Source organism: Hemitrygon akajei, unplaced genomic scaffold (assembly GCF_048418815.1).
Source record: "Hemitrygon akajei unplaced genomic scaffold, sHemAka1.3 Scf000046, whole genome shotgun sequence".
Classification (NCBI taxonomy): domain Eukaryota; kingdom Metazoa; phylum Chordata; class Chondrichthyes; order Myliobatiformes; family Dasyatidae; genus Hemitrygon; species Hemitrygon akajei.
In genome coordinates, this window is record NW_027331932.1 from 2,364,374 (window position 1) to 2,436,462 (window position 72,089).

The 72,089-nt window shown below is 49.4% G+C and overlaps 2 protein-coding genes across 2 annotated transcripts; both read right to left on the bottom strand.

Annotated features, from left to right (window-relative positions):
* Positions 1 to 30,140: 30,140 nt before the first annotated feature.
* LOC140720699 (ribonuclease inhibitor-like) lies at positions 30,141 to 37,595 on the bottom strand. The gene is made up of 7 exons (XM_073035526.1): positions 37,277 to 37,595; positions 32,568 to 32,654; positions 32,242 to 32,412; positions 31,916 to 32,086; positions 31,591 to 31,761; positions 31,268 to 31,435; positions 30,141 to 31,103 (listed from the first exon to the last, which is right to left on the bottom strand). The coding sequence occupies exons 1-7, from the start codon at positions 37,423 to 37,425 to the stop codon at positions 31,016 to 31,018; spliced, it is 1,005 nt and encodes a 334-aa protein (XP_072891627.1). The 5' UTR covers positions 37,426 to 37,595; the 3' UTR covers positions 30,141 to 31,015.
* Positions 37,596 to 38,738: 1,143 nt separating this feature from the next.
* Positions 38,739 to 47,150, bottom strand: LOC140720726 (uncharacterized). The gene is made up of 8 exons (XM_073035557.1): positions 46,881 to 47,150; positions 44,987 to 45,083; positions 42,733 to 43,020; positions 42,001 to 42,167; positions 40,266 to 40,437; positions 40,106 to 40,171; positions 38,891 to 39,012; positions 38,739 to 38,753 (listed from the first exon to the last, which is right to left on the bottom strand). Exons 1-8 carry the CDS (start codon positions 47,148 to 47,150, stop codon positions 38,739 to 38,741), a joined length of 1,197 nt encoding a protein of 398 aa, XP_072891658.1.
* Between the last annotated feature and the right edge of the window lie 24,939 nt (positions 47,151 to 72,089).

The following is a 72,089-nucleotide window of genomic DNA, read 5'->3' on the forward strand; positions in this document are numbered from 1 at the left end:
GAAGATACATTTGTCCCGATGAGGAAAATTAAGAATGGTAGCAAGGTTCAGATGGTTCTATTGAGGAATATATTGCAGAATGGTAGGAGCTTACGAAGGGGCTGAGGAGAGCAATAATGAAACATGAGAAGGCCTTGGCGAGTAGGGTAAAGGAAAACCCCAAGACATTCTTCAATTATGTGAAGAACAAAAGAATTGCAAGTGACGATAGGACCGATTGCAGATAAACGTGTGAAGATGTGCCTGGGGGCTGTCGAAGTGAGCGAGGTCCTGAATGAATACATATCTTCGAATTTACCACTGAGAGGGAACTTGATGACGGTGAGGACAACATCAGTGAGGCTGATGTTCTGAAGCACGTTGATATTAAGGGAGAGGAGTTGTTGGAGTTGTTGAAATACATTAGGATGTATAAGTCCACGGGGCACAGCGGAATATTCCACAGGCAGCTCCACGAGGCGATGGCAGAGGATATTTATTTCCTCATTGTCCACGGGAATGGTACCGGAGGAATGCAGGAAGGCGAATGCTGACCCCTTGTTCAGAAAATGTGGGGGGGGATAGTCCGGGTAGTTATATACCAGTGAGCCTCATGTCTGTGTTGGGAAAGCTGTTGGAAAAGATCCTTCGAGATAGGATCTATGGGCATTTAAGAAATCATGGTCTGAGCAGGGACAGTCAGCATGGCTTTGTGCAGGGCAGATCGCGTCTAACAAGCCTAATAGATTTCTTTGAAGAGATGACCAGGCATATAGATGAGGGTAGTGCAGTGGATGTGATCTACATGGATTTTAGTAAGGCATTTGACAAGGTTCCACACAGTAGGTTTATTCAGAAATTGTGAAGGCATGGGATGCAGTGAAGTTAGGCCAGGTGGGTTGAGAATTGACTTCCCTGCAGAAAGCAGATTTTCGTGGTGGAGGGAGTATATTCGGATTGGAGGGTTGTGCCCAGTGGTGGCCCAAACAGATCGGTTCCGGGACCTCTAATTTTCGTGATTTTTTTAAAGACCTGGATGTGGGATTAGAAGGGTGAGTTGGCAAGTTTGCAGACGACACAGAGGTTGGTGGTGTTGTAAATAGTGTAGAGGATTGTCGAAGATTGCGGAGAGGCATTGTTAAGATGCAGATATGTGCTGAGAAGTGGCTGATGGATTTCAACCCTGAGAAGTGTGAGGCGGTACACTTTCGAAGGACAAATTCCAAGGTAGAGTACAAAGTAAATGGCAGGGTATTTGGAAGTGTGGAGGAGCAGAGGGATCTGAGTGATAGCTTTCATAAGCAGAGGGACAGGCTTTAAGAGTCGCAGCTTTGTAAAACTCTGATTAGGCCACACTTGGAATACTGTGTCCATTTCTAGTCGCCTCAAGATAGGAAAGATGTAGAAGCATTGGAAAGCGTACTGAGGAGATTTAGCAGGATGCTGCCTGGTTTAGACTGTATGCATTCTATTCAGAAATAAATGGAGCTAGGGTTTTACTCTCTGGAGAGAAGGAGGATGAGAGGAGACATGATGGAGGTATACAAGATATTAAGAGGAATAGATAGAGTGGAAAACTAGAGCCTCGTCCCCAGGGCGCAATGGCTCATTACAAGAGGATATGGATTTAAAGTAAGGGGAGGGAAGTTCAAGCGTGATATTAGAGGAAGGTGTTTTATTCAGAGAGTGGTTGGTGTGTGGAATGCACTGCCTGAGTCAGAGGTGGAGGCAGATAGGTATTTGGAGGAACTTAACGTGGGGGTTATATGGAAGGCACAACATTGTGAGTCGAAGGCCTGTACTCTGCTGTACATTTCTTTGTTCTATATTGTATGCCATAACATCACACATCCCTGGTTCAGACACATGAGGAAGCTCCCTCAACACCGTCCCATCACACACTCCCGGGGTCAGACACAGAGTGAATCTCCCTCCACACCATCCCATCAGTTACTCAAGGGGTCAGACACAGAGTGAATCTCCCTCCACACCGTCCCATCACAAACTCTCGGGGTCAGACACAGAGTGAATCTCCCTCCACACCATCCCATCAGTCACTCAGGGGGTCAGACACAGAGTGTATCTCCCTCCACACCGTCCCATCACACACACCCGGGGTCAGGCACATGGTGAAGTTTCCCCCACTCCGTCCCATCACACACTCCCGGGGTCAGGCACATGGTGAAGTTTCCCCCACTCCGTCCCATCACACACACCCGGGGTCAGGCACATGGTGAAGTTTCCCCCACTCCGTCCCATCACACACACCCGGGGTCAGGCACATGGTGAAGTTTCCCCCACTCCGTCCCATCACACACTGCCGGGATCAGACACAGAGTGAATTTCCCACCACACCATCCCATCACACACTCCCGGGGTCAGGCACAGAGTCAATCTCCCTCCACTCCGTCCCATCACACACTCCCGGGGTCAGGCACATGGTGAAGTTTCCCCCACTCCGTCCCATCACACACTGCCGGGATCAGACACAGAGTGAATCCCCCACCACACCATCCCATCACACACTCCCGGGGTCAGGCACAGAGTCAATCTCCCTCCACTCCGTCCCATCACACACTCCCGGGGTCAGGCACATGGTGAAGTTTCCCCCACTCCGTTCCATCACACACTGCCGGGATCAGACACAGAGTGAATCTCCCACCACACCATCCCATCACACACTCCCGGGGTCAGGCACAGAGTCAATCTCCCTCCACTCCGTCCCATCACACACTCCCGGGGTCAGGCACATGGTGAAGTTTCCCCCACTCCGTCCCATCACACACTGCCGGGATCAGACACATGGTCAAGGTCCCTCCACACGGCTTGTGTTATTTCTGCTCACTTAAATCGGATATCGATCTCTCGCTTCTAAGCTCTCTACGTCTCTCTGTGTACAGGCCGGTCGTGTGGTTTCAGACTACTTCAGCTCAGTTACTGGAAACTCACCACCTGTCCACAGCCCTCCCTCCACCTCTCACTCCACAGTTCCACCTCTGGTCTCACACACACGTATTACCTCTGAGACAGACACACTGTTGGGGACTACAGGAACGGCGAAGTGCTGGTGATTGGTGAGAGGGAGAGAGTGAGTAAAGAGGGAGATTCGCTCTGTTTCTGAATCCGCTACAGTGTCATCGGACTGTGAGGATGCAGATTCATTCTGTGTCAGGCCACCGGACGGGGTGATGGGACACTGTTGAGAGAGCTGCATTTTGTATCTGGCCGCCGGACTGTGTGCTGGGACGGAGTGGAGGGAACGTCACTCTATGTCTGACAGTGCGGTGGGACCATGCGGAGGAGGGCTTCATTCTGTGTCTGACCCTGCAAGCGTTTGACGGAACGGTGTGGAGTGAGCTAACTCTGTGTCTCACCCCCGGTGTGTGTGGTGGGGTCGTACGGAGGAGAGCTTCATTCTCTGTCTGACCACGCAAGTGTGTGGCTGACGGTGTGGAGAGAGTGAAACTCCCTACTCACCGTCCCATCACGCACTCCCGGGTTCAAACACATAGTGAATCTCCCTCATAACCGGTACAGCACATTCTTCTGGGGTCAGACTTAGAATTTAACTCCCTCCATTTCCCTCATGGAAAAGGGTAGGATCAGAGAGGACAGAACTTTTTTTTAATTGTGGATGAGCAAATTATGGGTCTAGAAGTCTACAAATTCCGGGTGTGAATTGGGATGATATTTTTCTGGGAAATTTTCAGGGATCTTTTGCAGGATGTTGGGGATTAATTTGTCCCGGTGAGAGAGATTAAGAATCGTAGGGTGAAGGACCCATGGGTGCCAAGTGAGGTGGGAATCTAGTCAGGTGTAACAAGGCAGCATACATGACGTTAGGAAGGAAGGATCAGATGGGTCTATTGAGGAAAACAGGATAGCAAGATAGGAACTTCAGAGGTCGCTGGGGAGAGCACGAAGGGCGCATGAGAAGGTCTTGGCGAGTAGGGTAAAGGGAAACCCTCAGGCATCCTTCAATTATGTGAAGAACAAAAGGATAACAGGTGTGAAGATAGGACCGATTGTAGATAAAGGTGCGAAGGTGTGCCTGGAGTCTGTGGAAGTGTGCGAGGCACTTAATTAATACTTCTCCTCGGTATTCACCAATGGGAGGAACGGTGAGGACAATATCAGTGACGTCGATGTACTGGAGCATGTTGATATTAAGGGACAGGAGTTGTTTAAATACATTAGGACGGATAGGTCCACGGGGCCTGATGGAATATTCCACAGCAGCTCCACCAGGCGAAGGTTGTTATTGCTGAGCCTCTGGCTCGGACTTTTATGTCCTCGTCAAAAGGAATGGTACAGGCGGGATGGACGGAGACGAATGCTGTCCCCTTGTTCAAAAAAGATACGAGGGATTGTCTGAGTGAGCCTCACGTCTGTGTTGGGAAAGCTGTTGGAAAAGATCCTTAGAGATAGGATCTATGGGCTTTTAGGGAATCATGGTCTGATCAGGGACTGTCAACATGGATTTTTGAAAGAAAATTCGTGTCTAACAAGCCTGATAGATTTCGTTGAAGAGGTGACCAGGCATATAGATGAGGGTAGTGCAGTGGATGTGATCTGCATGGATTTTAGTAAGGCATTTGACAAGGTTCCACACGCTAGGATTATTCAGAAAGTCAGAAGGCATGAGATGCAGTGGAGTTAGGCCAGATGGATTGAGAATTGGCTTGACTGCAGAAAGCAGTTGCTCGTGGTCGAGGGACTGTGAGGCTGTGATCAGAGGTGGCAGTCAAGGATCGGTTCTGTCACCTCTATTTTCGTGATTTTTTTAAAGACATGGATGTGGGGGTAGAAGGGTGATTTGGCAATTTTGCAGACGACACAATGGTTGCTGGTGTTGTGGATACTGTAGAGCATTGTCGAAGACTGCAGAGAGACATTGATAGGATGCAGATGTGGGCTGAAAAGTGGCAGATGGAGTTCAACCCAGAGAAGAGTGAGGTGGTACACTTTGGAAAGACGAACTCCAATGTAGAGAGAAACGTGAATGGCAGGATATTTGGAAGTGATGAAGAGTAGAGGGATCTGGAGGTACTGGGTGCATTTCCAGTCACCTCACGATAGGAAGGATGTGGAGGCATTGGAATGTATACAGAGGAGATTTACCAGGAAGCTGCTTAGTTTAGAGAGTATGCATTATGATCAGAGATTTTGGGAGCTAGGGCTTTACTATCACGAGAGAAGGAGGATGAGAGCAGACATGATAGATGTGTACAAGATATTAAAAGGAATAGACAGAGTGGACAGCCAGCGCTTCTTCCCCAGGGCACCACTGCTCAGTATAAGAGGACATGGCTTTAGGGTAGGGAGAGGGAAGTTGAAGGGGGATATTAGAGGAAGGTTTTTCACTCAGAGAGTGGTTGGTGCGTGGAATGCTCTGCCTGAGTCTGTGGTGGAGGCAGATACATTAGTAAAGTTTACGAGACTACTAGACAGGTATATGGAGGAATTTAAGGTGGGGGTTATATGGGAGGCAGGGTTTGAGGGTTCTATGTTCTCTGTTCTATACCGTAGGATCACACACTCCAGGGTTCAGACACAAGCTGAAGCTCCCTAAACACCGTCCCATCACATAGTCCCGGGGTCAGGCACATGGTCAACGTCCCTCCACACAGCTTGTGTTATTTCTGCTCACTTAAACCGGATATCGATCTCTCGCTTCTGAGCTTCTCTGCGTCTTTCTGTGTACAGACCGGTCGTGTGGTTTCAGACTGATTCCGCTCAGTGACTGGAAAACTCACCCCTCCTCCACAGCCCTCCCTCCACCTCTCGCTCCTCAGGTCTACCTCTGGTCTCACACACACTTATTATCTGTGAGACAGACACACTGTTGGAGACTACAGGAAGGCTGAAGTGCTGGTGATTGGTGAGAGGGAGAGAGTGAGTAAAGAGAGAGATCCGCTCAGTTTCTGAAGACGTTACTATGTTATCGGTCTGCGAGGCGGCAGATTCACTTTGTGCCTGACCCCGAGAGTGTGTGATGGGACGGTGCGGAGGGAAAGTCACTCTGTGTCTGACCCCGGGAGTGTGTGATGGGACGGTGTGTCGGAGTTTCACCCCGAATCTGACACTGGGAGTGTGAGAAAGGACTGTATGGAAACAACTTTACTCTGTGTCGAAAACAGCTTATATGTGATGGGGCTGTGTTTAGTGATCTTTGCTCTGCGTATGATACCGAGAATGTGTTTTGGAAGAGTTTGTTGGGAACAGCTCTGTATGTCTGACAAGAAAATTATTTGATGGGACAGTGGAAGGGTAGCATCACTCTTACCCGGCGAGTCTTAATGATCGGGCGGTTCGGAGGGAACTTCACTTCACAACTGAGGCCGGGAATGTCTGATGGGCCGGTGGGAAACGATTTCCATTCTCTGTTGGACTACCAGCGGTTGTAATGGACGGTGTGCAGAGAGATTCACTGTTCATTAATCATATTTTCCAAAGCAGACGATTGGGCGGAGAAACGTTGTTCTAACGCTATTTCAAAGCGTCATGAAATAAAGTCAATAGAGGCAGAGATCTGCGTGATATATCCACACCAGAGTGAAATTCCCTTCGGTCCATCCCATCACATGCATTGGGTGTCAGACATAACGAGAAGCATGCTCCACACCGTCGCATCACACACTGCCGGGGTCAGACACAGAGTGAATCTCCCTCCACACCGTCGCATCACACACTGCCGGGGTCAGACACAGAGTGAATCTCCCTCCACACCGTCTCATCACACACTCCCGGGGTCAGACACAGAGTGAATCTCCATCCACACCGACCCATCACACACTGCCGGGGTCAGACACAGAATGAATCTCCCTCCACACCGTCCGATCACACAGTCCCGAGGTCAGACACAGAGTGAATCTCCCTCCACACCGTCGCATCACACACTGCCGGGGTCAGACACAGAGTGAATCTCCCTCCACACTGTCCCATCACACACTCCCGAGGTCAGACACAGAGTGAATCTCCCTCCACACAGTCGCATCACACACCGCCGGGGTCAGACACAGAGTGAATCTCCCTCCACACCGACCCATCAAACACTCCCGGGGTCAGACACAGAGTGAATCTCCCTCCACACCGTCCCATCAAACACTCCCGGGATCAGACACAGAGTGAATCTCCCTCTACACCGTCCCATCACCCTCCCGGGATCAGACACAGAGTGAATCTCCCTCCACACCGTCCCATCACACACCTCCGGGGTCAGACACAGAGTGATTCTCCCTCCACACCGTCCCATCACACACTCCCGGAGTCAGAAACAGAGTGAATCTCCCTCCACACCGTCCCATCACACACTCCCGGGCTCAGACACTGAGTGAATCTCCCTCCGCACCGTCTCATCACACACTCCCGGGATCAGACACAGAGTGAATCTCCCTCTACACCGTCCCATCACCCTCCCGGGATCAGACACAGAGTGAATCTCCCTCCACACCGTCCCATCACACACTCCCGGAGTCAGTAACAGAGTGAATCTCCCTCCACACCGTCCCATCACACACTCCCGGGCTCAGACACTGAGTGAATCTCCCTCCGCACCGTCACATCACACTCCCGGGATCAGACAGAGTGAATCTCCCCTCATACGGTCCCAGCACACACTCCCGGGGTCAGATACAGAGTGAATCTCCCTCCACACCGTCCGATCACACACTCCCGGTGTCAGACACAGTGTGAATCTCCCTCCACACCGTCTCATCACACACTCCCGGAGTCAGAAACAGTGTGAATCTCCCTCCACACCATTCCCTCACACACTCCCGGAGTCAGACACAGAGTGAATCTGCCTCCCCACTGTGCTATCACACACACCCTGGATCAGGCACAGATTATAGCTTCTTATTTCTCTGCAATATGATGAGTAGCAGGAGATGGTGGCTTTGAGGATGATGTGTTAACTCACCTTTTCTGGTGGTCAGCAGTTGACCGATTTGGCCCTTCTCTGCTGTCAGGGACCTGTACTTAATTTCGATGTCAGTGGTATTTTGACGGAGATTAGTTTTTGTTTGATTCAGATCGGTGAGATGGGTGTTCAGGACGGAGTTTTCATTTTCGAGGTCGAATAATTTGCTTTCCAGGTTTGAGAGGGTCTCGTTGAGGACGGAGACATTCTTGAGACAGGTGTTCTGGGAGACAGCCAGGCTGGAATTCTCGGCTATGCTGGATTCAGGGGTTGAGTTTAACTCATTTTCCTGGTCGACATTGCCGCTGGGTCCTGTTCATCTCCTGATATTATTCCCAAAGTTCCTTGTGGTCTCGGTCGCAGGTGATCAGAGAGTGACGAATCTGTGATACTGAGAGTGATAGTAAGTCGTGTGTCGGTGTTACAGTGAGTGGCGTGTGGGTATCACGGTTCATGGTGTGTCGGTGTCACAGTAAGTGACGTGTAGTTGTCAAGGTGAGTGGCGTGTCAGTGTTAGGTTGAGTAGTGTGTTGGTGTCACACTGAGGCGCTGTCGACTTCACCGTGATCGACTAGACCGTGTCACGATGATTGTCCTGTCTTCACTGATTGTCCTTGCCCTTAACTAGAATATACTTTTGTTGAGCACTGTGAAAAATCTCTTTGAAAGTCTACCCCTGTTTCTCAACAGTCCCACTATATTGTCTGTGTTCCCAGTCTACACTTCCCAAATCCTCCCTCATTCCATTGTGGTGTCACAGAGTGGGCTGTGTCGCTGTCATGGGTAGAGGATCGGCGGTGTCACGGTGAGGTGCTTGTCGGCGTCAAGGTGAGCTGACGGTCCGTGTCACGATGAGAGTTGTGTAAGAGTCACAATGAAGTCTGTGTCAGTGCCACTATGAGGGTCGTGTTTTTGTTACGGTGAGGGGAATGTCAGTGTCTCATTGAGGCGGGTGTCGGTGTCACGTTGAATGGAATGCAGTTTTCACGATACGGAGCCCGTCAGTTTCAGGGAGTTGGTTTCACAGTGAGGTGTGTGTCAGTGTCACGGGTCGGATCGTGACCGTGCAACGTGTTTGCGCGTATCGGTGTCACAGTGACGGGGCTTCCGGTGCTACGATTTGGGGCATGTCGTTTCACCATGTTGTTATCACAGTGATGGAATCACGGCGTCACGGTGAGGTGAAATTCAGCGTCACGGACAGGTGCGAATCGGCATCACGGTGTGGGCATAATGGAGTCATGGTGGGAGTTGTGTCCCTGTCAATGTGACGGTAGTGTCAGTTTCACCATGAGGGCGTGTCGGTGTCACGGCGAGGTGCGTTTTGGTGTCACGGTGCATAGTGTGTCAGTGCCTCGCTGAGCGGCGAGTGCGTGTCATTGTGATGTTTTAAGCTCACGTTTCATTGCACTCTGTTGGTTTACAGTCTAACTGCACTCGGAGCCCGATCACTCACCATAGATCGAGAGCCCGGCCGCGATCTCGATGAGGACGGACGTAACTAGGCAGAGTATGCAGGTCTTCCCGGTACGGTTTATTTCTGATTTTATCTTTCGGCTGCTCTGTCTGCGGACCTGTAGAAAGACCATTCAGCGTGTGCGTGAATTCAGCTGTGACCCTCACTGAGACTCCCTCCCACCCAACATCCTTGCTCTCTCCCTCCACCACGATCACCCCATCCCTATCTCAATCTCATCTACTTTCAGCCGTCATCGCCGAGAGACCAAATTCCTGGACTTAGGAAAGGCTGACAGGTGTCTGACGGATTCCAGAGTTCAGTCAGATCTCACCTGAGCTCCTCCGCTCCAGAGGAAGCAACCCAGGTGTCCGACCTCTCGTTGTAATACATGGCATGGAATCCCGGCAGAGTCCTGTTAAACCTCTCCGGAGGCTTCCCAACGCCCCGACATCCTTCCGATAATGGGGTGACCAGAACTGTATACAATGCGCCTGATTCAGCCGAACTAGTAGTTTTTATAAAGTTGCAACATAATCCCTGATGTTTGTACTCAATGCCCCGAATAATAAAGGCACGAATGACATAACCATCCCATCAAACTGTGCAACCACGTTCAGCGAGCTGTGAACATGGACTCCAAGATCCTCTGGCCATTCAAAGTAAAGACAAGTTCGGCAGAGCATTGTGCTTCGAAGGGCCTGTTTTGTGCTGCAGGATTTCCACGTGTCTATGTTTCAACACCGTTCATAGTCTTGGCTTTGCTAATGTGTCATTTCTTTCATTTGACCTATGAAGTTGCCTATCACGGTGCAACATTTTATGTTTGCCCGTGTTAAACTCCATCTGCCCGATCTCCAAACAATATCTGTAACTGATCTACATCCCTCTGAATTCTTCCAGAACATCCAGATCATTTATAAACAATTAAAAGCCGAGAGGTAATGTTGCAACTATATAGGACGCTGGTCAGATCCCACTTGGAGTACTGTGCTCAATTCTGGTCGCCTTCACTACAGGAAAGACATGGAAACCACAGAAAGGGTGCAGAGGAGATTTACAAGGCTGTTGCCTGGATTTTTGGCTTCAATATAATTATGCAGAAGGACAGGTCTGAACCCAGGATAGGGATTTTTGATTGGAGAAAGTCTAACTTTGAGGAGATGCGAAAGGATTTAGAAGGAGTGAATTGGAACAATTTGTTTTCTGGAAAGGATGCAATAGAGAAATGGAGGTCATTTAAAGGTGACATTTTAGGATACAGAATCTTTATGTTCCTGTTAGGTTGAAAGGAAAGGATAAAAGTTTGAGAGAACCATGCTTTCAAGAAATTAGAAAAGCTAAAAGAGATGCGAACTTAATTGGAAGTTGCGCAGACTGAAGGGTTTCTTCTCCGATAAAGGGTTGCAAACCAATTGGGGGTTTGCATGTCTACATTCCATCCGCCGAACAGGCGGTATCTCCAAGTGGTCACCCATTTTGAATCCACTTCACATTCCCATTCCGATATGTCCATTCCTGAGATCCTCCACTGTCACGATAAGGCCACACGTAGGTGCGAGGAGCAACAGCTTATAATCCGTTTGGTTAGCTTCCAACCTGATGGCATGAACATTGCTTTCTCAAACCTCTCCTTCACCATTTTCCACCCCTTTGTCCCTCTCACTTAATATCTCCTTGCCCGCCATAGCCTCCCTATGGTCCAGCTCCCCTCGCCCCATTTTCTCTACTCCATAGCCTTCTGTCTCTGTCAGTAATAAACTTCCTAGCACTTTGCTTCATCAATCCACCTCCAAGTTCCACCTGTCGTCTGGCGTTTCTCTTTCCCCTCACATCACCTTTCAAATCTACTCCTCTGCTTTTTTTCCCATCCAGTCCTGCTGAAGGGTTTCGTCCCGAAACGTCGACTGTGTACTTTTCCATAGATGCTGCCTGGCCTGAGAAGTTTCTCCAACATTTGGATTAATCAACCTCCCCACTCCCCCGTTTTGTTAGGTATTCAGTTATATGGGGCAGTAATGTACAGCATCCAAGACAGTATATACCTTTGATCCAGCTAATCGCATTCAGCCGACTCAAGGAGTTGGGTAAATCTCCAGTTGAATTCTATGCACGGGGGAGGAAGTTAAAATATGGTGTCTTAGGAATGCATTCCTGTGAATGACCGGGACACGCTGTTACATTATCACACCGGTCAGTGTTAAGGCTCCAGAGACAACAACATTATCATCATGGTCAACGGTGGTCAAATTCATGTGCACCCTCTTACTCAGCAGCAGTATGCACGTATCTCGAAAATGCGCGTGAGTCCCAAAATCTGCGCACTTCCCCAAGTAAGGACGCACATTCGGCGACCCAGATGAAGAATCATTTCAAACACAAAATGGCTGCCTTGACATTCAAAGCCCCACGCATCCCAAAGGTCGTGAGCACATCACCAAATCTGCCGATCAACCCAAATCCTTATGAACTCCCAGATACACCCACAGAAACGTGGCGACTCCATATTCGCCGACAAACTCCTAAATATGTTATCCTCAAATACGAGCGCTTCCTCAGAACGAGAACAAACCTCAAAATCCGTGTGCATTCACATGCACCCCGAGACCCTGTGCAACCCATTTTCGCTGACACGCAATACCCAACACCAGGTGCAGCCCGCACTATAAACCCGCTGACACCCCCACATGCCCATGAGATTTTTCCGAAGTGGATACATTCGAAACAGTTGAGAAAATGGCAGCCTCGACGTCAACAATCCGCACTCAACATATTCGTTTGCAAATCTTGATCGGCCAACACACCCAAATCTATGTGTATCCCCAAATACGTGTGCACGGCCATTTTTGAGACTAAATTTCGAGTGATGTCTAAGTTTCTTCCTTAAATCTCACCGGCGGTTCTTTTTCTCGCATTCTCTTAAATTGCAGCAATTTCTAAACGCGCAGCGCAGTAACTTTAAATGTAAATTTAAAATATGTTACAGTATTGATTAAGAATTAGACCAATAGTCTGTAAAGTTGCCCAGCGCTCCGGATTATCGGAATTTACTTTAGCAGAGGCTTTGTATCGATAAATCAAAACTGCCCGCCATGAATCCACAAAACATGTGCATATCAACAAATCAGTGCGCAGTCCAAACAGACTGACACAGCACATATGTAATAGATAATTCCAAAGCAGAATTCATGTCCAACAGTTCAGAAAATGGCTGTTTCAACATTTAAAATTCGCACCACCCGAAAATATGATTGCAACTGTTGATTGGTAAACAAACAGCCCCCGGAATATACGAACATCACAACATCTAATTACGTCCCCTTAATTGACTGCAGACCCCTAAATTGGCGCGTATCCCCAAATCCTTGTGCATATTTGCCGCCAAACCCTAAATCTACGCACACCCAAAATCAGTGCTCACCCCATATATTTGAGGACTCAATTTTAAATCCATGCGCATTCCCAAATCCAAGTTCACACCATAGCAGTGGGCACCCCTTATTCTCCACACTGCCCAATCTCTGCACGACCCAACTCAGTGCGCACCCCAAAACCGCTAACATCCTGACATGCAGTTTAGAATCCTTTCAAGAATTCATTCCTCAACATTAAAATCCTCACACAGCCCAAAATTCATGTACAACTTCAGATCCGCCAACACGCCCAAATCTTTATCTCACCCCAAATCCGTGTTTACATGTACACAATCCCAAATCCGTGTACACCGCAAATATGGGCACCACATCAACTAGGAGCGCACCCTAAAATTCATGTGAATGTCACACCCGCGGAGAAACCCACTTGCACATTAGATTATCCCAGAGGAAGTATCATTTAAAATACTTCACGTCAAATTTCAAATTAAATTCATTATTCACGTGATCGAAATGAAAATCTTTGAGATTCGGCACACCTCCAAACCGCAGGCACCCCAAATACGTGAGAAATCCGTGTGCATCTCCAAATGTAAATATGTCCCCACAACATCAAAACCGTGGACACACACCCGCTAATTAGATTATCTCAAAAGAAAAATTTCAGACATTCACAAGATGACAACATCTGTGTACAACGAGCCCCACAAATGAATGTGGGGGTTTCAGCGTGTTTGGGCTGCGCATGGTGATGCGCACCAATTTGACGATGCACATGGTGATGTTCGCTGATTTGTGTTGCCTTTTCGATCATGGTGAGTTGACGGATCAAAACTCGACATTAATGTCGAGGCTGCCATTTTCTCAATTGTTTTTTATTGATTGTTGCTCCGGGAAAATCTGATGTACAAGTGGCGGAGTCCGCGGGTTTAGGGTGCGCACTGAACTTGCGATTGCGCAGTTTTATTTTTGTCGTCGAATATGGGTTGCATGTGGATCTGGGGTTATGCCTAGATTTAGGAGCGTTCTCTAATAAAGGGTTGCAAACTGATTTAGGGGAGTGCTCTGAAAAGGTGCGCACCTTTTTAGGGATAGCAAATTTAGGGTCGTAGTCTCCACGTTTTTGTGAGTGCATATCGATTTGGGCTTCACTGCTCCTCTGACCCAGGGACTGTGTGATGGGACGTTATGGACTGGCTTCTCTGCTCCTCTGACCCAGGGACTGTGTGATGGGACGTTATGGAGTGCGCTTCACTGCTCCTCTGACCCAGGGACTGTGTGATGGGACGGTATGGCGTGCGCTTCACTGCTCCTCTGACCCAGGGACAGTGTGATGGGACCGTGTGGAGTGCGCTTCACTGCTGCTCTGACCCCAGGACAGTGTGATGGGACGGTATGGAGTGCGCTTCACTGCTCCTCTGACCCAGGGACTGTGTGATGGGACGTTATGGCGTGCGCTTCACTGCTCCTCTGACCCAGGGACAGTGTGATGGGACCGTGTGGAGTGCGCTTCTCTGCTGCTCTGACCCCAGGACAGTGTGATGGGACGGTATGGAGTGCGCTTCACTGCTCCTCTGACCCCAGGACAGTGTGATGGGACGGTATGGAGTGCGCTTACCTGCTCCTCTGAACCAGGGACTGTGTGATGGGACGGTGTGGAGTGCGGTTCACTGCACATCTGACCCAGTTGGAACTGGAACTGGATGTACTCGGGATCATTCGGGAAGATGAGGGGGTGACAGGGAGAACATATTTACGACCACGGTACAGGAAACGTGGTGACAGACAGGTGAAAGGGGGTAAACAGCCAGAGCCACCTTGTGGCCAAACCGCTCAATAACAGGATACTTTGGGTACTTCTGGATGGGAGGAGAGAGGTGCAAATGATCAAGCAGGGGAAAGTCTCACCGGTCAGGTCCCTGGCACTGACTATGGTTCTGTGGCTCAGAACGGATTTGGGTGTGATGTGGTGAGCTGTCTCGATGGTGTTTCTTTGTTAGGGAAACAAAAAGGTGGTACGGTGGACGAGAACGAAATTTTTCGGTGGTAGTGGTCATGATAAGCACCATTATATAGGTAGGAAGAGGGAGCTCGTTCTGCAAACTTATGTGTGTGCTTGTGAGGCCAAAATTATAAAGATCATTTAGTTTAAGAAGTGGCTAAAGAGTTAGGTCTTCAGATACGTTCATCATCGGTCTCTCTTCTACGGAAATGCGACCTCTATAGACAGCACGGTTTCATCTCAATTCAATTCAATTCCATTTAATTTTAATTCCATCACGCAGGAATGACCATGAATACAGCCAGGATCAAGCAGCTAAACAGAACACCAACAGTCCCACACGGCACAAAGCATACATATTGTGTATATTATAGAAAGATAGCAAGCATATGGATGATATCAGTAAAATACTTTCACGCATTATGTACACGCACACACACACACACACACACACACACACACACACACACACACACGCGCGCGCGCGCGCACGCACACACGCGCACACACACGCACACACACACACACACACACACACACACACACACACACACACACACACACACACACACACACACACGGAATGCCACGGTAATCTACAATTGTTCACAACAGAGATTGTCTTCTGAGGAGCGAACACTGGGGGGCAGCACAGACTCCTGCCTGGAGGCAGCGCCTCACCGCCGCCACTTTACTCAGCTGCTTCATTTTCTCTCATCAGCAACTCTCTCAGTTTACACCTGAACTGGATTGGAACTAATATCCCAGCGGTAATGATTGCCATTAAAAGGGTGGAGTGGTGGTATAAGCTAGAGTTGCAGGCAGATGAAAACAAGAACGCCATCCCAAACAGTTGAGTGGTTGTTGGGACAGATGTTTTTAAGACCTCAGACAAAGTCAGGAAGGAAACGGTGGAGCCTGCGCGGACTAATTTTCTGAGCAGCATACGTTTCAATGCAGGAAGTATTTTTCGCAGTGCGCTCGGTTCAAGGGTCAACGCCTCTGATCCTGACACTGTAAATATTAGTGAGTCTAGAAGCAGGCGGGACAGCACCGATTGCATAAGCTGTGAACGAGACAGACAGCCCTCACTGTGACACGCAGATGTTCTCCAATGGGGCTCTGAAAGTGTTTCGGTGTCACTGCCACAACCCACGTTTGACACGAACATGCGCCTCATCGCGACACTGACACACTGACAGGCTCTGCACCAGAGCAGGATCTCACCACTCAACGATTCCAACACAGACTCAGGCCCTGCACTGTAACTCGGAAACACTCCTCCCCTTATGGATAACACCATCCCTCTCCAAAACTCCTCCCCGAATCCATCAAACTCTCCCTCTCCTACACTATTCCCCGTCACGGTCACACAGTCTCCAGAGTGCACCACTCTCGTCTCCCTCACCCATCCCTCCCCTACAAGCAACCCCGTCTCTGTGACCTGCACACTTCGCCGTCTCCATCTTCCCGTACGTACCCATACGCTCCGCACAATCTCCGTGATACAGTCCGCCTGCTAAACGTTCCCCATCTTCGTCGCCCCTACGCTCTGCCCCCACTCTGTGTCACAGGCAATTGAGGGGAGTATGAGGGAGGGTTGACGTCTGGTGTTACGCCCCTCCCCCTTTTCACCGGATATCTATCACCAGGATCTGAATCTCTCCACAAATCTGCATGCACAGGCAGGCCGGTCATGTGATTCCACACCACTTGCATCAGTGTTTACATTCTCACTGCCCTTTCCCTGGCCTCCTCTCTCCTCCCCTTCCTTCCTCTAACGGCAGCACACAGTCCTCTTACACACACACACACACACCATCTCCGAGTGACACACACAGTTCGAGACTGCTGGAAAGCCGAATGCCTGGGTATTGGTGAGTGGGGTGACCGGAGGAGGGAGAGGGTTTCGTACTTTTTCTGAGTTTAGTAGAGTGTGCTGCGATGTTGTGGGAGGTACTTTAAATGTCTGACCCGGGAGAGTTATGGTATAATATATAGGGAGCTTCGCTGATTATCTGACCGTGAAAGTGTGTGATGGGACGGTGTGGACAGAGCTGCATGCTTGTTGGGACAGTGTGGAGGGAGCTGCACTCTGTGTCTGACTCCCGCAGTCTGTAATAGATCGTTGCCGAGGGAGAGTTACTCAGTGTATGTTTCCAGGAGTGTGTGATGGGATTGTATGGAAGGGTTTTCGCACAGTCTCTGACTCCTAGTCATGGGTCAGTGGATTTCGGCGTTTAAAAAACAAAAACAAGAGGCAAGAAAATGGTGCCTCACAAGTTCAGCTCCAACGGCTGCAACCTGAACAACCTTTCTGTGGCCCCACTCTCCTCCCCTTCCTTCCCCTTTTCTCAGCACATCATTCCTTCTCCATGATTCTTAAAGTGGGCGAGTGAGCAGCAGATATGTACCAATGAAATCGGTATGTGTGGAAACGAGGTATTGCAAAGTGAGGTCAGGGATTTAGCTGTTAAATTAAAGGACAGGACCACTACCCGTCCCAGTGTGACAAGATATATGAAGAGCATACAGTTTACCACGTGGCTCAAGTGCCGGTGTAGGTGGGAGATCTCCAGAATTGAACTCGATTTGCGGGGGATGGGATTCAGAGTTCGAGAGCAGACAGCGGAGTCGATATGGAGACAGATGTTGTTGAGACCTCAGAAAAAGTCAGGAATCAAAAGATTGTGCATCAATCGACTGGTGCCCTGAGCTCCGTATATTTCAATGCAGGAAGCTTCTAAGAAGCGCAGTTGAGCTCGGGGTATGAATCAACACACTGAATTGCAGTCATTATTGAGAATGGGGTGTAGGAGGAGCAAGCGGGACAGCACGATATTTCGGGTTTTCCTATTTTCAGACGGGAGAAAGCGGAAGGAATTACAGGAGGAGGGGGTGACATTACAGGGCTGAGCAAATGTCACCACAAAGCACAGTCAGAACAGACAAGACAACTCGTCAAAGTGCGTCTTTACGGGTGGAAACATAGAAACATAGAAAATCTACAATACGATACAGGCCCTTCGGCCCACAAAGTTGTGCCGAACATGACCCTACCTTAGAAATTACTAGGCTTACGCATAGCCTTCTAGTTTTCTAAGCTCCATGTACATATCCAAAAGGCTCTTAAAAGACCCGATCGTATCCACCTCCACCACCGTTTCCGGCAGCCCATTCCACGCATTCACCACTCTCTGCGTAAAACACTTTCCACTGACATCTCCTCTGTACCTACTCCACAGCACGTTAAACTTGTGTCCTCTTGTGGCAAACATTTCAGGCCTGGGAAAATGCCTGTGACTATCCACACGATCAATGCTTCTCATCGACTTATACACCACTATCAGGTCACCTCTCACCCTCCTTCGCACCAAGGAGAAAAAGCTGTGTTAACTCAATCTGAGTTCATGAGGCATGCTCCCCAATCCAGGAAAGTTCCTTGTGAAACTCCTCGGGACCCTTTCTTTTTTTTTCTAATTTATGTTTTTACTGAAGTTCATCATCAGTAAAAACATTGTCCACCCACAACGAGAGGACGTGACAGATCCGGATCTCACTGACTTGTATGAACGGGCGAAAGGTGAAGCTACACGTGCAGAGACCCGCAGATGCTGCAGATCTGCGGAAAAACGTAAACAGGAAACCGGATCAGGTCACGGGTGGAGGGACTCCCACCTGAACGGGTGACTCTGTTCCTCTCCCCTCACACGCTGCCCGACCCATCTACCGCATTCCCCACATTATCCACATTTCCATAAGATGGCAGAAGGAGTTTAATGCTGATAAGTGTGAGGTGCTACATTTTGGTCTCCGATATCTCCTCCTTCCCCATCTTCTCCCCCGTCTCCCTGACCCGCTCCTTCCCCTACACTCCTTCCCGTCACCGATATCTCCTCCTTCCCCATCTTCTCCCCCATCTCCCTGACCCGCTCCTTCCCCTGCACTCCTTCCGTCACCGATATCTCCTCCTTCCCCATCTTCTCCCCCGTCTCCCTGACCCGCTCCTTCCCCTACACTCCTTCTGTCACCGATATCTCCTCCTTTCCCATCTTCTCCCCCGTCTCCCTGACCCGCTCCTTCCCCTACACTCCTTCCGTCACCGATATCTCCTCCTTCCCCATCTTCTCCCCCGTCTCCCTGACCCGCTCCTTCCCCTACACTCCTTCCGTCACCGATATCTCCTCCTTTCCCATCTTCTCCCCCATCTCCCTGACCCGCTCCTTCCCCTACACTCTCCACGGTCCCACCAAAACTCTTTCTGCTCTACACCCCTCTGTCCATCTGGAATTCTGGGGGACGAAGGGGAAGAGCTGATGTCTGGTGTTACAACACCCAACCCGCTCCTTCCCCTACACTCTCCACGGTTCCACCAACACGCTTTCTGCTCTACCCCCCACTGTCCATCCGGAATTCTGGGGGAGGAAGGGGAAGAGATGAGATCTGGTGTTACAACACCCAACCCGCTCCTTCCCTTACACTCCCCACGGTTCCACAAACAAGCTTTCTGCTCTACACCCCTCTGTCCATCTGGAATTCTGGGGGAGGAAGGGGAAGAGCTGAGGTCTGATGTTACAACACCCAACCCGATCCTTCCCCAACACTCTCCACGGTTCCACCAACACTCTTTCTGCTCTGCACCCCTCTGTCCATCTGGAATTCTGGGGGAGGAACGGGAAGAGCTGAGGTCTGGTGTTACAACACCCAACCCGCTCCTTCCCCTACACTCTCCACGGTTCCACCAACACTCTTTCTGCTCTGCACCCCTCTGTCCATCTGGAATTCTGGGGGAGGAAGGGGAAGAGCTGAGGCCTGGTGTTGCAACACCCAACCCGCTCCTTCCCCTACACTCTCCACGGTTCCACCAACACTCTTTCTGCTCTGCACCCCTCTGTCCATCTGGAATTCTGGGGGAGGAACGGGAAGAGCTGAGGCCTGGTGTTGCAACACCCAACCCGCTCCTTCCCCTACACTCTCCACGGTTCCACCAACACTCTTTCTGCTCTACACCCCTCTGTTCATCTGGAATTCTGGGGGAGGAAGGGGAAGAGCTGAGGTCTGGTGTTACAACACCCAACCCGCTCCTCCGGATGTCGATCTCTCGGTTCTGAGCCTCGTCACAGTTCCTTGTGGACAGGCCGGTCTTGCGCTTCCACACCACGGGACCTGGGAGTCCGTGTTCAGGATACCCTTACGGTTAACCTCCAGATTAAGTCGGTGGTGAAGAAGGCGAATGCAAAGTTGGCATTCATTTCTAGAGAAATAGAGTATAGGAGCAGGGATGTGATGTTGACGCTCTGGTAAGACCTCAATTGGAGTATTGTGTGTAGTTTTGGGCGCCTTATCGAAGAAAGAATCTGCTGACCTTTGAGAGGGTTCGGGGAAGATTTGCTAGAATGATTCCAGGAATGATGTTTACCAGGATGCTGCCTGGATTACAGAGTGTGCAGAGGAGATTCACCAGGGTGCTGCCTGGATTAGAGAGGGTGCAGAGGAGATTCACCAGGATGCTGCCTGGATTAGAGAGCATGTTCTCTGATGATACTTTGAGCGAGAGAGGGTGTTTCTTTTTGGACCAAAGGCGGAGGAGAGCTGACTTGATAGAGGTGCACAAGATGATCGTGTGGACAGATAGAGACTTTTCCCCAGGGCAGAAATGGTGGTTGTGAGTGGAAATAATTTAATGGTGAATGCAGCAAAGTACGGGGAGAATGGAAAAGTACAGAGGGGAATAAGCATAGACCTTGCGGGTGAGTATTAAACTGGAGCAGGGCAAATTACGAGAGATGAGGCAGGAAGGAGGGAGTGTTAACAGGGAACAGCTGTTTCTGAGCAAGTCCACATCCAACATGTGAAGGGTGTTTGAAGTCGAACTGCACAGAGGACAGGACAGGAACGTTCCAGTCAGAAGGAAGGACAAGGATGGCAAGGTAGAGAACCAGGGATGCTGAGAGATGTCATGGATGTAGTCCGGAATACAACAGAAAGTAGGTAATGCTTAGGAAGCTAGAATAAAACGGAGAATTGGAGGGTGAATATGAAGACAGAAAAGAACTCTAATGAAAAAACAAACTCGAGGTGAATTAGGAGAGCCATGGCGACCCAAGAAAACTTCTCGGCAAGTATGATGAAAGAGAATCTCAAAGCACTGTATGCAGACATCAGGAGGAAGAGGATAACAAGGGAGAGAGTGCGAACACTCCAGTGCAAAGGGGGAGGCGATCATTTACCAAAGACATGAACATGGAGCATGTGGAGATCAAGGCAAAGAGTATTAATATGCTGGAGTATTTTGAAGTAATTGAGGAGATAACTTTGGACTTTTAAACAGCATTAAGGTGGATAAACCCCAGGGCCCGATGGGATTATTGACAGAGGCGCAACATCCGGAGATGGAGTCGTCTGTCTCAAGCGGTAATAACAACTTCCCACCTGTCCCCATGGAAGAATTAAAAGATGAGGTATCACAGCTAAAATCTACCAATGCTGCTGGCACAGATGGGATTCTTAATGAATTCCGGAAACAGCTTGGACCTAAAGCAACTCACTGGCTTCTGTTCCTTTTGAACAGCTGACTAAGATCATTAAAATTACCTAAAGAGTGGAGAGGAGTCAAAACTGTTCTCCTAAAACCTGATAAAGATCCCACAATTACTAAAAAGTATGGAGCGATTTCTTGCATTGCACCCGCTATGAACTCTACCAGAGACTCATACTGATAAGAATTTCCCTCTTAGTCGAAGTTCTTCTAACACCAGACCGAGCCGGGTTCAGGCCAGGCCGCTCTTGCTGCCGTCAAGTCCTGAACGTAACCCAGTATACTGAGGATGGCTTCGAAATGTGACAAATTACAGGGGCAGTATTCGTTGACTTAACAATAGCATAGGACACTGTGAATCACAGAGGCCATCTACTGAAGTTATCTAAAATGTTAAAGAATGAAACCACAGTGAAAGTAATAAGAAACCTCCTAGAAAACCTTAGACTTTATGTAGACATGAATGGAATTAAGAGTAGGTGGCCTCCACAAAAGAACGGATTAGCACAGGGATCAGTCCTGACACCTCTACTATTTAATGTTTACACAGACGACCAACCAACCTCTCCTAACACACGCAGGTCTATCTGTGCAGACGACCTATGCTTAGCAACACAAGCTAATCCTTCCAAGAAGTTGAAGTACGACTTACAGCAGTCCTCGAGGAAATGAGCAGTATTATGAAAAATGGTCTCTGAACACAAATCCATCAAAAACTCAAGTGTGTGCATTCCCCCTGAGGAATCGAGAATCAGCTCGGAAACTCCACATCTTCTGGTGTGGGAAGGAGCTCGAACACCATCCCACTCCGATTTACCTGGGCTTGACACTGAATAGGACGCTCTCATTTGCCACCCACTTCCAAACACCCCGAGGGAATGTCGGCTCTCGCAATTCTCCCTTGAAAAAAAAATAGCAGGCACGAAATGGAGAGCCAATGCTCACACACTTAGATCAACTACCCTAGCACTCTGCTATGCACCCGCACAATACTGTGCACCTGTGTGGGGCAGATCAGCCCCTGTGAAGAAAGTAGACCCGTTGCTTAACGAAGCGTGCCGAATAATCAGGGCAACACTGCGCCCCGCACTCACTGACACCATTTACAGACTTGCAGGCATTGCTCCCCCAGAGATCCGAAGACACACTACGACAAAAATTTAAAAAGGGAAACTGAACTCGGATCCAGGACACTCACTACACCATCAGGTGCCAGTTTCCATCCGCCTAAAATCGAGGAAAACTGTGATACAGTGGAGGAACTGCCTGACGGAACTTCACCCCCTTCCCCAACCCCGACCCCAGACATACAAGGCTGACCTCTGGCCACAAACATACAGGGCTGACCTCTGGCCACAAACATACGGGGCTGACCTCTGGTCACAAACATACAGGGCTGACCTCTGGTCACAAACATACAGGGCTGACCTCTGGCCACAAACAGAAGCCAGAATCCCACCAAACAAGACAGCTCCAGACCCACAGAAACGCTGCCAGACGGGGACACTGTTGGACAGACGGAGGCGGTGCACTCTCACCAGAGCGAGAGCTGGAGTTTGTAGGACGGGAGACAATACGGTGACAATATGGGGTTTAAAGACCAGCGAATCACTAGAGTGGTTGGCGGTCTGGGGTGACAGGCTATGATGATGACCGCCCATCTCACACTGACTGGCGGCCATTTTGCGGTGGATAAGATGGACAACCCTCTTGAAGCATCGCCGACTGTCACACCCTTTTGCTCACCGTCCACTCACTTCCCTCCCTATTTGTTCCTTCTCAAATCCCCACCCCTCCTCTGCTTTCCCTCGCTGCCCCCCACACTTCCAGATCTCCATTTAAACATCTGCCTACAGCCATTTTGTGACAGAGTGTGACCCCCCTATTACCTCCACCACTGTGTCACACCCTCACACACCTTTTGTCACCCTCATTTCCATCCCCATTTGTAAACACCTTGTCCCTCCCCTCGCTTTCCCCTCCCCACCACCTCGATGTTGTGCACCTTATGCTGGTTGGCTACCACACTGCGATGCCAAATTTCGCCTTTCCTCGTCGCCCTCTCGCTCTGTTACCCACTGAGCCACTCCCCTACTGAGCCCATCACTCCTGACACCCTCCCCTCTCTGACCCCTTGCCCTTTATCCCGCCATCCACCACATCCTGGGTGGTGAACATATTCTGATGGGAAACCTCGCTCCCCTACCCAACCCCTTCCCTCCGTCGTTGAGTCTCTCCCCTCTCCCTCTGTTGCAACACTCAACTCTGCGTCCCATCAGACCTGACCACGTCCCCAACCCTTCGCTCCCACTTTCCTCCTCGAGCACACGCCTCCCTTTTCTTGCCGCCCAGCTAATTTGCGTAGGAACTATAACCACCCACCCATCCTCCACTGTTGAGTAAGTCACAGCCCCACACTCTCCACTCTGCCCAATCATTCCCCTCCCTTCTGTCCTATTCCTTGACCTCTCTCCCCGTCCCATTAATTCGCCTCCTTCTCTGTCCCATTCCTTCCCCTCTCTCCTCCTCCCATACCTTCCTCTCCTTCCCTTTTCAATAACTTCCTCTCCCACCCCGCTTCATCACTTACCGTCCCTCCCCATTCCATCACTAACCCTGCCTCCCCGTCCCATCACTTCCCCTCCCTCCGTGTCCGGTCACTTCCGCCACTCCCCGAGCCATCACTTATCCTCCCTCTCCATCCCATCACTCCCGATCCGTCCCAGTCCCATCTCTTCCCCTCCCTCCCCGTTCCATCACATCCCCTCACGCCACGTTTCATCACTTCCCCTCCCTCCCAGTTCCATCTCTTCCCCTCCCTCCCCGTTCCATCACATCCCCTGCCGCCCAGTTCCAGCACTTCTACTCCCTCCCAGTTCCAGCACTTCCCATCCGGCCCCTTTCCACCACTCCCGCACCCTTCCTGTCATTTCATTCCTCCTCACCCCGCCTTCATCTTATCCACGTCGGCCACCAGTTTGTGACAGGAACTTCCGCCCCTCCCCTTTTCGTCCCCTATTGAGTCATTGACTTCCCCACGTTCACCGTCCCATCACTCCTCTTCATCCCAAACCCCCACCCCCCTCCCCTAAACCCACATGTATGTGCGAATATCTGAGATATATACATTCTTGCATTTAACGACAAAGTTTTTAGACTGAAAACATATATGCAATACCAAAGACGACATAAAACACAAATTAAAGTGCTGGTATCGCAATCAGTAACACACTCGATCCCGAAATTGCATCCATGGGCACCGCCTGTTCCTTCGCCATAGATTCTGTGTGCGACAGCGGCCATTGTAAGTCAGCGCCTCACTCCATCCCTGGCGGCCACGTTAACTGACAATGTGCTGTGTGGACACAGGGAATCTCTCAGCCCGGGGACACGGAAACCATAAACCTCTCTCACACGCACCCCCTCCCCGCAGCTTCAGGAAGGCGTGCCGAAGTTCCTGAAGTCTGATCATATCCGCCATGTCCGCAAGAAGTCAGAACCTCGTCAGTTTTACAAAGTCGTCAACATCCACTCGACCCTCGACTCTCCTTGTAACCGATAAACCAAAGGCGTTCTCGTCAAATTCCGTAAACGCAGCCCTGAGTTCTGTTAAACTCGGAATTCTGGCGTCCACCCAAATTTCCAGGTTCACAGACCCGTTGGAAATGAACTGGAAGGGGTTTCATTGGAAGGCAGATGGTGCGAGTGAATGGGAAGGGCTGGGACCCATTGGGAGTGAATGGGAAGGGTGGGTCCTATTGGGAGTGAATGGGACGGGCTGGATCCCATTGGGATTGAATGGGAAGGGCTGGGTCCCATTGGGAGTGAATGGGACGGGCTGGGTCCCATTAGGAGACAACAGGAAGGGCTGGGTCCCATTGGGAGTGAATGGGAAGGGTGGGTCCTATTGGGAGTGAATGGGACGGGCTGGATCCCATTAGGAGACAACAGGAAGGGCTGGGTCCTATTGGGAGTGAATGGGACGGGCTGGATCCCATTGGGAGTGAACACGAAGGGCTGGGTCCTATTGGGAGTGAATGGGAAGGGTGGGTCCCATTGGGAGTGAATGGGACGGGCTGGGTCCCATTTGGAGTGAATGGGAAGGGTGGGTCCTATTGGGAGTGAATGGGACGGGCTGGGTCCCATTAGGAGACAACAGGAAGGGCTGGGTCCCATTGGGAGAGAATGGGAAGGGTGGGTCCTATTGGGAGTGAATGGGACGGGCTGGATCCCATTGGGGGTGAATGGGAAGGGCTGGGTCCCATTGGGAGTGAATGGGACGGGTTGGGACCCATTGGGAGTGAAAGGGAAGGGCAGGGTCCATTGGGAGTGAAAGGGAAGGGTGGGTCCCATTGGGAGTGAATGGGACGGGCTGGGTCCCATTGGGAGTGAATTAGACGGGCTGGGTCCCATTGGGAGTGAACACGAAGGGCTGGGTCCCATTGGGAGTGAAAGGGAAGGGTGGGTCCCATTGGGAGTGAATGGGACGGGCTGGGTCCCATTGTGAGTGAATGGGAAGGGTGGGTCCCATTGGGAGTGAGCACGAAGGGCTGGGTCCTATTAGGAGTGAACACGAAGGGCTGGGTCAAATTGGGAGTGAACACGAAGGGCTGGGTTCCATTGGGAGGGAACACGAAGGGCTGGGTCCCATTGGGAGGGAACGGGAATGGGTAGGTCACATTGGGAGTGAACGGGAAGGGCTGGGTCACAATGGGAGTGAACAGGAAGGGTTGGGTTCCATTGGGAGTGAAAGGGAAGGGTGGGTCCCATTGGGAGTGAATGGGACGGGCTGGGTCCCATTGGGAGTGAATGGGACGGGCTGGATCCCATTGGGAGTGAATGGGAAAGGTGGGTCCCATTGGGAGTGAACACGAAGGGTGGGTCCCATTGGGACTGAATGGGACGGGCTGGGTCCCATTAGGAGACAACAGGAAGGGCTGGATCACATTGGGAGCGAACGGGAATGGGTCGGTCACATTGGGAGTGAACGGGAAGGGCTGGGTCACAGTGGGAGTGAACAGGAATGGGTAGGTCACATTGGGAGTGAATGGGAAGGGTGGGTCCCGTTGGGAGTGAATGGGACGGGCTGGGTCCCATTTGGAGTGAATGGGAAGGGTGGGTCCTATTGGGAGTGAATGGGACGGGCTGGGTCCCATTAGGAGACAACAGGAAGGGCTGGGTCCCATTGTGAGTGAATGGGAAGGGTGGGTCCCATTGGGAGTGAGCACGAAGGGCTGGGTCCTATTAGGAGTGAACACGAAGGGCTGGGTCAAATTGGGAGTGAACACGAAGGGCTGGGTTCCATTGGGAGGGAACACGAAGGGCTGGGTCCCATTGGGAGGGAACGGGAATGGGTAGGTCACATTGGGAGTGAACGGGAAGGGCTGGGTCACAATGGGAGTGAACAGGAAGGGTTGAGTTCCATTGGGAGTGAAAGGGAAGGGTGGGTCCCATTGGGAGTGAATGGGACGGGCTGGGTCCCATTGGGAGTGAATGGGACGGGCTGGATCCCATTGGGAGTGAATGGGAAAGGTGGGTCCCTTTGGGAGTGAACACGAAGGGTTGGTCCCATTGGGACTGAATGGGACGGGCTGGATCCCATTGGGAGTGAATGGGACGGGCTGGGTCCCATTAGGAGACAACAGGAAGGGCTGGGTCCCATTGGGAGTGAATGGGAAGGGTGGGTCCTATTGGGAGTGAATGGGACGGGCTGGATCCCATTAGGAGACAACAGGAAGGGCTGGGTCCCATTGGGAGTGAATGGGACGGGCTGGATCCCATTGGGAGTGAACGGGAAGGGTTGGGTCCCATTGGGAGTGAAAGGGAAGGGTGAGTCCTATTGGGAGTGAATGGGACGGGCTGGATCCCATTGGGAGTGAACACGAAGGGCTGGGTCCTATTGGGAGTGAATGGGAAGGGTGGGTCCCATTGGGAGTGAATGGGACGGGCTGGGTCCCATTTGGAGTGAATGGGAAGGGTGGGTCCTATTGGGAGTGAATGGGACGGGCTGGGTCCCATTAGGAGACAACAGGAAGGGCTGGGTCCCATTGGGAGAGAATGGGAAGGTTGGGTCCTATTGGGAGTGAATGGGACGGGCTGGATCCCATTGGGGGTGAATGGGAAGGGCTGGGTCCCATTGGGAGTGAATGGGACGGGTTGGGACCCATTGGGAGTGAAAGGGAAGGGCAGGGTCCATTGGGAGTGAAAGGGAAGGGTGGGTCCCATTGGGAGTGAATGGGACGGGCTGGGTCCCATTGGGAGTGAATTAGACGGGCTGGGTCCCATTGGGAGTGAACACGAAGGGCTGGGTCCCATTGGGAGTGAAAGGGAAGGGTGGGTCCCATTGGGAGTGAATGGGACGGGCTGGGTCCCATTGTGAGTGAATGGGAAGGGTGGGTCCCATTGGGAGTGAGCACGAAGGGCTGGGTCCTATTAGGAGTGAACACGAAGGGCTGGGTCAAATTGGGAGTGAACACGAAGGGCTGGGTTCCATTGGGAGGGAACACGAAGGGCTGGGTCCCATTGGGAGGGAACGGGAATGGGTAGGTCACATTGGGAGTGAACGGGAAGGGCTGGGTCACAATGGGAGTGAACAGGAAGGGTTGGGTTCCATTGGGAGTGAAAGGGAAGGGTGGGTCCCATTGGGAGTGAATGGGACGGGCTGGGTCCCATTGGGAGTGAATGGGACGGGCTGGATCCCATTGGGAGTGAATGGGAAAGGTGGGTCCCATTGGGAGTGAACACGAAGGGTGGGTCCCATTGGGACTGAATGGGACGGGCTGGGTCCCATTAGGAGACAACAGGAAGGGCTGGATCACATTGGGAGCGAACGGGAATGGGTAGGTCACATTGGGAGTGAACGGGAAGGGCTGGGTCACAGTGGGAGTGAACAGGAATGGGTAGGTCACATTGGGAGTGAATGGGAAGGGTGGGTCCCGTTGGGAGTGAATGGGACGGGCTGGGTCCCATTTGGAGTGAATGGGAAGGGTGGGTCCTATTGGGAGTGAATGGGACGGGCTGGGTCCCATTAGGAGACAACAGGAAGGGCTGGGTCCCATTGTGAGTGAATGGGAAGGGTGGGTCCCATTGGGAGTGAGCACGAAGGGCTGGGTCCTATTAGGAGTGAACACGAAGGGCTGGGTCAAATTGGGAGTGAACACGAAGGGCTGGGTTCCATTGGGAGGGAACACGAAGGGCTGGGTCCCATTGGGAGGGAACGGGAATGGGTAGGTCACATTGGGAGTGAACGGGAAGGGCTGGGTCACAATGGGAGTGAACAGGAAGGGTTGGGTTCCATTGGGAGTGAAAGGGAAGGGTGGGTCCCATTGGGAGTGAATGGGACGGGCTGGGTCCCATTGGGAGTGAATGGGACGGGCTGGATCCCATTGGGAGTGAATGGGAAAGGTGGGTCCCTTTGGGAGTGAACACGAAGGGTGGGTCCCATTGGGACTGAATGGGACGGGCTGGATCCCATTGGGAGTGAATGGGACGGGCTGGGTCCCATTAGGAGACAACAGGAAGGGCTGGATCACATTGGGAGCGAACGGGAATGGGTAGGTCACATTGGGAGTGAACGGGAAGGGCTGGGTCACAGTGGGAGTGAACAGGAAGGGTTGGGTTCAATTGGGAGTGAACGTGAAGAGGTGGGTCACATTGGGAGCGAACGGGAATGGGTAGGTCACATTGGGAGCGAACGGGAAGGGGTGGGCACATTGGGAGTGAAAGGGAAAGAGTGGGATCCAGTTGGAATGTTCGGAAGACGGGAGAGAATGGGTGGGGGTGCGTCCCGTTAGGGATGCAAATGATAGCAGTGAATGGAAAGGGGTCGGGTTTACTGGGAGTGCGGACTGTGAGAATGAATGGGAAGGGGTGGATCCTTCTCGAGCAGACAGTGCTCGGACGATGGCAGCGAATAGGTAGCGGTGCATCCCGTTAGGATTGCGGGTGGTGGGAATGAATGAAAGAAGATGGCCTTTGATTGAGAGCGAGGCCTGTAAGAGTGGACGGGAAGGGAAGGCGACCCGTTAGGGGTAGTGACGGTGAGAGAGAACACATAGGATTGGGATCTCGTTTGTGCGACGGGACGGTGTGGATGAAGATTCACTCTGTGTCTGACCCCGGGAGTGTGTGATGGGACGGTGTGGAGGGAGATTCACTCTGTGTCAGACCCCGGGAGTGTGTGATGGGACGGTGTGGAGGGAGATTCACTCTGTGTCTGACCCCGGGAGTGTGTGATGTGACGGTGTGGAGGGAGATTCACTCTGTGTCTGACCCCGGGAGTGTGTGATGGGACGGTGTGGAGGGAGATTCACTCTGTGTCTGACCCCGGGAGTGTGTGATGGGACGGTGTGGAGGGAGATTCACTCTGTGTATGACCCCGGGAGTGTGTGATGGGACGGTGTGGAGGGAGATTCACTCTGTGTCTGACCCCGGGAGTGTGTGATGGGACGGTGTGGAGGGAGATTCACTCTGTGTCTGACCCCGGGAGTGTGTGATGGGACGGTGTGGAGGGAGATTCACTCTGTGTCTGACCGCTTGAGTGTGTGATGGGACGGTGTGGAGGGAGATTCACTCTGTGTCTGACCCCGGGAGTGTGTGATGGGACGGTCTGGAGGGGGATTCACTCTGTGTCTGACCCCGGGAGTGTGTGATGGGACGGTGTGGAGGGAGATTCACTCTGTGTCTGGCCCCGGGAGTGTGTGATGGGACGGTGAGGAGGGAGATTCACTCTATATTTGACCCCGGGAATGTCCGACCTTCGTCAGTTGAGACGCTACTGTGTCAGTGTGAGGTGCTCCGACCCACTGTTACAGTGCACAGGGTGCGGGGGGCAGCAGAAACCTCAAACAAACTCAAGTCCGACACCAAGGCAGGAAGTTACAGCGGTTTATTAATTTCATCATGATAAATGGAAATTAAACAGTATGTGAGCAGCTGACTTGCGGGAATAAATTAGCTGTTGTAACGATGTACTACATACAGAGCGAGAGACAACGACACGCAGTCGGTAAGTCTGTTCCAGACCAGTTTATTCAAACTTCACGGGGCTGGCATTTAATCTCTGGGTATTTGTGAGCCGGTGCGCCTGCGCAGAAAGAGGGTCGCCACACTGTTCCCAACTCACTCACAGTCACTCACAACTAACTGACCGGCGACAACGGGTGACCGGTAGATTAATCAGTCCCGTTTCTCACCGTCGCTCTGCATCGCGTAAGTGATACTTATAAAATCAGACTTCAGGGCGGTGTCCGGGTTCGCTGTGGATCCAAGGTTATTGCTGAGGTATTTGTCAATTTAACATCATTGTATCGGCCGGACAGCCGAATGCACCGTCCTCGGCAACGGGAGCAAAAGGATTCTCTCCCGGGACACCGGTGTCCCAGACTGAGCCCCGGCCCCCCCGGTCTCCTCCTGTCCGGGTAATTCCCCGGGGTGTCACGCGGGAGAGTCTGGAACCCGCACATCCGGCGGAAGCTGCGCCGCTGGACAACGGGCGGAAATACGTCACTGCGGGAAAGCTTCCGATATCCCCGAGCTCGAGACCGGAGCCGGTTCCGTTAAAACCGTTGGGAATTACCCCCGGCGCGCGGCCATTAAAGGTAAGGGCGGGATTTAAAGGGGAGGGGGAGTTAAAGGGGAGGGGGGATTTAAAGGGGAGGGGGTGTTAAAGGGGAGGGGGTCGTTAAAGGCGCGGGCGGGGAATCGGCTCCATCACGCGGACGGGGATGTTCACACATTCAGATGTTCACAGTTCCACAGTCAGTCCGGATCTGACTCCCTGTAGAGGTCTCAGTTCCTTCTCCCCGGTCTCAGTGAACCGATTCCCCACCAGCCTGAAACAGATGGGAGAATAAAGATGAAATAAACAGATTACACAACAGTGTCAGTAACAGGGGACCGGCGTTAATGTTTCAACAACACTCACAGACAAATATCACCAGAAAACCCGCGGATCCGCTGACATTTTATCACATTGGATATTAACCCAAACACTCACCCGATCCGCTCCAGACTCGGGAGTGTCAGTATGAGGCGGCGGAGAGCGGGGACAGATCGGTCTGTCAGCGAATTTGATCTCAGGTCCAGCTCCGTCAGTGATTTGTTTGTACTGAGAGCGGAGACAAGATCCTCGGCCCCAGAATCTGTGAGACCGACACTCTCCAGCCTGTAGATGAGAGAGAGTGAGGGTGAAGGGTACAGAGAGACAGGAGACGGTACAGATCCTCAGTGTTTATCAGTAACACAATTACTGATCTCATTATTGTTCAGTATCAGACACCCAGTGATTGTAAACACAATCTCCCACAGTCTGGTACTTACCACAGTTTCTGCATTTTACACTCCGGGTTCCTCAGAGCCCCAGACACCAGTTTCACTCCTGAATCTCCCAGTTCATTATAACTCAGGTTCAGCTCCGTCAGTGATGGTTTTGTACTGAGAGCGGAGGCGAGATCCGCGGCCCCAGAATCTGTGAGACCGACACATTTCAGCCTGGAAATGAGAGAGAGTGAGGTGAAGGAAACAGAGAGATAGGAGATGTTACAAATCCCCTGTGTTTATCAGTAACACAATTACTGATCACATTAATGTTCAGTGTCAGACACCCAGTGACTGTAAACACACTCTCCCACAGTCTGGTACTTACTCCAGTTTCTGTATTTTACACTCCGGGTTCCTGAGAGCCGCAACCAACAGTTTCACTCCTGAATCTCCTAATTTATTATAACTCAGGTCCAGCTCCGTCAGTGTTGGGTTTGTACTGAGAGAGGAAGCGAGATCCTCTGCCCCAGAATCTGTGAGACAGACACCACTCATCCTGGAGATGAGAGAGAGTGAGGGTGAAGGATACAGAGAGACAGAAGACGGTACAGATCCCCAGTGTTTATCAGTAACGCAATTATTGATAACATTAATGTTCAGTGTCAGACACTCAGTGACTGTAAACACAATCTCCCACAGTCTGGTACTTACACCAGTTTCTGTATTTTACACTCTGGGTTCCTGAGAGCCGCAGACACCAATTTCATTCTTGAATCTCGCAGTTTATTATCACTCAGGTCCAGCTCCGTCAGTGATCGGTTTGTACTGAGAGCAGAGGCGAAATCCTCGGTCCCAGAATCTGTTAGACCGACATTGTTCAGCCTGGAGATGAGAGAGAGTGAGGGTGAAGGACACAGAGAGACAAGAGACGGTACAGATCCCCAGTGATCATCAGTAACACTATTACTGATCACATTAATGTTCAGTGTCAGACACCCAGTGACTGTAAACACAATCTCCCACAGTCTGGTACTTACCACAGTTTCTGTATTTTACACTCCGGGTTCCCCAGAGCCGAAAACACCAGTTTCACTCCTGAATCTCCCAGTTCATTCTCCCCAAGTCTAAACACAAACAGACAACTTGATGAAGAAAGTGATACAAACCGAGGGTCTGAGGGAATTTCTTCCACGCGGATATTTCAGGAAACATTAAACCCTTCCGTAAATCACTGATTGGATTTCCCATCACTGTCAAAGTCTCTCACTGCCCAGCTCCAGGGTATTCACCCAATGTCAATAATTTAGTCTGTTGCTGTGACCCTGTGAACCCCACATATTCCGTCTCATTCACCATTGGCAAGAAAAGTGAAGTGGGATGGGGAACTGAGTTCCCTCAGGTCGAAGGGGGATAGAAAAGAGAGATCCTACGGGAGAAATGGAACGGGAAGGAGAGATCCCACAGGAGGAAGGCGGATGGTGAATGGTGATCCGACAGGAGGAAGGTGGATGGGGAAATATGATCGCTTGGGAGGAAGAGGAAGGGGATGGTAAAGGAGATCCTTCACGAGGAAGGGGATGGGGAAGGAGAGATCTCACAGGAGGAAGGCGGATGGGGAAGGGAGATCCCACAGGAGGAAGGGGGATTGGGGAAGAGGTCCCATAGAAGGAAGGCGATGGGGAAGAGAGATCCCACAAGAGGAAGGGGCTGGGGAAGAGAAATCCCACAAAAGGAAGGGGGATGAGGAAGACAGTTCCCACAGGAGGAAGTGGGATGGGGAATTGAGTTCCCTCAGGTCGAAGGAGGATAGAAAAGAGAGATCCTACGGGAGAAATTGAATGGGAAGAGAGATCGCTCAGGAGGAAGGGGATGGGGAAGAGAGATCCCACGGGAGGAAGGGGATAGGGAAGAGAGATCCCACAGGAGGAAAGGGATGGGGAAGAGAGATCCCACAGGAGGAAGGGGATGGGGAAAAGAGTTCCTACAGGAGGAAGGGGATGGGGAAGAGAGATCCTACAGGAGGAAGGTGGATGGGGAAAAATGATCGCTTGGGAGGAAGGGGGATGGGTGAAGGAGATCCTTCACGAGGAAGGGGATGGGGAAGAGAGATCCCACAGGCGGAAACGGAGGGGAAAATAGTTCCTACAGGAGGAAGGGGGATGGGGAAGAGAGACCCACAGGAGGAAGGGGGATGGGGAAAAGAGTTCCTACAGGTGGAAGGGGGATGGGGAAGAGAGATCCTAAAGGAGGATGGGGGATGGGGAAAAATGATCGCTTGGGAAGGAGGGGGATGGGTAAAGGAGATTCCACACGAGGAAGGGGATGGGGAAGAGATATCCCACAGGAGGAAGGGGGATGGGGAAGCGAGATCCCACACGAGGAAGGGGATGGGGATGAGAGATCCCTCAGGAGGATGGGCATGTGGAAGAGAGATCCCACAGTAAGGGGGATAGGGAAAGTGATCCGACAGGAGGAAGGGGATGGGGAAAAGAGATCCCACAGGATGAAGGGGGATGGGGAAGAGAGATCTAGAAGTACGAAGCTGAATCAGGAAGAGAGGTACCACAGGAGGAAGGTGAATGGGGAAGAGAGATCCCACTGGAGGAAGCGTGATGTGGAAAAGTGATCCCGCAGTAGGAAATTTGGATGGGGAAAAGAGATACCACAGTTATGGCGGGATTGGGAAGAGAGTTCCCACAGGTAGAAGGGGGATAGGAAAGAGAGATCCTGCAGGAGGAAGGGGGATGTGGAAATGAGATCCCATAGGAGGAAGGGGGACTGGGAAGACGGATCCCACAACAGGAAGGGGGATGGGGAAGAAACATCCCACAGGAGGGAGGGGATGCGGAAATGAGATCCCGCATGAAGAAGTGGGATGGGGAGAAGAGATTCCACAGGAGTTGGGGGATTTGGGACGAGAGATCCCACTCGAGGAAGGGGATAGGAAAGAGTGATCCTGCGGGAGAAATGGAATGGGAAGGAGAGATCCCACAGGAGGAAGGCGGATGGTGAATGGAGATCCAACAGGAGGAAGAGGGAATTGGAAGAGCGATCCCTCAGGAGGAAGGGGATGGGGAAGAGAGATCCCACGGGAGGAAGGGAATAGGGAAGTGAGATCCCACAGGCGGAAGGGGATGGGGAAAAGAGTTCCTACAGGTGGAAGGGGATGGGGAAGAGAGATCCCACGGGAGGAAGGGAATAGGGAAGAGACATCCCACAGGTGGAAGGGGATGGGGAAAAGAGTTCATACAGGAGGAAGGTGGATGGGGGAAAATGATCGCTTGGGAGGAAGGGGGATATGTAAAGGAGATCCTTCACGAGGAAGGGGATGGGGAAGAGAGATCCCACAGGAGGAAGGGGGATGGGTAAAGGAGATCCCTCACGAGGAAGGGGATGGGGAAGAGAAATCCCACAGAAGGAAGGGGGATGGGGAAGAGAGATCCCACGGGAGGAAGTGGATAGGGAAGAGAGATCCCACAGGAGGAAGGTGATGGAGAAGAGAGATCCTACGGGAGAAATGGAACGGGAAGGAGAGATCCCCACAGGAGGAAGGCGGATGGTGAATGGAGATCCGACAGGAGGAAGAGGGAATGGGAAGAGAGATCCCTCAGGAGGAAGGGGATGGGGAAGAGAGATCCCACGGGAGGAAGTGGATAGGGAAGAGAGATCCCACAGGAGGAAGGTGATGGAGAAGAGAGATCCAACAGGCGGAAGGGGATGGGGAAAAGATTTCCTACAGGTGGAAGGGGATGCGGAAGAGAGATCCCACGGGAGGAAAGGAATAGGGAAGAGAGATCGCACAGGTGGAAGGGGATGGGGAAAAGAGTTCCTACAGGAGGAAGGTGGATGTGGGAAAATGATCGCTTGGGAGGAAGGGGGATGGGTAAAGGAGATCCTTCACGAGGAAGGGGATGGGGAAGAGAGATCCCACAGAATGAAGGGGGATGGGTAAAGGAGATCCCTCACGAGGAAGGGGATGGGGAAGAGAAATCCCACAGAAGGAAGGGGGATGGGGAAGACAGTTCCCACAGGAGGAAGTGGGATGGGGAACTGAGTTCCCTCAGGTCGAAGGGGGATAGAAAAGAGAGATCCTACGGGAGAAATTGAATGGGAAGAGAGATCGCTCAGGAGGAAGGGGATGGGGAAGAGAGATCCCACGGGAGGAAGTGGATAGGGAAGAGAGATCCCACAGGAGGAAGGTGATGGAGAAGAGAGATCCAACAGGAGGAAGGTGGATGGGGAAAAATGATCGCTTGGGAGGAAGAGGGATTGGTAAAGGAGATCCTTCACGAGGAAGGGGATGGGGAAAAGAGTTCCTACAGGAGGAACGGGGATGGGGAAGTGAGATCCTACAGGAGGAAGGTGGATGGGGAAAAATGATCGCTTGGGAGGAAGAGGGATTGGTAAAGGAGATCCTTCACGAGGAAGGGGATGGGGAAGGAGAGATCTCACAGGAGGAAGGCGGATGGGGAAGGGAGATCCAACAGGAGGAAGGGGGATTGGGGAAGAGGTCCCATAGGAGGAAGGCGATGGGGAAGAGAGATCCCACAGGAGGAAGGGGCTGGGGAAGAGAAATCCCACAAAAGGAAGGGGGATAGGGAAGACAGTTCCCACAGGAGGATGTGGGATGGGGAACTGAGTTCCCTCAGGTCGAAGGGGGATAGAAAAGAGAGATCTTACGGGAGAAATTGAATGGGAAGAGAGATCGCTCAGGAGGAAGGGGATGGGGAAGAGAGATCCCACGGGAGGAAGGGGATAGGGAAGAGAGATCCCACAGGAGGAAGGGGATGAGGAAGAGAGATCCTACAGGAGGAAGGTGGATGGGGAAAAATGATCGCTTGGGAGGAAGGGGGATGGGTGAAGGAGATCCTTCACGAGGAAGGGGATGGGGAAGAGAGATCCCACAGGCGGAAACGGATGGGGAAAATAGTTCCTACAGGAGGAAGGGGGATGGGGAAGAGAGATCCTATAGGAGGATGGGGGATGGGGAAGAGAGATCCTATAGGAGGATGGGGGATGGGGAAAAATGATCGCTTGGGAGGGAGGGGGATGGGTAAAGGAGATTCCACACGAGGAAGGGGATGGGGAAGAGATATCCCACAGGAGGAAGGGGGATGGGGAAGCGAGATCCCACACGAGGAAGGGGATGGGTTATCGAGATCCCAGAGGAGGAAGGGGATGGGGATGAGAGATCCCTCAGGAGGATGAGCATGTGGAAGAGAGATCCCACAGTAAGGGGGATAGGGAAAGTGATCCGACAGGAGGAAGGGGATGGGGAAAAGAGATCCCACAGGAGGAAGGGGGATGGGGAAGAGAGATCTAGCAGTACGAAGCTGAATCAGGAAGAGAGGTACCACTGGAGGAAGGAGATCGGGAAGAGAGATCCCACAGGAGGGAGGGAATGAGAAAAGCGATCATGCAGGTGGAATTGGGTAAGGGAAAAGAGATCCCACAGGAGTAGGGGGGATGGGGAAGGGAGATCCCACAGGAGGAAGTGGATAGGGTAGAGAGATCCCACAGCAGGAACGTGGGTGTGGAAGAGAAATCTGAGAAGAGGAAGGGTAATGGCTGAGAAATCCAACAGGAAAAGGGGGGATGGGGAAGAGTGATCGCACACGATGAAGGGGGTGGCATTTGCCACAATACATCTCAATCTGATTTACTGCAGTTTTACCCAAATCCGTTTACTTTGCAACAGCACAATAGAACAGTGTCACAGTTCTGAGTGAGAGATAAATCAAGTTACCTCAACTCCTGGCACTTGTGCAGCCCGAGTCCCAGCCGCTGGATTCCTTCACACTGAATGTGGCAGTACTCCAGGTTGAGATATTTTATTGTATCACAGAGTCCGATGGCATGAGACAGGACCGCGCAGTCAATAGGGGTCAGTGTCATTCCACTGAATGAAAGTGTTTTCAGAGATCCCAGTGCGTCCTGAGCCAGTCCACGATTCTGAGACTCAAACAGGAAGTCTCAATGTGTTCAGGAGTCTCCTTCTACCAGTGTTACCAGTGTTTCTACTCTGGCGTTTAACCTCCTCCTTCACCCAGTCAATCACCCGGCAGGTTGTTTGATGAGGAAATAGACCCAGAAACTCCTCCAGGCCCCGAGCTGTCATTGGGTTGGAGAGACCCGCAACAAAACGGAGAAATACCACAAATCGCCCATCTTTTGCCTTGTGGGCTTCAGTGAGGAATTTCAGGATATCCTCGGGATGTACAGTCAGGAATTGTGCGACTGCAGCTACAAACTCTTGGATGGTGAGGTGTGGGAATGTGTACACCACGCTGTGGGCAGAATCCTCTCTCTCCAAAATCTCTATCAGGAACCCGGACAGGAACTGGGAAGGCTGCAGATTGAACTTGATCAAATCTCCGTCTGCAAACACAATCTTCTTCTCTGACACTCCTCTGTAGGCCATCTGACCAACCCTGAGTAACACATCACGGGGTATCTCAATCTCACGGCCATGATTTTTCAGGATATTGTAAATATAGTAGGAGTACAGTTGAGTGATGGTCTTGGGAACTCTGAGCGGGTCCCTGACTCTTTGTGTGAAGAAGGGGCCCAGTGCCAGAGCGAGGATCAAGCAGTAGGAGGGGTTGTAGCTCATGGTGTACAGGATCTCGTTCTCCTGCACGTGTTTGAAGACAGCTGCTGCCACAGTCTGATCTTCAAAATACCGGATGAAATATTCCTTCCGTTCCTCACCAGCCAATCCCAGAATTTCAGCCCAGACACCGATCTTCGCCTCTTTCAATAAATGTAACACAGTGGGGCGGGTGGTCACCAACACTGAACACCCTGGGAGCAGCTTGCCCTGGATTAAACTGTACACTATGTCAGACACTTCACACCACCACTCGGGATCTGGGCACTGGTGCTTGGGTTCTGTATCTCTCCGACTATCTGCAAAATCGATTCTGTGCTTGAATTCATCCAAACCATCGAATATAAACAGCAATCCCTCTGGGTTCTTGCAGACCTCTCTCAGGATATTCCCAAAGTAAGGATACTGATCCAGAATCAGTTCCCTCAGGTTTATCCTGCAGTTAATAGAGTTTAAATCCCGGAATTTGAAGCTGAAGACAAACTGGAATTGTCGGAATATTTTCCCCGCGGCCCAGTCATAAACAATCTTTTGTAACATTGTTGTTTTCCCGATTCCTGGCACTCCGGCTACTGCTGCAGAACTCCCAGATTTGGATTTACTCCGGGAAAAACTGCTGTGGAATAACTGTGCAGTCTGTATTTTTTCTAACGCTCCACGGAAATGTTTCTCTCTATAATCCTCGTGGTCTCTGCCTCTTGCCAGCAGCTCGTGTTCCACCAGTCTCCGATCTCGAAGAGTAGAAATGACCGTGAGCTTTGTGTATCGATCATCCAGCTGGAAAACCTTCACCTTCTCCCTCATCAGGATCGTGTTCACTCTCTGCGTTTCAGTTTGTGCCCGCAGAGTCTCCTTGTGTTTCTGTTGAACATCTTCATGGGAACAAAAACATATTCAAAATGTTAACTAGCTCAACTGACAAAGAACTTTATTACTACATTCCAATATTCAGTGTTTGAGATTACATGAATTAATTCAATGCTTCCAAGGATATTAGGACAGAAAGTAAATTTCTGTTCACAGACACAGGAACTAACAGCGATGATTGTCTCAGAAAAATGTCCAGTCATCATATTCTGACACTAATTACTGATGAAGGTGAACATTCCCCGGATATCCTATTGCAATCCTGACTGCAGTGCTGTTACATAATTTCACTATATTTAAACATTGTTTGCATCATTAACACACGGTGTTATTGCTGACCTGGTGTGGAAATATGGAGAGCAGGACACTGTGCATTTTGGCAAAACTGCACTCTGGGGAGTAACAGGTGTCCACTGCAAACACCAATGGTGTCAAAACAGGAACAGAACATGCGGGAAATGGAGGTTTCTTTACTCAGAGATGTTCCTGATTCGGAAGAGCGTCAACATTTAGAGAAGGCAGGATAATGGGGTTGAGAGGAATTGCGGAGCAAATTCACTGAGCTGAATGGCTTAATTATCTTCCTAAGTCTGATGTTTTTAAGGTGCATCTAGAGTATTGTGTTCACTTCTGATTGTCCAGCACTGGGGATGATTGGAGAGGGTGCAGAACAGGTTCACCAGGATGTTGCTTGGATTCGGTGGCATGTGAGGCAAGTAGAGGTTTGAGAATCAGAATTGAGTGCAGCTGCTTTTACGAAGAAGGTGCTTCGGAATCTGAAAGGTCTGAAGTGAGAAAGGTCACCTGGACTGGGTCATACAGTGTGTCAGGAGCCTGTCTGGGGTGTGTGGGGATACCCAGAGCGTTAGGACCCGGAGTGGAGGGTTCAGAGACACAAGGGTTGGATTAATACATCAACAGCTGGAACAACTGGAAAAATACACGTTACAATGTTCAGGCTGCAACGAGAGATGATCTGAATTGTAACCTGAAACCAGAGATCGGTGAATGATTGATGGTGGATTTTCATTCCCAGATTCTGCCAAGTCACAGTCTAACATTTGAGATGTGGTTTGAACTGAGCATTTCATCACTCACCTGTCAGTTCAGTGGGTAACTCAGACAACCCTTGTGCGATGTTTATGTATTCCTCTGGGTAAGGACCTGTTTAAATCAAAAAAAGAGTTCATGAAAACAGAACTAAAATAATTACAACTATTTAATGTGCCTTTGTGTTCAGTGCGTGTTTTTAACATACCGAGCTCCTGTATCTCCCTCAGTATCCTGTCCAACTTCGGTAACTCAGTCCTCCACATCACAAAGGATTCCCACATCGCCCTCCGGACAAGGGAGCCTTTGTCATTCACCAAACTGAGGAAGAGTCTGGAACTCTCTGTCCGGTTTCCCTTCTCTGTCAGTTCAGTGACTTTCTATAAAAGCAAACAATTAATTTATTGTGGAATAGATGGGCAGACATGGCGAATCTCACAGTTTAATATTCATCCTTGATTAATGAGCTGAGGTGAATTTGACCGACGGTCCTAATAAGATGCAAAATTAATTTTAGACTGAATGCCTGTTCAACAGTCCAGATATGCAGCCCTTGCACTTATGTCATACAACGATATGACTATTACAGCACAGTAACACAGTCCGTGCCGAGCGCTTACTCTCACCTTGTCCCATCTACCTGCACTCAGCCCATAACCCTCCATTCCTTTCCTGTCCATATACATATCCATTTTTAAATGACAATATTGAACCTGTCTTTGCCACTTCTACTGTAAGCTTATTCCACACAGTTACCACTCTCTGAGTAAAGACGTTCCCCCTCGTGTTACCCCTAAACATTTGCCCCCAACTCTCAACTCATGTCCTCTTGTTTGAATCTCCCCTACTCTCAATGGGAAAAAGCCTATGCACGTCAACTCTATCTAACCCTTCATAATTTTAAATGCCTCTATCAAGTTCCCCACTCAAACTTCAACGCTCTAAAGAATAAAGAATTAACTTGTTCAACCTTTCTCTGTACTTAGGTGCTGAGACCCAAGTGACATTCTGGTAAATCTCCTCTGTACTCTCTGTATTTTGTTGACATCTTTCCAATAATTCGGTGACCAGAACTGTACACAATACTCCAAATTTGGGTTTACCAATGCCTTGCACAATTTTAACTTTACTTCCCAACTTCTATACTCAATGCTCTGATTTTTAAAGGCCAGCATACCAAAAGCTTTCTTCATCAACCTATCCACATGAGATTCCACCATCAGGGAACTATGCACTATTATTCCAAGATCACTCTGTTATACTGCATTCCTCAATGCCCTACCATTTACCGTACATGTCCTATTTTGATTAGTCCTACCAAAATGTAGCTCCTAACACTTATCAGCATTAAACTCCATTTGCTATCTTTCAGCCCACTCTTCTAACTGGCCTAAATCTCTCTGTAAGATTTGAAAACCTACTTCATTATCCACAGCGCCACCTATCTTAGTATCCTCTGCATACTTAGTAATCCAATGTGCCAGCCCATCATCCGGATCATTAATGGATATGACAAACAACATTGGACCCAGGACAGGTCCCTGAGGCACACCACTAGTCACCGGCCTCCAACATGACATACAGTTATCCACCACTACTCTCTGGCATCTCCCATCTAGCCACTGTAGAATCCATTTTACTACTTCAATATTAATACCTAATGATTGAACCTTCCTAACTAACCTTCCATGCGGAACCTTGTCAAAGGTCTTACTGAGGTCCGGTACACTGATAAATACAGCAGGTGTGAGAGGAGAAGGTGACTCTGAACCTGCAGTTCCCAGTGCTCTCCACCTGAACAGATGAAACAGATCTACTGAAGACAATTCAGAGATCAAAGTCTTTAATGCCAGGTAGAACTCCTAGCAAGTACAGGAGATTAATATTGATCACTATTCCCTTTGATACCAGAAGTTCAGTGACAATACTCTAAATACACTCACCTCATTTTCTTCTCTACTGAAATGTCCCTCCTTTGTCAACATCCAACCGAGTCGTTCAACTTTCTCTTCAATTGCATGTTTGAGTCTGTCCCTGTAGAACTTGGTCAGTTGGTACAGTCGATACTCGCCCCCCTCTGCCAGGAGGTCGGAGATTGTAAACTCTGGCTCTGCGAATATAAAATGGGAATGTAGTCACAAACTCAAATATCGCTTGTCTCCACTGCTTCACCAAACTCAACAAACCAGTCATCTCTTGAACCTCAACGTTTACCTGCTTTCAGCTGGAAACACGTATTTTTCCCTAATCTCCAACACTGGCCTTAAAAAACCGACCCATCAATGCGCTGTGCTAGACGTTCCCAGAAGGAACCCATTCACCAGAAACCTGTCTCTCCCACCGTCCCACCCACTCACCGATTTCAGTTTAAAATGGACAATAAATGTTGGGACTGTCGCTTCCCAGAGACACTCTCTCTGTCCTGGAGAATGCATTTCCCAGAACTCATATCCTGGAAATACTCTCTTATCCGGAGAGCTGCATTTCCTCCGATACACATCCTGGAAATCCTCAGAGCAGGTAGGACATTTCCTGTAGTGCGGTAACCGGTGCCACACTACACCGCATGCACCACGCCCACACTTTCCCCTCTCTGACCAACCCTCCAACAAGGAATCACATTTACCCACTTCCCACGTCATTCTGCGAACACATCACCCTCATGCTTCACTCACCCACTCCCTGTTGGGCACTTGACAATTCCGTGTTTAATGAGTTTCCGAGCTGACAGGCAGTCGCCTCACTTGTGCTGGTTCCAGGGCCCTGCTCAGTGTCTCTGACGTCACTGTCTCTGGGCTGAATTTGCTCTTCCTCCTCTGCAGCCGGACCGCATTCCATTGGGACATTGCTCTCAATCTGACCCTGCTTTGGAACCTTGCTTCCCGTGTCCCGATCATCTTCCCTCGATGAGCTGCCTGGTAAGAGCCTCTTGTGTACTTTCTGTACCGGATTTAATTTCCCACCTGCAGTAAATGATGAATTGCAGGTTTAGAGTGATTTATGCTCGAACAAGGATTCACAACGGGTGTCTGCAATGGAGCCGGGACTCCGGCTGACCGGATTTGGAGAGGGACTGTGCTGGTGAATGTAAACCACCCTTCATGTTAGGTCACCATCCCGATAAGCCAGTGAGTGGACACATCCACTCCCAGAAAAAGAAATAGATAAACACAGTAATACTGATCACTGACTACGCATTAGCTGAACACACCAATAATCAGCGGTTATTAATGGATCGGCATCAGGTGATACCGGGAATTATCACTGGGATTATCTCCCACAAACATAAATCTCCCTGGATCACAAACTGTCCAGTCACCTGTGTCACTCACAGATAAGCCACTGGATTACTCGTGGTCCGATCCTCCAGATTGAACGTTCTCCGGTTGCTTTGTCACACGCTGTCTTGTCCCCTGGGTCAAAGACTGACCACTGCCTTGAGATGGACAACGTCCAGTCCCCTGGGTTACAGACTGAACATAACCTTGAAGCCCATGATGCCTGGTCCCCTGGGTCACATCCCGTCTCCTGGATAATAATTGTCATGTAGCAGCTATACAAGTCATTGGCAAAGGGAGAGTCTTGCGTACATTTCTAGCAGCTAAAAGGCTCGCTGAGAGAGCTTTACAATTGCTAATCTACAGGATGGACGTGATTCAGCTTGAAGAAGTGTCGAGGATATTGACAATTCCGTTACCGGATGGGGTTGTTTGTTATATGGTTCGGCTGGGACAGTTTGCCCCGGAACACGGGAGCTTGAAGGGTAAACTTGCACACGTAAAACAGAATCTGAATCAGGTTTATTATCACCGGCATGTGACATGAAATGTGTTAACTTAGCAGCATTATTTCAATACAGTACGTAATCTAGCGGGAAAAAAATAATAATGAATAAAAATGAGAAAGATGATGATGATAATAATAATAATAATAATAATAATAATAATAATAATAATAATAATAATAATAATAATAATACATAAAGTAAACCAATTACGTGTATTGAATAAATTAAAGAAACGTGCAAAAACAGAATGACTGTATATTTTTAAAATAAATGAACTAGTGTCCAAAGATTCAATGTCCATTTCGGAATGGGATGGCAGAGAGGACGAATCTGTTCCTGAATCACTGAGTGTGTGCATTCAGGCTTCTGTACCTCCTCCCTGATGGTAACAGTGAGAAAAGGGCATGCCCTAGGTGTTGGACGTCCTTAATAATGGACGCTGCCTTTCTGAGACACCGCTCCCTGAATATTTACAACTTCCGGCAGCTTCTCTCGGTCCTGTGCAGTAGCCCCACCATACCAGACAGTGACAGACCGATGCAGACCACAAATGAAGTGTCTCCTGATCCTCAGCCATTTCCAAGGCTGGCAATGTTCTCGGCTCGGCTACAGAAAACTGAGTTCGGAAAACTCCCCTCATCTACTTTGCGCAGCGAGGGGGGAGTTGAGAGCTGCCCTGACAAAACATGAAATGTTGTAATATCGCACAATCTCTGAAATCCCAGAAATGCTCTTGTCACCTGTCTCTGAATTTTATAAATGAATGTTGAAGATGTCTTTCACCTCTAAACAGGCCCTGATGTGCAAAAAAACCCTGAACGTAGACTTGTACATAACAAACAGCACCGCTGTCACATTCCTGTTCGTGTTTCACTCTCAACCTGCTGATTCAGGGTCTCCGGCTCCTTTCACTCAGGTGAAGCTTTGCCTGGTGAGCGGAGTCATTCGACCATTACTGGTGTCAGGTCCCTGCGCTGGAACTGTTGGACCGATCGATTATACAAATCATTTTACCAGTGGGATCAATGGCACTGCTTGATTAAACTTTTTCTCTGCCCTGTTAGCGCCTGTGTAAGCTTCTTCATCTGAACTATTGTGCACCAACAGGGCAGGTTTAGTTATAAAGATCCAGGTGAACATACCTGTAGCCATTCTGATTCTGACTGACGGTTGTTGATTGTCGTCGTCTTGTTTACACTCTGATCCCGGTGCAGGACAGCGCCGCCTTCTGGTGATAACCTGTATTACACACAACAAGCAGACAGTGAGTCAGAGAGAGTTGGATTACTTTGCAAATGTGACAGTACAGCCATTCTCTGTATCAGAGCCGCAGTTCGCATCAACTCCCAAACCATGTCTGTATGTCTGTCCAGTGATATCTAGAGCATTCTTCCGATAGAGGCACAGAGAAACAGAGCACAGATACTGACCCTTCAGCCCATCGAGACAATGCTGACCACAGTGTACACTGAGATGGTCCTAATTTTCTAAGTTGGGCCCGTTTTCCTCCTGGCCTCTTCCTTCCATCTTCACATCCCAACTGCTTCTGGAATTATACGATTGTGTCTGCCTCATCCACTTCCTCTGGCAGTTCCCGCCACATAATCACCAGCCTCTGCATGAAACCGTTGCTGCTCGGGTTGGTTTTGGAATCTATTTACCATCCTCTGCCCATTTAGATCCCCTATAAGCGACCATAACATTCACCGTGAGTACCATCTACTAATTGTCTGTCATCGGCGAAATTTCTGGTCAAGCCTTGTGCACTTGCATTGTAATCATTGCTATCAAATAACGAAAATCAAATGTCCCAACTTGTAGCCTTGCAGTACACCACTAGTTACCCGCCTCCACTCTGAGGAGAAACCTTCATCCACCACTCTTTGCTTGTTAGCTTCAAGGCAACTTTTGAATCCAACTAGCTCTCTCTCTCTGTACGGCATGGGACGTTATCTTCCAGACCAAGCTGTCATGAGGCAGCTTGCCAATGTACAATACCCACTCCCCCACCCGCATTGACAATCATCTTCAAAAATGTTAAAAAAGTATTGTTGAACACAACTTCCCATGCACAATGCCATGGTGACTCATGATCGGTCTTTGTAGAACTCTGTAGATATTCTGTGTGTGACTGGTACATATTGTGGAAAATTGTCTCCGGCACCTCACTTTTTTTGCTTATTTCGGGTTACCAGGCAAGGTTGTCCTCTTAGTCCATTATTATTTGATATTGCGATGGAACCTTTGGCAATTGCTATTAGAGAATCACGTAACGTTTTTGGCATTACTCGCGGGATGGATATGCGTAAGTTATCATAATATGCAGACGACTTGTTCTTATACATTTCTGATCCTGAGAAATCCATTACTGCAGTTATATCATTGTTGGTTCAGTTTAGTAATTTTTCCGGGTATAAATTGAATCTTAAGAAGAGTGAATTGTTCCCCCTAAATAGGCAGGTTCCAATTTACAGAAATTTGCATTTTAAATTAGTTACTGTTTATTTTATATACTTAGGGATTAAAATTACAAAAAAAAACAGAAGGATTTATTTAAGGTTAATTTTTTACCCTTAATTGATCACATTAAATATTTGTTTACTAAATGTTCACCATTGTCTTTATCATTGATAAGTCGGATTAATGGTTTTAAGGAGATTTTTTACCTATGTTCTTATATATATTTCAAGCGTTACCAATTTTTATTCTGAAATCTTTTTTTGACAATGTTCATTGAAAAATTTCTTCATGTATTTCTGGCAGAATAAAAATTCTAGGTTAGGTAAAAGACATTTACAGAAGTTAAAAAAAGGAAGGTGGATTGGCATTGCCAAATTTTAGATTTTATTACTAGGCAATTAATATCCCATATTTGATATACTGTTCAGCGACAGTTCGCCTGTTCAAAGTCCGATAGTCCGCACACATGCGTACCCTTCTCATCTTCTTCCGGGCCACTACTATTGGGGACGCATAGGGGCTTCGAGACTCAGTGATAATTCCAGTTTCCTTCAACGTACACAAGTGCTGCTGCACGTCTTCCACATCTGCTGGGGCCAGTCGCCGTGACCTCTCTCTGAACGGGGTGTCCTCAGTCATTCGGATGATATGGCGAGTACTCTTGGAGCAACCCACATCGAATTCGCCAAGAGAAAACACATCTTCCAGCTTCAAAGTCTTCTCCGCCAGCCTGCGTTTCTGCTCCGGCGACACAGGAGAATCCCCAAAGTTAAAGGCCTCAGGGATCAGCTTTACTCTGCTTTCCAATCCTTCCCCCTTAGTGGGCCTCACAGGGGCGCTAGACATTACCGTCACCGGGAACAAATGCGCCAGCGGGATCCCTCTCTTAAAGGTGATTTCTCCTGCCGTAGTGTTCCTGACACTCACGGCCATCCGCCTCGCAGGTACCACCGCTGGCCTCTGCACTTCGGGCCTCACCAGCACCCCCGCCGGAAATCGTGTCTCCCCCTTGAGATCTTCCGGAGCGTCTACTAACAGGGCTTCGCCCGCCGGCACTCCGGGGAATCTGGGGGTCTCCATCACTAGTGCCACCTCCCCTGGCCGTATAACTTTAGGCCTCACCTTCGTACACCACACCGTCTCTCGTTTGCACTCAGGATGCAGCCCTAGGGGGTCACCCACTTCTTGGAACACTGCCCGGTACAACCGAGAGGGTCTCCAGAAAGTTTTCCAGCGCCTTCTCCTTACAGGCTCCCAGGAGCCGTTCACAAGAGGGGAGTTAGTCCCCAGCAGAAGGGCAGAGCGACACCTGTTTCCACCGGGTCCGGACAAACCAACACCGGCGTCTCAATCGCTTCAGACACTCCCACATCGCCCTCCGAGAATTCCAAACTTACTGCCGGGTACCCATCATACGGATTATCACTGTCTCTTACACCCCAAATCTCCAGTGCCTCAAATGGGGTTACTGACAAGTGCTTTAGATATTTGTTGTAGAACGGCCGGTAAAATAAGGTCACCTGAGATCCTGTGTCGAGGATGGCTTTTGCGTAAACCCCCTCTATCCGTAGGCACACGCTGAAACGGGGTTCCACCAGCTCAGCCGGAATAAAGTCTTGGGCTTTCGGTGGTCCCCTGGCAGATTTCTGGGAACGAGTTCCTCCAGAGACTCCAGTCCGTTCCCTCACTGAGTCTCTCCTAAGTTTCCCAACTCCTCTCCGTTCTTATTCGCCCGGGGGCTTGCCCACCTCGGGGCGCCTTGCCTCTCACAATCCCTCCGAAAGTGTCCTCCTTCCCCACAGCTGTAGCACACCCCTGACTGTTCACATTCCCGCCGGAAATGCCCCTCTTTCCCACAGTTATAGCACACGCTACCAGCGGCCCCTCCTCTCCCGGGACACCCGCCACTACCAGCCCACTGCGCTGGTCGTCCCCCGAAGGACTACTCTCCCTGTCCTTCCCCTCAAACAGGTGGGTCCCTACTCCCCTGGGAACCCTTGGGTTTCTCGGACCTCAACCCGGCAAGCACTTCCTGCACCGTTGAGGATCGCCCCCGGTGGCCCGACCCCTTTTACGGCCCAACGCGCTCTCTTCCACCGTGTACTACAGTAAATAATGTTACAGTAACTCTGGAGTTCGACATTTACTATCTGGAGTCAGATCTTTACTGTCAATATACCACGCAGAAATCGGCCACTCGGCCCATCCAGCCTTCTGCCCCGTACAATAAAATCATGGCTTTCGCTCCGTGATGCCGCCTGTAACCGGTCACCCCGCCCCCCCAAACCCCTTTCCCCACCACCGCCTCCACCCCACCTGTTCACTGTGTGCCGTGGCCTTGAACAGAATCAAAATCTTTGCTTCTACAGGATGTCGAGCGGATCCGTTGGAAGCACCCACAATAAACACAGTCTCAAAGGGAAAGATAACATGCATTCATCTGAAATGACAAGCTTTGGAAGCGGGAAACGTGTTGTCCAAACAGATTTTTCACACGCTTGCTTTGAAATCGGAACCCTTGGTTTCAGATCTGTTTTTAATCGTGGCATAAGCTGTGGAAAATCTTAGTAATGCTGACAAGGAAGTGTAGGATCACAAATAATATCGCCGCCGGAAGGGGTTAAAATGGAGCGAATGAGTTATTGATCACCGATGCAAAACACAGATAATGGATCGATTTGAAATAAAGATCGGAAATAAATATCAGAAGCTGAATTATTCTCACCTGAATTCGCTAAGAATATTCAGTCTCCGTGCGGATATATTTTCAAGCCGTTTTCTTCCAACTTCATAGCAGACAATCGGGCGAGGAGCCGGTGCTGCTGTTCTGTGAGACTCACAGCGCGACTTTCTGTGTGCAAGCTGCTGGCCGTCCGCAGGACGGATTCCGACACGCAGACATTCCTCGGATCAGGGAGCGGCGTTTCTGCTGAAAACAAATCCAAACGGTTCAACATTCCTCCCCTCCCTTCAACTGTCAGCAAAGCAGGCTGAATATTGTAGTCAAATCTTACTGTTTCCGGGGGATATCAATAAAACGCCGTGACAGAGTAGAGAAAGTTCCCCCGTGTCAGCAATCTGAATGCCGACTTGTCACAATTGCTATCAGACTTTGTGAGCTTCCAGTATTCTAATTTATCTCAACAACTAATCATCTGTGGCTTTAATATCCTTTTTCAGAAAAAAATTATTTGAAAGAGCCGATCTGCCGCATTCTTAACTGAGACTATCCAAACAGTAAAATCTCACGGTTTCTCTGTTATCTCTGTAATTTTGAGTAGTTAGTTTTATTGTGTGTGTGTGTGTGTGTGTGTGTGTGTGTGCGCGCGTGTGTGTGTGTCTGTGTGTATGTGTGTGTATGAGCGAGAGCGAGAGAGAGAGAGATCAGAGACAGAGAGAGAGAGAGAGAGAGAGAGAGAGAGAGAGAGAGAGAGAGAGAGAGAGAGAGAGAGAGAGAGAGAGAGAGAGAGAGAGATCAGAGACGGAGAGAGAGAAAGAGCGAGAGAGAGGGAGGGAGAGAGAGAGAGAGAGAGAGAGAGAGAGAGAGAGAGAGAGAGAGATCAGAGATCAGAGACGGAACCCTGCCCCGTGGGACATTTCGGATATCACTGTCGGTGTGAAACGTTCTACAGTACTGACTCAGTAGAAACCAACAGGACAATGTTTTGATTGAAGGTAACGACGTCGCTTCTCCTAATCCGTTTGGTCAGTAATTAATTCGTTAACTTGAACATTTCAGAGCTCCTTGCTCCCATTGAATTCCCTCCCGGTCTGAACACCGCTGTGAACGCTCCGTGGTTCTGACGAATCGGAGACAACACTTACTGCGATGTTGAAACCGGACGGAGTTCAGTGCGGTCCCGGGTGAGCGGTGTGCTCACCATGTACAGAGATTTCAGACTAAGCTGCTACCTCCGAGGCTATTTGTTTATACAGTGTCCATTACAGATACACTGGTCCGATTGAGCTGGAATAAGCGTACATGGCCGCATTTCTGGTGCGCGTACCCTCGGCGGCCCGGGGTATGTCCGGCAGCGGGGGGAGAGGGGACTGGGGGCAAATGGCGGAAACACAGACAGGAATATCAAAGGCCGCGTTAACCGTCTCTCGCGGACGCGGGTAGGTTCTGTCTGAACTTCCGCGTAGGTCAAACAATTTCCCTCCTTGCAGTTCCATCACAACCAATTGGGCGGAGGTTCTTTGTTTAATTCAGCGAATCCCAGTCCGAGGATTTGATCCATCTCGGGTTCTGGAAGGTTCTGAGCTCCACCCTGTGTGAGAACGGGGCTTCCCAGCTCAGGACGAGTTTCAGCTGGAACGTCCCTCACCTGTCCGGGTGCAGGGAGTCGCCTTTCTGCTGAACTCAAACAAACACGTTCGACAATTTGCCCCCACAGGATTTCTGAAGGGCCTCAGTTTTATATTTTCCGAGAGCTTCGCGATTCCGGAGAGTTTTTGACATTGGTAATATTAAAAAAAATATTACTTTCCCATTGGTGCAGCTGTCGCCACAAGAAACCTGTGGCCCACGGTTGACATCAATTCACAAGGAACGGTTGTTGATCCACATCTCGTCAGACACATTCGTGAAAATTCTCCCTTTTAAAAGTCGCCTATTGCGTTCGGCTCGAAGTTTGCTGAGGGAGCGGGTGATGGACAGATTACAAATGGGCCTGGAGGGACTGACACACGGAGGAGTGCAAACACTCTGGGGACTGGGGTGTACATCACTCATAGTAGATGTTGGTTTTCCAGTTCATGTCGGAAAATATCTCCCGGCAGAAGTTTAGATTGACTTCCGGGAGAGAGGAGAGCGAGGTGAAAGTGAGGATGGTGAGGAGGGATGGTTGAGGATGGTGAGGAGGGATTGTTGAGGATGGTGAGGAGGGATGGTTGAGGATGGTGAGGAGGGATTGTTGAGGATGGTGAGGAGGGATGGTTGAGGATGGTAAGGAGGGATAGTTGAGGATGGTGAGGAGGGATGGTTGAGGATGGTGAGGAGGGATTGTTGAGGATGGTGAGGAGGGATGGTTGAGGATGGTAAGGGGGGATGGTTGAGGATCGTAAGGAAGGATGGTTGAGGATGGTGAGGAGGGATGGTTGAGGATGTTAAGGGGGGATGGTTGAGGATGGTAAGGAGGGATAGTTGAGGATGGTGAGGAGGGATTGTTGAGGATGGTGAGGAGGGATGGTTGAGGATGGTGAGGAGGGATGGTTGAGGATGGTGAGGAGGGATGGTTGAGGATGGTAAGGAGGGATGGTTGAGGATGGTGAGGAGGGATGGTTGAGGATGGTAAGGAGGGATTGTTGAGGATGGTGAGGAGGGATGGTTGAGGATGGTGAGGAGGGATGGTTGAGGATGGTAAGGAGGGATGGTTGAGGATGGTAAGGGGGGATGGTTGAGGCTGGTGAGGAGGGATTGTTGAGGATGGTGAGGAGGGATAGTTGAGGATGGTGAGGAGGGATGGTTGAGGATGGTAAGGAGGGATGGTTGAGGATAATAAGGGGGGATGGTTGAGGCTGGTGAGGAGGGATTTTTGAGGATGGTGAGGAGGGATAGTTGAGGATGGTGAGGAGGGATTGTTGAGGATGGTGAGGAGGGATGGTTGAGGATGGTGAGGAGGGATTGTTGAGGATGGTGAGGAGGGATGGTTGAGGATGGTGAGGACGAATGGTTGAGGATGGTGAGGAGGGATTGTTGAGGATGGTGAGGAGGGATTGTTGAGGATGGTGAGGGGGGATGGTTGAGGATGGTGAGGAGGGATTGTTGAGGATGGTGAGGAGGGATGGTTGAGGATGGTGAGGAGGGATAGTTGAGGATGGTGAGGAGGGATTGTTGAGGATGGTGAGGAGGGATGGTTGAGGATGGTGAGGAGCGATGGTTGAGGATGGTGAGGAGGGATGGTTGAGGATGGTAAGGGGGGATGGTTGAGGATGGTGAGGGGGGATTGTTGAGGATGGTGAGGAGGGATAGTTGAGGATGGTGAGGAGGGATGGTTGAGGATGGTGAGGAGGGATTGTTGAGGATGGTGAGGAGGGATGGTTGAGGATGGTGAGGAGGGACTGTTGAGGATGGTGAGGAGGGATGGTTGAAGATGGTAAGGAGGGATGGTTGAGGATGGTGAGGAGGGATGGTTGAGGATGGTGAGGAGGGATTGTTGAGGATCGTGAGGAGGGATGGTTGAGGATGGTGAGGAGGGATAGTTGAGGATGGTGAGGAGGGATTGTTGAGGATGGTGAGGAGGGATTGTTGAGGATGGTGAGGAGCGATGGTTGAGGATGGTGAGGAGGGATGGTTGAGGATGGTGAGGAGGGATGGTTGAGGATGGTGAGGAGGGATAGTTGAGGATGGTGAGGAGGGATTGTTGAGGATGGTGAGGAGGGATGGTTGAGGATGGTGAGGAGCGATGTTTGAGGATGGTGAGGAGGGATTGTTGAGGATGGTGAGGAGGGATGGTTGAGGATGGTGAGGAGGGATAGTTGAGGATGGTGAGGAGGGATTGTTGAGGATGGTGAGGAGGGATGGTTGAGGATGGTGAGGAGCGATGGTTGAGGATGGTGAGGAGGGATTGTTGAGGATGGTGAGGAGGGATGGTTGAGGATGGTTAGGATTGAATGAACGGCGAGAGGAGTGAGCAGATAATGAGCTTTAGGCTGCTACGTATTCGACGACGTTGGATGATCGGGTGGCAAATGTACCGAGCACAAAATGTCCGCCACCCAGGATGAGGTGGACGGCAAAAAGGTCGGAGCGAGGGCACAGGGAGCTGCGGGGATCAGGAGTGACGGGACTGGGAGAGTTGGCCAGTGATTCACTCAATCGTGGTGGAAAGGGGAATAGGCTGGTGAGGTTGTGGGAAATGGCAAAGTTGCCGCCCGCTGAGGATAAGATGTATCACGAATAAGGGAATGGGAGAGAGAGCTCTGAGTGACGGGATGGCGAGGTTGTGTGTGTCTCACGCCATGCTGTATGCAAACTGTGGAACGCGCGTGGAGAAAGTTTGCTCTGAGGAGAAGCTGGCAACCTTATCCCGTCTCCAACCCCCATCCCGAGTTTTTGCGCCCTCTCAGACTGCAGGGTCGGTCAAGTTCAGGCTGTGGTACGGGAACGGTGTTGTCAATGGGCCAGCAAATGGAGGAGTGGGGTCGGAATTGCTGGAGAAATGCAGACGAGGCCTACGGGTGCGAGCTGGTCAGCATCGAGCCTCGTTATCTTTTGTAGGGGAACAAGGTGTGGTGAAGGGGCGGGGGATGAGTTCAGAGATAGGGCAGTAATGCTTGATAAGGTAAGGGGGGGCAGGTGGAGAAAGGGTAACTAGAACCATCTTTACCCTTTTGCCTTCCCTGTCTCCTTCGCCATACCTCTTCCTGCCCCTCTATCTCCCCCTCAGCGCTCTTGCTCTAAGCTTTCGAAATAATCCTTGCTCAGCACTCCTCTCTCATTTGAACGTCTTTTCACCCCTTCCTTTACTCTCGCCTCTCTACTCCCTTTTCTTCCCCTTCCATGTTATTTCTCCTAAACTTCCATCAGCCCTCTCCTCCCCCCAAAAAACCCACCTGTCCCCACTCCCCATGTTCCGGCCTAACGCCCTAATCTCCTTCCTGTCACTCAGCTCTGTGAACGGCCAGAACTCTGAACCTAACAGTCCTTCCAAGTGAGGCAACACTTCACCTGCGAATCGGCTTGTGCTCATCTCTTGTATCCTGTGGTCCAGATGTGCCCTCCTCTGTATTGCCGAGATTAGTCTTAAATGTCATGCGGGAGACAATAAAAAACAATTTGCAACTTTATTTATTCAGCATGACGACACCGTCTATAAAAGTGAACTAAAGCGACACTAACTTCATAGACCCTATACCGATTATAGAGAAAGAGTTGTTTTCTGCCTGAGGCACATTAGGTTGGATTAATCCGCCGGGCCTGACAAGGTGTTCCCTGATACTCCGTGCGAGGCAAGTGCAGAAATTTCCTGGTCATAAGGGGGGAGGGGCGTTGAGACTGCACCCAAATGCAGAACGCAGACACTGAAGTACTAGGAACAGGGTGGGACAAAGCTAAAGGACCGGGCAGGTCGGAGTTCTCGGAGTTCGTGGAGTTCCTGGAGATCCTGAGGATCTCTTGGGGTTCTTGGAGATCCTGGGGTTCCTGGAGGCTTGGGGTGCTTAGAGGCTTGGGTAGCACGAGGCTGGTGTCCTAGGTTCTTGGGGATTTTGGAAACTTGGGTTTCTGGAGTTCCTGGAGACTTGGAACCTTAGAGACAAGGAGTGCTTGGAATCTATGGTTGCTCGAGGCTAGAGTCTTGGGTTCACTGGAGAATTGGAGTTCTTGGGTTCTCTGGAGACCTGGAGTGCTTGGAGTACTTGGGTTCCTGGAGCTAGCCTCCTGGGCGGGCTACAGGACTCCTGGGCAGGAAGCGGGACACAACCCGACTGAGGCAAGGAAAAGGATGGGACAGAACCAACCGCAGGGCAATGGAAACCGGCCTGGCTTATCCGACGGAGGCAACGGACAGGAAGGGACAGAACCAGCTCGAGTCTTGGGTTCTTGGAGGTAACCTCCTAAGCGGGGCGCGGGACTCATGAGCAGAAAGCGGGACACAACCCGACGGAGGTAAGGAACAGGAAGGGACAAAACCAGCTGCAGGGCAACGGAAACCGGCCTGGCTTATCCGACGGAAGCGAGGGGCAGGAAAGGAGCTTGGTCAGAGGTGGATTCAAGACTTGAGGCGTCCGGTAACCTCGGCGGGCTACGGAACAGCCAAATCCATATCTCACTGAAATAACTCGCCTTCCACCGGTGGGTTACTCCAAGTGGAGTCTGACGGTACGACCCCGCATCTACACTCAATCCCAGAGCCACTTACATTCACAGCCAGCAAGATGAGCATCAGGTGAAAATGTTCGAGTCCAACCGAACCAAGATGAGCATAAGGGGCAAATGCCTGAGTCCGAGCCGAAACGAGGGACAGTCGGAGTACCCGGAGTCCGCGGACCGGACCGTGAACCGGAATGCAGACTTCAAACTGGACCATGACATTCCAGGTCCCTATCACGGATATTTACATCATCCTTAAAGACAGGTGAGCTACCAGAGAATTGTAGAATTGCCAATGTTGTTCCCCCGTTCAAGCAAGAATCTAAATATAACCCAGGAAATTAGAGGCCTGAAATCAGTAATGGGAAAGTAACTGGAAGGTATTCTGAGAGACGGGATATATACGTATCTCAACAGCCATGGACTAAATAAGGATACTCAGCATGGACTCTTGAGTAGTAAGCCATGTCCAATCAATCTTATCGGATTTTTCCAAAAGGATGTCGGGAAGGTTGATGAAGGCCAGGCAGTGGATGTTGTTCATAAGGACGTTGCAAGGCATTTGACATGGCAGGTTCGTCACGAAAGTTCATTTGCTCGGCATAGAACACTATTCTGATCGTCAGGAGAGCCAAGTTTGTCCCTTGCAATTATTTTGTCCTTATCATATCTGTAGAATCCCCAAGGGATCCTCCTTCATATTGTCTGCTGGGACAACCTGACGCCTTTATTTCATCTCTTTCGTTAGTATTCCTAACACTCCATAAGTGCCTCATTTCCCCCCTTTTCCCAAACCTGCGGTGCACCTCATTTTCTCCTAACCCGTACCTCAATATCTTTTGACACCAAGGTTCCCTAAACGTGTTACAGTTCTCTTTTATTCTGACAGGGACGCGCATGCTCTGTACTCTCAGTGTTCCGCTTTTGAAGGCCTCCCATTTACACCTCTTCGGCAGAAAACTTTCTGTCCAAATCCAAACTTCCCAGATCTTTTGTGATACCATCAAAATCGTCCCTTCTAACGTTCAGAATCTCAACCCGCAGAGCAGTGTTAATGTTTCCATATCCACTTTGAAATTCATTGTATTAGGATCACTCGATGTAAAGCGTTACCTTTCAGAAACTGATTTCACCATCCCTGTCTTACTCCCCCATAGGAGATCAAGTGTGGCACATTCTCTCCACGAGACTTATCTGTACAGTTTAGGAAAACTTTCCTGGACACATTTGACAAACTCTACCCTATCTATTCCTTTTAAAGTATGGGAGTCTCCGTCAGTATATAGAAAGTTAAAATCATCTTCCATAAAATCCTTATCTTTCTTGAAATGTTCTGCGATATCTGCACAATATTTTTCCTCTAAACTTCTAGGACGGCTGGGCTCTGAAATATCGCTCATTAGTGTTTCCATACCACTGTATTTTTCTCAGTTCCACTCTGCAATCCTCACTACACGGGACCTGACCGAACACTGCTTTGACCTTTTCCCTCACAGTAAGGTCATCCATCCCCCTTTAATCGCGTCTAAACCAAGAGAAGCTCGGAGTACTGGGCTGCCAGTTCTGGCCCACCTGCATCGCTGGTGGAAACAACATCTCCATTCCGTGCATTGGCCCTTGCCCTGGGCTCATCTGGCTTTGATGAAAGCAGTGGGGAGAACAAGTCAACGGGACTCGGCAGACTAACAGTTCGGCACGGAGACCGGCAACGGTGCAGAGTAAAACACCCGGTGCAGGATACGGAGACGAGAACATGTGTGCCGTGGCGTATGGGTAATCGTGTAAGATAGACCATCGATATAGAGAACCGGAACTGTGCGTGATAAAGCGCCAATTATGCGATACCGTGACAGGGAAACATAATCTCAGCTTGGATTTGTTCGGTGGCGTGATCAGCCAGGATTAACATCTTTGGGAATTGAATAAGTAGTGTTGATCCATCAATTCTAACCAGACCTCCATGTGTCCGCCCTATTCTATCACCTCACCCTCCTCATCACATTGATCCATCCCTCCCTCTTTGTTACCTCTCTCTGCCACCCGTCTCTCCTGAACGCCACTCTCATTCACCCCTCCTCTTCTCACTTAACCCCCTCCAAAGCCCAGTTTCATCCCTCCGCCACCCCTTTCTCAATTATCGCTCCCTTGTGCTCACCCCTTCGTCCTTCTCCCAATCCTTCTCTCCTGGCTCACGCCCCGCCCTCTCCTCTACGGCCTTGTCGCCCAAATCTGTCAGCGCCCCCCCCCCCCCCGCCTTCTCCGAACAATCGGGTCACCCATCACTGCTCTTTATCCATCTCTTTCATCCCTTTCTATCAATTCCCAAAACTCTCACCTTTCATAGCTGGCCCTCGCACTCACCCATTCAAACACGCCTGCTCAAGCACACCCCTCCTTCCCCATCCCTCTCTCTCACAGAACCCTCCTCAACATTCTGTATTGCTTCCCCCTTCTCTCAACCCGTATCCCTCACACCACCTACATTCGTATTCCCTCCTTGCTTTCATCGTGTTTCACATCTCTTCTCCCTCACTGCCCCTCACTCACCCCTTCGCTCTCTCCCCATTTCCTTCCATCTTCTTCCACCATTCCTTCCCGATCGCTCTCCTCAATCCCTCCCCAACTCTCGCTCCCTTCTTACCCCAACTCTCCCAACCTCTCCCCCGCTCATCAAATCTTCCACTCCTCTGTCTCGTCCTATTTCCCCTCTCTCCCTCACCCTCTACCTGCAGTCTCACACTCCTTCTCACGCCCTCTCACATCTTCCGCTTGCTCCCACTGCCCTTCAACCTCTCTGTTCTGTTCTCTCTCGCCTAGTTTTGTGTTTGTCTCTCTCACACGCTCCCCTATCCCTCACGCTATCTGTTCACCATAACCCGCTCTCTGCTCACCGCCCAGCCCTCTCTACTTCACACTCCATCTCAAACACTTCCCTTCATCCTGCCCTACTCCTCGAAAATCCCGTTCTCTACCTCTCCCTCTCACTCACTCTCACACTTCCTCCTATACTACATGCCCTTTGCACCCTTCACCCTCATAACTGAATTTCCAAATAATTACCCCTTCTGCATCACAACACCATACTCTCATGCTGCCACTCACCGTCCCTTCCACAACTCGTTCCTTACCCTCAGACTCGCCTTACCCCTCAGCCACACGTCACCGCCCACACAATCACTCTCACTTCACTCTTTTCCCTCATTCTTCCTTTCACGGTAAAACTTCGCTGAGAACCGTCCCATCAACTTCTCACGCTCTCACCTTCCCCCTCACTCTCACTTGCCTCTCACAGGCGTCCTCACCATCACTCCCCTCACCTTCCTCCTGGCCCTCTCCCTCACTCTACACAAATTCTAAACCTCACCGTCAAACTCACGCTCACAATTACTCACCGTCTCCCTCACAGTCACTCTCACACCCATTTTCCCATCCCCCATATTAAACTTCTCCTTCCCTCACCATAAACCTCAGCCTAACCCTGACCTTAATCTCCCGCTTCCCCTCACACCCGCTCCCACCTCTTCATCAGGAGCACTTAACAGGTAAGTGGCAATTGTAACTGAGAAAGCTGTGAGTTCCATACGCTAAATAATGTTTTTTTTTATATTAAGGAATGTTTTTGTTCAGGTGCAATGGTCTTAATTATCTAAAAGGAAAATTGAAAAAAATATTTCAAAGCAACTGCGGACGATTGGAGTTTGATATAAATTAAACCTTCGGTACAAATGATCGCTCCCACAACAGAAATGATTAGTTACAATATTAAAGCGACTTAGTTCACATCTGAATGTAAATGTTTTGTGTATCCGATTAGACATGATTTCAGTTGGAAAGACGCTCCCTGTTCCGGGAAATGTGCCCGGACACGCAGTTGCTCACACACAGACACTGAGCTCCAATTTCACGGAACAACAACCCGTACCTGACTAATCAATCAATCATCGGTCCTCCTCCCTCCCTTCATTTCCGGTCACCATGAAAGCTATCGGACTCAAACATCGACTTGTTCGCTTCCATGCATGAATGCTGCCCGACCTACTGAATTCCTGCTGGATTTTGTGCATTGACATGGTTACGAAATTTCCCCGAGAGGGATCTTGAGGGCCAGAGAGCGGGGCGGGTTGAAAGGCACGACTTGAAAACGTCAACAATGTCACAATATTCCCGGGAAATTGAGATCAGAATAACTCAGCTGCTGATATCCATTTGATATCTTTATTTCCAAGCAACCCATTTCTGTGCTTTGTCTCAGTGATCGACCACTTATCAACTCTGTTTTCAAACCCTTTCGACGGTAAAGATGTTTCTGTTCCTACAGTTTCCTGTTCACACGGTTGATATTCTCCATCTGTTATGCTATGATGAAAAACAGTGTCTGCAGAGAGGGTTAAGCATTTCAAAGCAAAAGCTTCACAGCCAGAGCCTGATCGGTTTTCAAAATGTCTTATTTCAGATGGCTACATCTGTATGCATTCTGAGTGATTGTGGGTGTTTATAATTTCTCACAACTCCAATGCAAGCAAAGTTTTCGATTACACCCAAGGGCCAGATGATCGATAAACGTGGGGTGAACGGTTGCATGGAGTTGGGCGTGCTGAATATGGGATAAAAGTGCAAATGTGAGAAGCAAAATTTAAATCAGGCTACTGTCAGGAGTAGCGGATTTATGGGGCCGAGTGGCCAACGGGCCACGGAGATCTTTCACAATTGACTTAACGTAAAACAATCCAATGTCTGTGCGCGAAGTCACGTGCTATTTTTTTTTTCTTGATTGATCCCAAAATTAATATTGATCCAATTCAGCTTTTTATATCCGAGGTGGTAACGAATCAGCATCTGGGAAGGAGATTGAAAGTCTAACTGAGTGGTGCCACAACAAGCACCGCTCACTCAGCGTCAGCAAGACCAAGGAGCTCATTGTTGACTTCAGGGAGGAAACCAGAGATCCATGAGCCAGTCCTCCTCGGTGGATCAGAGATGGAGAGGGTCAGCCACGTTAAATTCATCGGTGTTATTATTTGGAAGATCTGTCCTGAGCCCAGCTTGTAAATGCAGTTACCTAGGAAGTACGCGAAGGCCTCCATTTTCATAGGTGTTTGAGAAGATTTGGCATGAAACCTAAAACTTTGACAAACTTTTAATGATGTGTGGTGGAGATTAATTGGCTGGCTACATCACAACCTGGTATGGAAACACCATTGCCCTTGAACTGAATATCACATAGAAAGTAATGGATACGGCCCCATCCATCACGAATAAAATCCTCCTCATCACTTAGCACACCTACATGAAACGTTGTCGCAGAAAAGCATCATCTATCATCAGAGAACCGCGCCATACAGCCCATGCTCTCTACTTGCTGTTGCATCAGGAGGAAGGTACAGAAACCTCAGGACTCACACTACCAGATTTATCGATAGGTATAACCCTTCAAACATCATGAACCAAAGGGAGTTAGCAATTAGCAATAAAGAGATCCAGAGCAGGCAGAAGACCAGAGCGAGGTGCCCATGAAGAGGAGTAAGCTCCGAGACGTAGCCTGCGAAAGAAGAGTTCAGCGTCATGGCGTACGCGGAATTCGGTGTGGGCGAAGCGAGACAAAGGTGAGGCCCTTACTGAGGGCAGAGCGCTCTGCCTCAGAGAGTTGAAGGTCGGAGGGAATGGTAATTACCCGGCACGAATGAGAGATGGTATCACAGGGGGGAGGGAGGTGGTGGTGTCGGTGATCGCATTTGTAGGCATTATGTCTCCATCAGACACTCAGTGAATTTGCTTTAAATTTGCAATTTGCAGGGATGAAAGCAAAGTGTTTGGGGCCCCATTTAACTACTGATTCTGGCAGAGTTAGAGGGTTAATTTTGCTGTAAGGAAGCAACATTAATGGAAGCAGGCACAGGAACTTCATCAATTGCCAGTTGTTTAGCAGAAGGGACCAATTTGTATGTTACCTTGACAGAAACAGATATTCATAGTGGTGACAAATGGGTGCAGTCTGGTTTACTTCAGGTTGGAGAGGGGTGTGGAGTTTTGAAGCCAATGCCTTGCGGTGCCACGATCGTTAATTTAGCATTTCCGGAGTGGTAGATCACACAGTACGGAAACAGGCCTTTGTTTGGCCATACATTTTCCACTTACTGTCTACACTGGTCCCATTTATCAGCACTGGGTTCATAGTTCACTGCTCCTCGGCAGTTTCAATGCTCATCCACTTCGTAAATGTTGTGAAGGGACCTGCCTCCATCACCAACTTGTGCAGTGCGTTCCAGAGTGAAAATTCACTTCGTCAGATCCTTCGAAACCTCATCGTTCTCTGCTGAAATCTGTGATCTTCTTCACACCCGTCCCATGATCGCGGACTATATTTGCATCAGTGAGGCCTTTGATATGGTGCAGCATGAAGAGTTGCTTGGGAAGTTAGATCATATGGGATCCAGGGCAAGCTGACGAACTGGATTTTCAATTGGCTTGATGGTACGACGCCGAGAGTCATGGTGGGAGGCTGATTATTGGACTCGAGGCCCGTGCCCAGTGATGTTCCTCATAGTTACCCCAATTGCTATTTGACATCTAGATCAGCAATTTGGTTGTGTATGTAGAGGGCAGGAACAGGTAGTGTGGAGGAAATAAGTTCAAACAATTACTTTTTTCGGAAGATAATAAATTATAAGTCTCCCCTCTGTTTCCTTCTTCCTACTTAGCCTCCCACTCCCTCTCCTGTCTTCTTCCTCCTCCCCCAACGTCCAAATCCCTTCCCTCTCCAATCTATCTTCCCCGTCCTCGGCCTCAGAGATCTCATATTTGGGGTAAACAGTGAATCGTTTAAGGGAACTCGAGAGAAGCTTCACTCAGGATGATGAGACTGCGGAAGAGGCTGATACTGATATTTAACAAACAGTATAGTACAGAAAGTTTGTGCAGGGGGAAATTGCAGGTTGATCAAACCAGTAAGTGAAAGGTCATCATGGACTAGAAGGGCCGAAAGTCACACTTCCGAGCTTCTCTGCTCTATGACTCTAAGAATATTCTGACATGCAGTTGCTACTGTCAATGCGTTGCTGCCAAAGACTGACCCGATAAATTTGCAGAACAGTTGAATAGGCTGCCCATTGGTTGTTCCCCTTCCAAAAGTCATTGGGATATCCCAGGACTGAGAAGATATTGTCTCCTCCATTATCTTTCACTCAGTCTGTTACGCAACAAGTTCATTGTTTACAGAAAGTCCCCGAGCTCATGGAGCAGGGAATCTCACTAAGCGATTCCACGCACTTCTTCAGGTTTGTGATGGAGTAATTTTCCAATTCCAAGCCGTGATGTGGGGATCCTTTGTGGAAATGAGCAATGGATAAACTAAGATGGACAAAATGCTGAAAGACGTTCTGGAGCTTGGTATGTTGAAACAACACACTGAACTGAAAATTGCATTGAGACATTGTAGACGTAACAATGTTATAGAACATAGAGTTAGAAGATAGATTAGTCTGGCACAGGGACTGGCCAACAACGTTTACACCTCCTTCGAATGCAAGTAAATTAGTAGTCAACAGGCCATCGATGCGAATCCATTGCGCATTCAAAATATCCGTTTACCTCCACTTTCCTAAAATTTTATGTGCCTCTTAAAAATGCCTGATGTGTCTGCTTTTACCATGACCACAGGCGCTCATTCCCGGCACCCCGAAATCGTGTAAACGAACTTGCATTTCACACAGGTGTAGCCTTTCTCCTTTGAACTTAGTCCTCTCACATTAAATGCATATTCTTTGTTATTACACATTTCAAACACTCAAAAAAAGATGCAGTCTACCTGCTCTATATATGCCTCTCATAATCTTATAAACCTCTATCAGATTTTACCTCACGCTCCCCCGGTGCAGAGAAAACAACCCGTTTGTCCAATCACATGTCCTCTAATCCCGGCAATATCCTGGTAAGTGTCTTCTGCACTCTCTCGTATACCTCAACAGTTTTCCGAGAGTGAGGTAACCAGATTGGTGAGCAATAATCCAGATGTGGGCTAACTGGAGTTTATTTCAGGTGCAACATAACTTCCTGACTTTTAAACTCAACGCATCGAGAACCAAATTCAAGAATGCCATACACCTTCTTAACCACCTCAAAAACCTGCATAGCCAATTTCAGGGAGTTTTGAGCATGAATTCCAACATCGTTCTGCTCATTAACAACTGGTAAGCGTCTTGCACTTAACAGTCAACTATCTCACAACATTGACCTACCGAGGTGCCACTCCACACATTTGCCTGGGTTAAAGTCCATCTGCCATTTCTCTGCCCATGTGTGCAAATGATTGACAGTACATCCCGCTGTATCCTTTCCCAGTCATCTGTGCTATCCATACCCATGTACATTTTCAGACAGGTCTGTTGTGTACATCACAAACTGCAGAGGTGACAGCACTGATCCTTGCGGAACAGCACTAATCATGACCTCCAGGTAGAACAGGCCCCTTCAACCACCCCCTTCTGTATCCAATGGGCAAGCCAGTTCTGAATTCAAACAGCCATTTCATCATCGATCCCACGCATTTTATCATCTGGATGAGCCTCCCATGTGGAAACTTGTGAACTGCCTTTCTGAAATATGTTGAAATAGCAATCATCGCACTAACTTCCTCAATTATCCTCGTCACGTTCTCAATAAAATCAATCAAGATAGTAAGACAAAGCTGCCCCACAGAAGGCCCTGCTGGCTCTTCCTAAATAGGTAATGGTTTTCCAAATACTAATAAATCCTGTCTCTCAGAATTTTCTTCAGTACCTTCCGTGCCGATGATATGCGACTTGCTGGTCTATTGTTTCCAGGATTATCCCTGGTTTCCTTCTTGAATAATGGAGCAACATGAGCTTCTCCTCAATCCTCCAGGACCTCGCCTCTGGCTATGAAGGTCACAAAGATATTCATCAAGACCCCAGCAGCTCTTCACTTTCCTCTCAATTACCTGGGGTATATTCCATCCGACACTAGGGATTTATCCCACTTGCTGCTATTTAAGATACCCTGCACTACCGTCTCCAAAACTTCAAAATTCCTGAGCATATTAATACTTCGGGCACTTGTTGGCCAGAGAAATCTACCGTCTGATCAAGGACAGGGGAAGCATCAAAGCCAGCTGTCTTTGCCCCCCCCCCTCCATTTTGTGGACGATGAACTGGTTTTTGCTCTGGGATAATCTAATCAGAGCAGCGGAATGTGGAAACAGGAAGCTTCAGGTAATGATCTTCTAAACCTGAGACCATTCTCAAACAAGTAACTATTTGTTCTGTACACGGTGTGGACACTGAACTGATTCTTAACTCTGGGATAATCTAATCAAAGCTGCGAAGGTTTCACAGGTACATTGAATGTCAGAGAGATGTATACAATATACATCCTGAAATGCTTTTTCTTCGCAAGTATCCCCGAAAACAGAGGTACTCCAAAGAGTGAATGACAGTTAAATGTTAGAACCCCAAAGCCCCAACACCTTTCCTAATCTCCCCACATGCCTCCCACGCCTCAATCGCCTCTATCATCTCACTCAACCCTCTCTCCTCGCTTCCCTAAACACTCACCTCTGCTTCATTGCAACCGCAAGTACGCATCCATCCAAACTCGCCCCCTCAAACACACGTTGCTCCCTCATTCCTCTCTCACCCAATCATCCTCTACCCTCTCTTCTCCATGTCTCCATCTCTCTATTGGTACCCCTCGCACCACCTACACTCACCATTCCTATCTCTCTTCGTTCTCCTTTCCCTTTCTTTCACATCTCTTCTCCCGCTCGACCTCCCATGCCCCATTCACTGCTCCGCTTTCCCTCCTCCTTCTCCCTCCATTTCCTCCCAATCACTCTCCACTGTCCCTCCCAATCTCTCCCCCCTCCTTCTCTGTCCCTATCCTCTTTCGAAATCTCACCACCATTTCCCCTCCCCTCCATCTCTCCCCTCGTTCCACTGACTTCTTATATTCCCTCTCTCCACGTCTTACCCCTCTTTTCCAACTCTCCCCCGCACTCTTTCCAACTCAAGGGCACTCTCTCTCTCTCCTACTCTCAACCGCTCGTTCCCTCTGGCGCCTCCCTCTCATCTGATTCCTTCTTTTCGCCTTTGCCCCCCTCTCTCACACTCTCCCCTATTCCTCATGCTCTTACACCCCCTGTCTCTACACTCTATACGTCACACTCAAACTCAACCCTATTCCGCCCCCCTCATCCTCCTTCAACCCTCCCGCACCCTCTCTCTACCATTCCAGGTCAACCACTTTCACCTTCCCACTGGTCCTCCTCCATCCCACACCCTCACCCTCCTCCTCCCTCCGACACTGATCCACCAACTAATTTTCCACCTCTCCATCCGCTCTACTACCTTCGCACCCTGCCTCTCACCCTCACATTCCCAAACCATCAGTTGCCCTCTGACTCGCCCGAATCTTCCCCACGCTGCCCCCCAAACTCACCCTCACACGCCCTCTTTCCCAAACTCTCCCTGTCACCATAAACATAACCTTTCCGTCAACGTTCCCCACATCCCCATTTCGTCCCGCATGCTCGTACACATATTGACTCTTCCACGCCCCCCTCACGCTCCCTTTACACTCCCCGTCGCCCTTTCCCTCTCTCACCTATAACACTAAACATCTTAAAACCCACCCTCAAACCCACGCTCACATTTACTCTCACCCTCTCCTTCATACTCTCTTTCACACTCACTCCCCCCATCACCCACACTCACAGGCTTTCTCTCTCCACTCACAATAAACCGTATCCTAATCTTCACCTTCACTCCGTCACTCCCCTCACACTAACCCTCACCCTTGCATCTACTGCATTTTTAATGTAAGTGGCAATTATAACTGGGAAACTTGCAGGCTTCATAAACTAGATAATGTTGTTGTGTTCAAATGTTAAGGAATGCTGTTTTTGAGATGCCATCGGCTGATTTACTTAAAAGGAATCTTGAAAAATGTTTTTGAAGCACGCAGGTATTACCAACCAGCATAGCCCGTATACAATGAATGTGATTTGATGGAGGCGTCAAAATTAGATAAAAAGCTTTTTGCCACACTCACCGTCCCGCTTTCTCTACGTCACACTCCATGTCAACCCTCTCTCAATTTCTCTCATGATTCCTCAACCCTCCCAGCAACCTTTCTCTACCACTCTAGCTCAGCCACTCTCAACCTCCAACATCCTCCTCCACCCCATGCCCTCTCCGTCTTCCTCCCTCACATCCTCCAACTCACTCTCCACATTTTCCTCCCACTCGTCAACACTCTGACCCTCCCATTCTCAACCAGTCCCTGCCCCCAGAGCGGCCCTAGCCCACACCCACTCGCCCACCGTCTCACGCTCACTCGCCCTCTTTCCCACACTCTCCCTCTCACCATAAACACAACCGTCAAACGCATCATCAACTTACCACACACCCATCCCGTCAAATTTCCCTTCATCCCTCCTTTCCCCCTCACGTTCGTCTTCACCTTCAATCTTCCACACTCTCTCACCGTACCGTTACACTTACCGTCGCCCTCTCCCTCTCTCCCCTAACTATATACCTCACCTTAAACCTGACCCTCAAACTCACGCTCTCAATTTCTCTCTCCCTTTCTCTCACACTCACTCTTACATCACTTCCGCCATCCCCCACACACTCACCCTCATCTTCTCTCTCCCCTCACCATAAAACATAGCCTATTCCTCACCCCACCCTTACATCGACAGTATTTAAAATGTAAGTGGTAATTGTAACTGGGAAACGTGCAGGATCCACAATCTAGGTGATGCTGTTTGTTTTATATATTAAGGAATGTTATCGTTTAGTAGCAGCAGGCTGATTTACTTGAAAGGGATCGTGACGAACATTTGATTGAGGAAACTGCAGATGATTGGAGTTAATATAAATTAAACACACGGTATTATTTTAAATTACGTTGGGGATGAATTGATCGTCTGTGTAGCAGAAATGCCTAAATGCAATATTAAAGTACTTTAGTTCACATCTGGATGTAAATATGTTGTGAACAGATTAGACATGATTTCGGTTGGAATGTCGCTCCCTGTTCTCGGAAACGTGCTCGGACACGCAGCTGCTCACGCACAGCCCCTGAGCTCCGAGTCTCACGGAACAACAACCCGCACCTAACAAATCAATGAGTCATCGTGCCGCTTCGTCCTTCACCATGAAAGCTATCGGACTCAAACACCGACTGTTCGCTTCCATGCATGGATGCTGTCTGACCTATTGAACTCTTGCAGGATTTTGTGTATTGCCATGGTTACGAAGTATCCCCGAGTGGGCTTGTGTGGGGCAATGATAGCGGCGTGTTGAAAGACACGACTTGAAAAAATCAGCAATTCAGAATGTTCTTGGGGAATAGCCAACGACTGCAAAGTTTAATTCAGTTTAGTGTCAGGAGCAGCGGGTTTGAGGGCCCGAGTGGCCTACGCGCATTAGTATATAGACAAGGAAATCTGTGACCATTGACTTAAAGTAACCCAATCTAATGACTGCGCACGAAGGCACATGCCAACTGTTCGTTGCATAAACAGAGACTTCATATTGAACTAATGAAGCTTATTATATCCGAATTGGTGACGAATCAGCATACGGGAAGGAGGTTGACCAAGGAGATGATGACAAATTCAGGAGCAGGACAATCAGAGATCCGTGAGCCAATCCTCATCGGAGGATCAGAGCTGTAGTTCCTGAGCGTTATTATTTTGAAGGCCTCTACTGGGCCCAGCATATGAATGCAGTTCCCTAGGAAACACACCAGTGCCGCTGTTTCCTTAGTAGTTTGCGAAGATTTGGCATGACCTCCAACATTTTGACAAAGTTTTATAGATGTGTAGTGGAGAGCTCATTGTCTGGCTTCATCACAACCTGGTATGAAAACACCATTGCCCTTGAATTGAATGTCACTTAGACAGTAGTGGATACGGCCCCATCCGTCATGAATAAAATCCTCCTCATCATTGAGCAGATCTACAGGAAACGTAGTCGCAGAAAAGCATCATCCATCATCAGAGACCTGCTATACAGCCTCTGCTGTCTTCTTGCTGTCCATCAGGAGGAAGGGATAGAAGCCTCAGGACACACACAACCACATCCAGCAATAGTTATTACCCCTCAAACATCGGGCTCTTGAACCAAAGGGAATTAATTCACTTACCCCGTCATTGAAAATCTCCAACAACCAATGGTCTCACTTTCAAGAACCCCTCATCCCATCTTAAAGGTCCAAATGATCGCTCCCACAACAGGAATGATTAGTTACAATATTAAAGCGACTCAGTTCACATCGGAATGTAAATGTTTTGTGGATCCGATTAGACATGATTTCAGTTGGAAAGACGCTCCCTGTTCTGGGAAATGTGCCCGGACACGCAGTTGCTCACACACACAGTCCCTGAGCTTCGATTTCACGGAACAACAACCAGCTCCTGACTAATCAATCAATCATCTGCCCTCCTGCCTCCCTTCATTTCCACTCATCATGAAAGCTATCAGATTCACACATCCACTGTTCAGTTCCATACATGGATCCTCCCTGACCCACTGAATTCCTGCAGGATTTTGTGTATTGCCACGGTTGCAAAATTCACCCGAGAGGGATCGTGAGGGCCAGTGAGCGGGGCGAGTTGAAAACGTCAACAATGTCACAATATTCCCGGGGAATTGAGAGCAGAATAACTCAGCTGCTGATATCCATTTGATATCTTTATTTCCAAGCAACCCATTTCTGTGCTTTGTCTCAGTGATCAACCACTTATCAACTCAGTTTTAAAACTCATCCGGCGGTAAAGATGTTTCTGTTCCTACAGTTTCCTGTTCACACAGTTGATATTCTCCATCTGTTAGGGTATGATGAAAAACAGTGTCTGCAGAGAGGGTTAAGCATTTCAAAGCGAAAGCTTTACAGCCAGTGCTTGATCGGTTTTCAAAATGTTTTATTTCAGATGGCTCCATCTGTACACATTCTGGGTGATTGTCGGTGTTTATAATTTCTCACAACGGCCAATGCAAGCAAGGTTTTCGATTACACCCAAGGGCCAGATGATCGATAAACGTGGGGTGAACAGTTGCATGGAGCTGGGCGTGCTGAATACGGGATAAGAGTGCAAATGTGAGAAGCAAAATTTAAATCAGGCTACTGTCAGGAGCAGCGGATTTGTGGGGCCGAGCGGCCAACGGGCCACGGAGATCTTGCAGAATTGATTTAACGTAAACCAATCTAATGTCTTTGCGCGAAGTCACGTGCCTTTTTTTTATTGATTGGTCCCAAAATGAATATTGATCTGATTAAGCTTTTTATATCCGGGGTGGTAAGGAATTAGCATCTGGGAAGGAGATTGAAAGTCTGACTGAGTGGTGCCGCTCACTAAGAGTCAGCAAGACCAAGGACCTCATTCTGGACCGCAGGAGGAGGAAACATCGAAACATAGAAAATAGATGCAGGGGTCGGCCATTCGGCCCTTCGAACCTGCACCGCCATTCAGTATCATCATGGCAGATCATCCAACTCAGAACCCTGTACTTGCTTTGTCTCCATACCCCCGATCCCTTCAGCCACAAGGGCCATATCTAACTTCCTGTTAAATATAGCCAATGAACCGGCCTCAATTGTTTCCTGTGGCAGAGAATTCCACAGATTCACCACTCTCTGTGTGAAGAAGTTTTTCCTCATCTCGGTCGTGAAAGGCTTCCTCTTTATCCTGAAACTGTGACCCCGCATTCTGGACTTCCCCAACATCGGAAACCATCTTCCTGCATCTACCCTGTCCAATCCCTTTAGAATTTTATACGTTTCAATATCTCCCCTCAATCTTCTAAATTCCAATGAGTATACGCCTAGTCGATCCTCTCTTTCTTCATATGAAAGTCCTGCCATCCCAGGAATCAATCTTGTGAACCTTCTTTGTGCTCGCTCTATGGCAATAATGTCTTCCTTCAGATTAGGGGACCAAAACTGCACACAATACTCTAGGTGCAGTCTCACCCAGGCCTTGTACAACTGCAGTAGAACCTCCCTGCTCCTGTACTCCAATCCTTTTGCTATGAATGCCATCATACCATTTACCTTTTTCACCGTCTGCTGTATCTGCATGCCCTCCTTCAATGACTGGTGTACAATGACAACCAGGTCTCTTTGACCTCTTCTTTTCCTGATCGGCCACCATTCAGATAATAATCTGTTTTCCTGTTCTTGCAACCAAGGAGGATAACCTCACATTTATCCACATTAAATTGCATCTGCCATAAATTTGCCCACTCACCCAACCTATCCAAGTCACCCTGCATCCTCTTAGCATCCTCCTCGCAGCTAACACTGCCGCCCAGCTTCGTGTCATCTGCAAACTTGGAGATGCTGCATTTAATTCCCTCGTCTAAATCATTAATATATATTGTAAACAACTGGGGTTCCAGCACTGAGCCTTGCAGTACCCCACTAGTCACTGACTGCAATTCTGAAAAGGTCCCGTTTACTCCCACTCTTTGCTTCCTCTCTGCCAACCAATTCTCTATCCACATCAATACCATACCCCCAATATGGTATGGTGTGGGACCTTGTCAGAAGCCTTTTGAAAATCCAAATATACCACATCCACTAGTTCTTCCCTATCCACTCTACTAGTTACATCCTCAAAAAATTCTATAAGATACGTCAGACATTATTTTCCTTTCACAAATCCGTGCTGACTTTGTCCGATGGATTCACCTCTTTCCAAATGTGTTGTTATCCCATCTTTGATAACCGACTATAGCATTTTCCCCACCACCGCTGTCAGGCTAACCGGTCTATAATTCCCCGATTTCTCTTTCCCTCCTTATTTTAAAAAAGTGGTGTTACATTAGCCACCCTACAATCCTCAGGAACTAATCCAGAATCTAAGGAGTCTTGAAAAATTATCACGAAAGCATCCATTATTTCTTGGGCTACTTCCGTAAGCACTCTGGGATGCAGGCCATCTGGCCCTGGGGATTTATCTGCCTTTAATCCCTTCAATTTACCTAACACCACTTCCCTACCATCATGTATTTCCCTCAGCTCCTCCATCTGAATGGACCCTCGGTCCCTTACTATTTTCGGAAGATTATTTACGACCTCCTTAGTGAAGACAGAACCAAAGTAGTTAATCAATTGGTCTGCCATGTCCTTGCTCCCCATGATTAATTCACCTGTTTCTGACTGTAAGGGACCTACATTTGTCTTAACCAATCTTTCTTTTCACATATCTATAAAAGCTTATACAGTCAGTTTTTATGTTCCCTGCCAGCTTTCTCTCATAATCTTTTTTCCCCTTTCCTTATTAAGTCCTTTGTCCTCATCTGCTAGGCTCTGAATTTCTCCCAGTCCTCAGGTGTGCCGCTTTTCTTTTCTAATTTATATGTTTCCTCATTGGACCTGATACTATCCCTATTTTTTCTTGTCAGCCACGGGTGCACTACCTTTCCTGGTTTATCCTTTTGCCAAACTGGGATGAACACTTGTTTTAGTTTACCCGTGCGATCTTTAAATGCTTGCCATTGCATATCCACAGTCAACCGTTTAAGTATCATTTGCCAGTCAATCTTAGCTAATTCACATCTGATACCTTCAAAGTTACCCTTCTTTAAGTTCAGAAGCTTTGTTTCTGAATTAACTATGCCACTCTCCATCTTAATGAAGAATTCCACCATATTATGATCACTCTTACCCAAGGGGCCTCGCACGACAAGATTGCTAACTAACCCTTCCTCATTGCTGAATACCCAATCTGGAATGGCCTGCTCTCTAATTGTTTCATCGACAAGTTGGTTCAGAAAACCATCCCGTATACATTCCAAAATCCTCTTCCTCAGCACCCTTACCAATTTGGTTCACTCAATCTATATGTAGATTGAAGTCACCCATTATAGCTACTGTTCCTTTGTTGAACGCATTTCTAATTTCCTGTTTAATGCCATCCCCAACCTCACTACTACTGTCAGGTA

What these genes read in the sequence shown, in the direction of transcription:
- LOC140720699 (XM_073035526.1), bottom strand. Translation starts at nt 37,425, where the DNA reads ATGACACTGACCCCTATTGACTGCGCGGTCCTGTCTCATGCCATCGGA. An exon ending in CACAAGTGCCAGGAGTTGAG is followed by an intron (nt 32,655 to 37,276) that starts GTAACTTGATTT and finishes GTTTGTGTTTAG; the next exon opens with ACTTGGGGAGAATGAACTGG. An exon ending in TGTAAAATACAGAAACTGGT is followed by an intron (nt 32,087 to 32,241) that starts GTAAGTACCAGA and finishes TCTCATCTCCAG; the next exon opens with GATGAGTGGTGTCTGTCTCA.
- LOC140720726 (XM_073035557.1), bottom strand. Translation starts at nt 47,150, where the DNA reads ATGTCTAGCGCCCCTGTGAGGCCCACTAAGGGGGAAGGATTGGAAAGC. An exon ending in CCCCAGCAGATGTGGAAGAC is followed by an intron (nt 45,084 to 46,880) that starts GTGCAGCAGCAC and finishes TGTGTAATACAG; the next exon opens with GTTATCACCAGAAGGCGGCG. An exon ending in AAGTGCCCAACAGGGAGTGG is followed by an intron (nt 42,168 to 42,732) that starts GTGAGTGAAGCA and finishes TTATATTCGCAG; the next exon opens with AGCCAGAGTTTACAATCTCC.